The sequence below is a fragment of the Sinohyriopsis cumingii genome, chromosome 12 (assembly GCF_028554795.1).
Source record: "Sinohyriopsis cumingii isolate HCF-2022 chromosome 12, ASM2855479v2, whole genome shotgun sequence".
In the NCBI taxonomy this organism is placed as follows: Eukaryota; Metazoa; Mollusca; class Bivalvia; order Unionida; family Unionidae; genus Sinohyriopsis; species Sinohyriopsis cumingii.
This window is the reverse complement of record NC_142972.1, coordinates 45,774,442-45,846,530: the sequence shown is the minus strand read 5'-3', so window position 1 is coordinate 45,846,530 and position 72,089 is coordinate 45,774,442. Positions and strand designations below refer to the sequence as shown.

General features: G+C 35.5%; 1 protein-coding gene across 2 annotated transcripts; it reads right to left on the bottom strand.

Annotated features, from left to right (window-relative positions):
- Positions 1-38,664: 38,664 nt before the first annotated feature.
- Positions 38,665-70,609, bottom strand: LOC149786375 (lewis-type alpha-(1,3)-fucosyltransferase-like). Of its 2 annotated transcripts, none has more exons than XM_089976793.1 (2): positions 70,061-70,609; positions 38,665-44,344 (listed from the first exon to the last, which is right to left on the bottom strand). In XM_089976793.1, the coding sequence occupies exons 1-2, from the start codon at positions 70,074-70,076 to the stop codon at positions 43,110-43,112; spliced, it is 1,251 nt and encodes a 416-aa protein (XP_089832919.1). In that variant the 5' UTR covers positions 70,077-70,609; the 3' UTR covers positions 38,665-43,109. The 2 variants fall into 2 exon arrangements, with proteins under 2 accessions (XP_089832919.1, XP_089832918.1); XM_089976792.1 differs by lacking the exon at positions 70,061-70,609 and adding an exon at positions 63,867-64,105.
- Between the last annotated feature and the right edge of the window lie 1,480 nt (positions 70,610-72,089).

The following is a 72,089-nucleotide window of genomic DNA, read 5'->3' as shown; positions in this document are numbered from 1 at the left end:
CAAAGCCGTAATGCAACGAAGTAACTATTTCTTGTGGCGGTGTAAGCGTATATGGGTCAAAATATTAAACAGATGTTTGGCTATCGTAACATATGCGGATCAATGAGTCCACTGTTAATAAGTCTAGGTTGATGATGACAGTTTCCCGTGTACTGGGAATCTTCGATCTAAGTTCATCCTGAATAAAGACACCTCTAAAATGCTTGACTATGTTTGCCGCTTTCAGCAGGTCAAATGTGGTCAATGGCGTGACCACAAGCGAAGACCTTGACCCTAAGTCTGCTTTTGCCGCCAAGTGCATAATTAAATATATTTTCCTTTTCTTATTCGTTTAAGAGACGATATACCTTTTAAACTGTCTTTCTCAAATCCATCCTAGATGAAGCTCCGACAGCCTCTTACTCAGCTGCTTTTGCACACGCGAGAGATGCAGCTGCTAACGATTCTGGAATGGCTGTAATAAATGTAACATAACGCCGTTCATATGCATTTGGAGCTATATCTGACTTTGATACCTTTGATGTTGTCAAGAATTGTTTATATTTCTTTTCTATCGATCGCATACTGTACGCTGTCGAACAACACCATTGTGTCATTGTTAACAAAACAAATCTTAACATTGACGGGATTAGATTATCAAGTCCCCTCATGGAAGAAAATATTTACAAGAGTCTGTATTTTCAATTCTTGTTTGAATGGCCTGATGACACTATACGAATAATACTGAAATTATCTTAGGATAGGATATATGTTGGATCTTTTTCAGTATTTTTCTCGATACATTAATGGGTTATGTCTAACACAGTTTGAAAGACAATCATAATCGACTTCTCATTATCATATTTGTAATCACATAATCTGTTATGCGTTGTTGAGCGGTTACGTTCATGATTTTACTGGAAGGGGATGGCATTGTTGCTATCGTTAAATATGTAACTGCTTTTGATGTTGCTCGAGTCACTAGTCGTCGGAGCCGATCTCACAATGATTGAACCGCATTCAAACCTAGATTTTGCAATCTATCCACAGCAACGTGTTTTGATGCTATCAACGACTCGCTTTGCATCTTGGGCAACGCGAGAAGTCGTTGCTGCGAACACCTTTGGTGCACCTGCTAATAATCAACGGTCAATATCACCAAGGTCATTTCCATAATATGTCATATAAGCAGGTTTTGTCGAGTTTAACACGGACTGGTACACTTACACGTACTAAAGTCCTTGTATTTAAATATTGTTTGATCATTTAATGAATAGTCGTATTGTTAATGTCAAGATAAGATTAATGTTCAACATATTCCCATCATGGTATATAAGGGTAAAACAGCCCTTATGACAAACGATCAACGAATACCACATATTGAGCACATCCAAGTAATATAAAAAGCTGAGACGCATGAGACGTCGAGGTTTAGCCTACGTAGCTACCATTGATGGCTGCATATATTACATTAACTCGTGTCTTGGTGATTAACGTGACAACTAATTCAATTGTGGATATCTAAATAATATCTTCAGGCCAACCAAGAACTATTTTCAACAGCATACTATGAAGATTTGATTGCGTTTGGTTTCGTGTGTGCGTGTATGAAGCTGCTACAGTCTTTTCTGATTATCAATGTGATCTCATAAAATGTTGTTTCAAGCTTGCATGTCCCAGTGGGAGGTCCAACAGTTTTACAGATGCTTTCTCAAACGCCCTCTGATGAAATATAGGAAAGAGTTATTCACATGGAATACCCCAATGATCGCGATAAAATATTTGCCCAACTACAATAAATGGACATGGACGCTAGTGCGATGTCTAGTTCGCGGGATTGACCCGCTCTGATTAGCGTTGAAAAAGCCACATAAAATTCTGATCTCGTTGGTGAAATAGTATTCATCGAGGAAGTGCCATGACTGTGTTTTCCATGACACGCTTCATCGCAGCATTTATTTTGCAAAGAATGTTGCTCCTGTGTGTTCAGTATGTTCATGCATCATTGCCCAAAACGTTTCCGGATCCATGATGTAATTCGTAAGCAACCGCTTGCAAATCTATAAGACCTAATTGCAAAGTCTACCAAAGTAGCCTCCTTTCTATTCTCATTCCTTAAGCTATTTATTTATTTTTATAGTCTTCCTAACCCTTTGTCTTATTCTTACTGTGTGCATGCTATACGGCGTTTATGTTCCAGTGGAGGTGTAGGTAAACGTTTCACTAACCACTTGCGAAACAACGTTGCTAATTCTCGAAGCATTGTTAATTGATCTTTCCACGTGGGTTCACGTGTGTATATGTGTTCAGATGAATCTGTCGCTTATGACTGTTGCAACGCTTCTGCCTGTTTTCAGACATCAGCTTCATGAGATGGGTGAGGTTCGTATGATTGTCGGCATTCGGGTTGAGGTGGACGTACGAGACCTAGTCATATGGATATTTCCTCCAGTACTCGTATACGTTATTCAAACATTGCCTTGCCTAAGTCCATGTCTCCATCTTGAAATATATCAAGTGATATATTATAGTCACCCACGGGTCTCTAAATGCCTATTTATACCCAGTCATTTCCTTTCGTAACCCCTTAGTCAATGCATCTTTTATATTTGATGGTAGTTTGAGCACGAATTAATTCAAGTAGGGGGATGAGGTAAAATCGACAAGTGTGGGATTCTGAAACAGTCCATGGTGACTTGCTGAATAAAATGTTGCTTCGTGTTTTCTTCAGTGGGTTGTGCATGGTAAGTGGTGATTATGGTAGATAGACAAGTACCCTTCTAACATATTCATTGAGTACACTTGTGCCTTCTTGGATTTCACAAACGTCCTCTTTAATTTTTTCGATGTCATTTCGATTTCCCGCATTCGCTTCAAACATGCATTCAGTAGTCTCTGCATATGTTTGTGTCTTTCGTGATATGTTTGACACGTTGGAGTGTAAACAGTATTGCCGTTTTCCTTCTGTTTCCATCATAGCCGAGGTTTCCGCAATTTTCTTTACCACTTATGCTGTATCACGCTAGGACTTGAACAGTGGTGAACGTTTGCTCTAAGCCCTATCTGAGATTAATGTATATCACAAACATGTTTTCATAGTGTGTACAATACCGCACAAAATCACACACTGGAAATTAAAGCTGGGTAACGTGAAAAAGTTTGTATTTCTCAACGTACAATATACTGTAATTATATTAGGGACCAACTATTCAATGTTAGGACACTATTTTGTTTTAATCCCGTCTGGCAGTAGCTGGAAAAAATATCCTGCTCAACTTTATAGAACATAGCACTATGATATATCCATGATATTATTAAGAGAAAAATACTGATTATCTTGAAATAAAAGAAAAGAAAATGTTTTATCTCCAACAAATCTCACAGACCCTCCCCATAGTTAAATGGCCAGTACCTTACAGTAGATGCACTTACTATGTGTTAATTGTTGTGCAAGTTGCAATCAAAAAGCTAAAATGTTGATACTAAAACCTACAGTTTTCTAGCTACATTATTGATATAATAGGCAGGGAAACTTTGAAGTGGGATGCCACTTACGGAAAGATAGTTATCTTTGAGGACCAATAAGCATCAACACTCTTGCTCAACAAGTAAATAAAGCTTTAGTGGACTTGAGAAATTAAGTATAAGTTAGACAGAAAACGACTACACTTTTGAAAATCATAGAATGATTCGCAGTGTTACAAAGGAGTACATGTTCTTGGCAAATTTCCATACACTTGTAAAGAACTAAAAAATGTCATGTGGGTATTTTTAATCCAAACTTTTTCTGAAAGTTGGATTTTGCTCTACTCTTTTTCACAGTAGATTTTTCTACTACGTCGGCATATGTTGCAGGTGTCATAGATAATATTAAAGGACGATACATATAATTATATGTGTATCCATTAATTTGTGGCAGATACAACCGTTTTGTAATAGATCCATACACTTTGTAACTGACACTATCTCGTGTACCAAGCCTCTTTGGAAGTTCGTCCATATCAACGTACCGATAAGGACTTCATCCATTATTTAAACGCAATCATTACTACACTCTGAGAAGAACGCGCTAACTGGATCGGAGCCTAATATGTGTTTGACATATAGATCGTGACACACGATTATCCAGAAGCATACACAGCTGGAGGTTTCGTAGGAAAATTATGTAGGTTTCTTACGTTCTCAGGTTTGGTACTAGCTTACTAGATTATGAATACGTGCGACCAGAATCGATCACTAGCGCACAATGAACACATACAACCCATCCTGCTGCATCGATAACGTTGCAGGGCCAGCGGATGCTTGTTGTACTTGCTGTGAGCTTGTTTCGATACTCTAGATCAACTTATCGATATAACTGTTACTGTTGTACTTGTAAATGTATCCCCTCTCGGGATGGATCCATTGAAACGCGACAACATGCATTGGCTTCATCTGCAACTGAGTTCTTATCGCTTGCGTAGCGGTGACTCGATGTGAAGATACCGCTACGGTTTCCACGCTCAAAAACAAATGATGGTCTATGTCTAGAAACTCCAGATCTTCTTCTGTCTTTTGCAAACGTTCATCCTAAGCCATTCGCGTTAACGAAAATTGTAAGCATGCATGAATGTCTCAAAGACAACGCGAGCAGAAGCACATCTGGTTTCAAATACAAGTAATGATAATCTCACAGGTATTCACAAACAAATAGATTTTTGCATTTTTATAGTTGTTGCCGGAAATATCGTCGCGAAATAATGACAAATGGTATGCCTCGATCAGTTGCAAATGTGTTTCAGAAAACTTATCACATCCTCTCATATACTCGTACGGGTACACTCCTTTTATATTTATCAACTTGAACGTGTCAGAAATGTTGGTACCACATCGGTGATTTTCGATCGGTAGTTGAATACCGCCGCAAGGTTACAAAATAGCTTTTTCAGGTTGAAATTAAGAAACTGTACTGAGTCAATGAACTGCAGATGACCAAGCCTAAAAGTAATGTATTTTTTTATGATGTTCGGGATTATGCGTATTTGTTCCTTTGATACTGCGCCTCATCCATGCGTAATGAGGTGATCATCATACCCTAGGAGGTTATGAAGCATCACAGGAAATTTTGTTTTACTTGTGCATATTCGTAACTGTGGACGGTATGATCAACGTGCAGCTCGTCAATACTTTCAAATAACGTGACAGTACCTTAGCATGAGCTCCTTCTTAAATCCATCAATAAGATGCTGCAGAAAATGTGCGTGCGTCATCTTTAGTTATATCCATGTATGATGGGGCGGAGAGCTGCTTTCCGATCCACTCGAAGTAACCTCAAACGATTTAAGAAGCACTTCAACTAAGGCCTGGACACGATACACCAATGATAGCCCGTACCATCTAAATACAGTGTAACCATCTTCGCTAGCCAAGGTTCGATAACCCTATCTACACCTTGGCATATCGAAGAGATATTTCTGTGCTTTGGGTTTGTGAATTCAATTGGATGCGGCTGAAATCCATCACATCCAATCAAAAGTACGTTGATTCAATTTGAACCCTGTTTCTACTCGAGCGGGACAACGGGAGCACATAGCTTGAATGGACTGGTAAATAAGCATTTTTGCAGTGTCTGTCTGTGTTTGCACAAATACCTTTCACTCACATACATCTGTAGTGCCTTCTCTTTGGAACATACTTTCGATGTTAAACTTACAAAGTTTATTTTTTAGGTCAATCGCAACCACCGTTTTCGGAGGATGTACAATGCACCACGCTATTGGTCAGGTGGCATTGTTTATTAAGGGAGGAAACAAATGAAATACAATAAATGTGGCTAGGACAAAGCTCCAATATAGCTGTTCGATCCGCCAAGGTGTAGATAGGGTTATCGGAACCTTGGCTAGCGAAGATGCAGTGTAATAAAACCCGCATGGAACTTATTCTGCTACTTGCGTTCTTTTTGTCTGACCGGACTGTATATGGGTGGTTCATTTCGTTTCCCAGACGTCAAGTTTTGAAATTTACCTTTGGAATTGTGTTTCTATTGTACATATTTGAGCACTTCACGCGTATCCTTTCACCTTTTGTCGTTCGATTCTGATCTGTACTTGATCGCTGCAGATCTTTATTCTTATCTGTGATAATTTCACTCATTGTTCGTAGGTTATTGTACCACTCTGTAACTCCTCTTTTGAAGCTGGAGCTTCGTCCGTTTCATCTTCGTCTAAATAATAGCCTTGTAGCCAAAACGTTGATCTAACCACTGAAAAAATACTTACATAAAAATGTGAAAGGTTAATATCCAGTGACAAGGAATGAGAACATAATTTTTTTTTAAAGTACCAGAATGATTAATAAAATCACAAGGATAAATCAGTTTTTAATCAAGATAGATTTCATTGTGTACGACGTAAATCAGGAATCTTCGTGGCGTGGTTATAACCATTAGTTGGACTTATTCAGCCAAAAAACAAACATATAAGCTATTCCTCTCAATTGCGAGATTGTTTATTTCAACGGGTGTAAACGAACTTTAATAAGCACTATCTTAATTGTCGGTTTGTTCTGGATAGAAAATGAACCAGTCATACAGCAGGTATTGCTGTACCAGCTGGAGGTAAAACTCAGTTTCTCGTCTACACCTTCAAATTTACAAATAATTAGGTAAATGTTAAAACTGTTAGACTCGGAAGAATGGATTTTAACTGATACCTATCAGATTACTCTCAATCGTATGCATTATGTGAATCAAGTTGATATGCACGTTGACATTGAACCACTCATGGAGATATTTTGTACAGAATACGTGGAACACACATTAGAAAAGCCAGAAAACGTATAATGAGAACAAACCTTCTACAGTTTGTTCTGAAACGAATATGGATTGTACCACTAGTCTACTCAGGAAGCTGTGCCGAAGGTATATCGAGAAAAAGGTTGGTCACGGATTATGTGTATGAAGCGAGAGGGGTATTCACATTTTCTAATGAAGACCAGGCAAGGATAACAGATGTCAATACAATGGTTTCAATACTGATTGATATAGGTAAAGCTCATCCGGGCTACAAGGGAATAGAGATCTTATATGCAGACTGGAATGAATCAGACGAGTTTTCCCTCCATGGAGACGTGGTAGAATCTCTTTGTAAAGAGAACTCTCAATGCTTATCAAACATTCTTGTAAAACAAATACAGGGACACTCGTATGGAAATTATCATGCCACTGTTCGGAAGGAAAAATACTAGATACCTCCCGACGGTCCATGCATTATTATTAAATGTGCTGCTAAAACGGATATTGCAGACACCATGCTTTTTCTCAGGTGCGAGTGCCAAGACGTCACAACGAGTGCTGGAAAGAAAGAGGAATTTCGATTGACCACCACGAGAATTGATTGAGAGCATTAAGAACGCCGGCTCGAATTTAGTTCCTATAGGGCATCATCTTTCAGCTGAGAAAGAATTGGAACTGGAATGGAGAATTTCATTTCCCAACGAGGAGTGTCTTCTTATTTGGTCAATAAACGGCACTCGGATTTCTTGCGCATAGAGACACTGAAACTTTTTTCACGGACGTATCTCTCCTAAATTTCCAGACCTGTTTTCATCATACTTCATTACAACAGCAGCGTTCTGTCTGATTGAAGATAATGTTAGTAGCTTCTGACAGCCACACAACCTACTGAAAATGTCTTTGGACAGATTATTGTCAAAACTAATTGCATGTGTTGAATGAAACAAAGTGTATTCAGAGTGTTTTCATTCCAGAAAACAATATGATGGACGCTAAGGCAGCCATGTCAGCGGATGAACTTGAAATGCTTCATAAAGAGCTAGAGATGTATGAAGAAAAGTGTGTAGGAACATGGAGAAGGATGATCACAGAAAAACTTTCGCAGTTGAAAAGAACGATGTAAGCTATTATCATATTACGATGAACAGTTTATTTACTCTCGCCATTTGATTTACTTTTGAATAAGGGTTAGAACATGAATGACTGTAACGATAAACTCTTGCAAGTAATAAACGAGTTGAAATGTTGTGAGGACAAGGATATGTTCCCACATGTATGCAAACTCCTTATAGAGGAAATGTAGGCCATGTTGTCAATAGCCACTTTCTGTGGATCTAGACCTAACATAGAAACGACTGAGATGATTCCACCAATTGACAAGAACGAGGTTGAGGAGACTGTAAGAAAATGTGCAGAATTAACTCTCTCAGTACGTAGGTATGGAAGTTATCAGGAAGCCTTTTCAATCACTGATGAAGTTCAGAAAGGATTCACATCTCAGCTGGTACATTACACGTTCTGAAATAGATCTAAAGTGCATCAAAAGATGAGCATTATTTTCACATCACTCCAAGACCAACTCTGAAAGAGACAATAAACAATTACATTGCTTTGGATGTTTCGATCTTGTAAGAAAAAAAAAAAAAAAAAAATATATATATATATATATATATATATATATATATATATATATATATATATATATATATATATATATATATATATATAACGAATCTCAAACATGTTGAAACATACAAATGTTTTAATTTGCAAATAACACAAATCTAAATTTACAGATAGTAGCAAGACATTTTCAAACTGATATATAAGACATTTCTGTTGCCATATTAACTTAGAATTTGTATGTATGTCACCCCTTTATCTCACATATTGTCCGACATATTTATTACTTTGTTCTTCGATCATCTATATCACTACCAATAATAGTTTGCATTTGTACTTAATCTAATATGCCTTTTATTAGACCTTAAGTGGCAAAATTAAGTTCTGTTCTGTTATGAGCTCACTGGTGTTAGAAGATATTAACATCATGTACGTAATGTAGCTGTATGAAACAATATTACGTTGATCCTGAAGTTGTTTTACCCAATTTGCCTAAGATATATTCAACAGAAAAAGTTTTAAAAACTGAATGATGTCATAATATTTCGTTTTATATTTTTGGTTTGAAAGTAACTTTTAATGCCTTTACGGCTATACCATACCGCAAAAACTAAAACCAAGTTTCTTCCACAAAGCGTTAATGAGGCATCGGACCTGGGACGGCCTGGGTGGGAATTGAACCGACAATATGATATTAGGAATCCGAAAAACTATCAACTGAACTACCATGTCTCCAATTTAAACTCGACATGTACTCCATGCAATAGCGATTTTACAGGCATATAAAACGTTAATATTCGATCAGTCGAAGTTGTCAATGAGGTATATTAAATAAGTGCCTGGAGACCCAATATCTTTCTATTATCAAATATTGTAAACACTAGAACTGCTCTGCTCTGTCTCTGTTTGAGCATTAAAATAATTCGGAGTTATTATACTGTTCAGTGTTTCAAATTATTAACGCAACAATGTTGCCTAATGAGTTCAAAGATAATTAAATGCGTAGTAGATATATTAATTGATCCCATTTAGTGAGCTCTCGCGTTGATTTAACTTGTATTTATGTGCAAAGGCAAACAACATTTCTGAGTAGACCCTGGCATCCTCTGAGATGGAAACAAAGGATTAGTTATTATTCATTGGAGGAAATTGTACTCAAGTGCTCTAGTATATCTCGTAAAGATTTTGTAAGTGAAATATCACAGATTGTGTGCCCTTGCCATCTTCTATGCACACTAACAATAAGTATTAACATTTTGAATTGTTAAAAAATCTAATGTATTAATTAATTGCTAGTCAGCCAAGGGTTTTGCACTTACTTTCCGGGTGAATATATATAGACAGTTATGCCACATTAATTTCTCGGTAGCTTTCAATACAGTTGAATTGTTCTGTCATTATATTTACTTGCAATTAATTGTGATCAGTCAGTGACTTTCATATAAATTATTGTGAGCTGTAAACCGGAAATTAAGATCAGACGGAAACGTTGAATGTTTCAATTAATTTCATTAAACGGCATTGTTTAATCTATTAAATAGTGTACTCGTCTGATTTGTTTTCAATCGATGTAGCCTGGGTGTTTCAACATCCCAAAAATTTCTCTTAAAGAACAACATTAAATCCTCTTCAAAATTATATTTGCATGTACCTATACATTTTCTCTATACATCGATGGGCACTAATTAATAATTAATGTCCGTAAACTTTAATCTGAATCTAGGAATATTAGGCAATTAAATGAATCCATCACCAATAACAAATCATGAAATGATTGTTAAAGGGCCGGCTATGCCGTCATTATTAAATATTTCTTCATAAAATCTATATTTCTGAAAGCATGAAACTTTTTAAAGAAGCACAAACTTTCTATCCTTTTATGTGGTGTCATCGGGTTACAATTCTGATGGAGATATATGTTTAGACCATCAGCACTGCTAACTTCATTTCAAAAGAGATGATAAGGTCAACTGAATCAGCCTCCTCAGTTTTGCATCGTCTTAACAGCCGTTGTCACAGAACTGTCCATGTACAGAACGAAAAACAACCCAATGTTTTACATTTTGAAGTATTCCATAACATCAACCTTTAATCAAGACATCTACAATTTAATAAAATAACGCTTTTTCACCACAAAATTGACTTTGGTATGATTTTTCATTTGGTCACTTTTCCACAATCCAACTGACAGACTGCCCCTTGCGATGTTGTCCGGGCGCTTGACCTTTGAGACCTAACATGTATTCACATACTCACTTAAAATATTAAAAAAATCTGAAAAGCTAGACATGTGTTAGAAACTGGTGTCTCTGATACAACTGGAGAAATTAATACTTATTATTAATATAAAACACGACTATACCAGAGAGAATGGTGGTAAATCAAACGTTACCTGGTGCATAAGAGAAATTAATCATTACAATATGAACAAGTATTCAGGTGTCAAGTGAGCTTTAAAGCAGGTACATGAATAACACTATGGGAACTTTAGGGCGAAAGAAGAACAATTAAGCAGGGAAATAAAATTCGGTCGAATCAGCAGTTAAGGACCAGTCTTTGTGCCAGTATTTTCCATGAATTTCATTTCACCTGTAAATGCAACCTTTATTATAGCAAATGATGATAAATCTACTTGTTATGGAGAACGATATTTTTCCCTTAAGTCTCATTTACTGATATAATCCATGATGGAATCATGGTTATAGATCTTCTTCAAGCACAAAATGCTGATACACCAATTGATAGTTTTATCGCGATCTAAGAATTTAGAGAGCCCGCTTATAGATCATGGGCATGTGAGAATCGCATATTTCCGATAGATAATATTCCACCATATAGCTAAGTTTATTACAAAAATGGATCTCTATAACTCTCTCTCTCTCTCAAACTCTCTCTCTCTCTAACTCTCTCTCTCTCTCTCTAACTCTCTCTCTCTCTCACTCTCTAACTCACTCTCTCTAATTCACTCTCTAACTAACTCACTCTAACTCACTCTCTAACTCATTCTCTCTAATTCTCTCTCACTAGTTCTCCCTCTAACTCTCTCTCTCTCTCTAAATCTCTCCCTCTCTCTAACTCTCTTTATCGTCACTGACGATGCCATTTCTCTTACTTTTGCAATGGTACCTCGCTAGCTCGTGATTCATGTAATGTTTTGGTCTTTGTTTAGACTTACCTCGTGCCCCGTCATGAAGGGAGATATGCTTTACACTGAGTCGGGTTCTATGTGCAAAGAGAAAATACTTTGTTCTGCAAAACATTCCTCTGGTTTGTCGTAATGTTGTATTGAAGGAGTATGTTGAGATACCTCTGGAGCGGATTGGTAGAAAATTCAGATGCCTCATTTTGAAATATGTTTGCGGTCAATCAAGCAATCAGCGCCCACCAATCGATCAGCAACGAATGATCACCTGCTACTCGACCAGCAACACTGTTCACTCAGATCTACGGTTTCTATGGTTCAGCTTCACAGCTGCTATGGTCAACTTCTATGGTTAGCTCTACAGCTGGTACCACGTCGACTCTGATCAGCTATACAGCTGCGACTCAGATCAGCTGACAATACATCTAACACCGTGTACTATGCATGACACGGGCATTTGCGGTAAGCTATACAGATAGAATTATTGCACAATAATTACAAGCCAATAAACAAGTTCAGAAGTGAACATACCCGTGCCAGATAAGAATAATAGGTACTAAACGTTTTTGAAAATGGAACTTTGTATTGCTAATATAAATTTGTTGCTACGTCACAAGCAATAATAGAAGATATTTACATTATACCACATAAGACAAAGCTACATAAAAATACAAAAACAAACGTGGTAGTAAAATAGTTACAACCTTTACACAACACATTAATAAATAACTCCCATACCTCAACATCTGAAGAAGTGCAAGTCCTTAAGTAAACCGCTCACTGACAAGACGATCCTCAATGTGAAGAGTTTGTCTTACGGTGAGGCATTCATACACAGACGATGCAGTCATACATCATCTGTGCGCTTGAAGTATTCGGTTTTGTCCATCGAAAGCACTTCACCAGTGCGACATAGGATGAACCGATCTCACTGTTTCGAAACATTGTACAATATACATAAATCACCCTCGGGTATCGATACACACAAGGAAGGAACTCGAGTACACGTATTTAATGTAAAAAAGGGGATTTATACAATTTCGTGACATCCTCAGTACTTAATGGCAATTAAGTTATTTTTTGTATTTGTATATGTGATTGATTGTTTCATTGATTAACCGACTGTTGGCACTTAAACTTCAGTTTGACATAACAAGTTTCTGAGCAGTGCACGGAACTATATTTAAGGGTATATATATTTATAGTGCTATCTATTTTATGCTGTGTTCGTCTTCTTCAAAATGCATTAGCTGAATAAATCGAATATGCATGCACAACTGTTTCTATTGTATTTAGCACCGTGTGTTTATCAATCTGAACAAATATTAGTATATTAAAAATGAAAAAAAGAACATATCAAATTTTACCAGCACTGATGACTTATGCAATTATCTTGACATTCTTCATTCCAGAAATGAAGTACATTTGTTTATAGAGTTAGTGTATATTGATCAATTTGTAATACTACTTGCCAAACAACCAGTGTATCGTTTGGTATTGTTTTAGCGCTTATAATATACAATACAACGTTACACTAATTTAATGACCGTTCCGGTGGCCTAGTGGTTAGAGCGTTCGCCTCGGATGCGGAAGGTCGTGGGTTCGATCCCCGGTCGAGTCATACCAAATATTTACATAAATGGTACTAACAGCTACCGCGCTTGGCGCTCAGCATTATGATATTAGTGTTAGGACTGGTCGGCCTGGTGTTAGGATAATCTGACTGGGTGGGACATCGTGCTAGACATCACTATAAACTGCCACACTGCATCCATCGTAGCGATATGACTCAAAAATTGTTAAAGCTTCGTTAAAAATCCAAATCACACACTCACATACACTAATCTCACAGCTCACATTCCATGTCACCTAATGTAAACAACTTACAATTCATTGCTCCTCTTACAGGTGTATTGTATTGCTGATAGTAATTGTATAAGGACAGGCAAGAAAGTTTAATCAGTTTTCTATTCTTAGGTCATATTCTGTGTAACACGAACTTAGCAAAGACTATACGAGCAGGAATGTAATTCATTTACGTTATGTAGGCTTGTCCTGAAAGGTTTTATGTGATTTTGTCTATCACTAAATCCCTATTTAAATGTAGAGGATACAAAAGCGTAAAACTGCCAGGATCCCATGACAGCCTCCTTATTCCCTGGCGACCTGTTGGTCCCAACATTTTGGTCCCTCACTGTGAAGAGTTAATTCTGTCTTTCGAGACAACGCCACCGTCGTCAATAGCGGATGTGTTACGTAAAACCCCATAAAGATCTACGTCTCCCCATCCAACATCATCTAAAATATAATGACTAGAGATGTGTAGTACGCGAGAAATGGTTAAGTACTAATGCATTTATATACGTTACGTTACATGTTAAATCATTTCATCAGAACTCCTGAACGAGAAATTTGTATGAAAATAACTAGGTTTATCCATGAATGTGTCCAATAAATGTAATCTCATTAAATTATAAGATCTCGAAAACACTCATCATTCAATGCATACAACATAGAACGGAATCGTATTTATCCGTTTAGATATGAAAATGGCCAACTTGTAACAGACTACAGTCTTTATTATAACATGACGTTATATAATAGAGGTCCGACTGTCTATAAAGGTATGAATAAATACTGGAACAGTAAATACATATATAGGAACTCAATCCCATGGAACAGTCAATATATACATACATATGATATAATCTGCATACTTAATAAATGGCCTAAATATCTTAAGAATACAGACGCAGCACCGTTTTGGGTGTGATTGGCTTATCTGAACGCTCTAAACAATGACGTCACATAAGATGGCTAGCGAAATGAGAATGCAATATATTATATTTCACATACCTCAGACCGCTCTGGTAGCCTAGTGGTTAGAGCTACCGCCTCGGATGCGTTTGGTCGTGGGTTCTATCCCCGGCCGAGTCATACCAAAGATTTACAAAAATGGTACTAACAGCTGCCTCGCCTGGCGCTCAACATTAAGAGGTTAGTGTTAGGACTGGTCGCCCTGGTGTCAAGATAATGTGAATGGGTGGGACATCATGCTACATGTCTGCAGTTTGATGTCCCGTGCTAGACATCACTATAAACTGCACACTGCAGACGTCTTAGTGTTATGACTGAAAAATGTTAAAGCTACGTTAAAAATCCAAATCACACACACACACACACACACACACACACACACACACACACACACACACACTCATTTACCTCTACAGCTGAAAATTGCTTCCGTAACGTGGACGGCTTTCTGACAAAACCTCGTTGTTTTGTGACAAAGCAATCATATTTAACTCCATACGTACCTGGTTATGGTGATGTCCTCGGCCAGAAAGCTTGATGTAATCGGTTTTCTTAATGTAAGCACTTTGTTCATGCAGCAATGGGTGAACCAAACTCAGTCAGTGTGAAATAGCTAAAGAAATAAATAAGCTATCTTTGGGTAACGGTTTTCGCGGTAACGGAACACGAGTACTTTTTTTTGTTCACATAAAGCATTGATAACAGAAGAAGAAATGCTAGATATAATCAACCCCTTACCATCCAGTAAACCATGTGTCGTTGATAAAGAAAAGGTCACCACATGCTAAAACGAACCGTCGCATCTTCTAATCTTGTAGACCTACCATCAGTAGTGTTCGAGACCAACAGGTATAGTCTTTGTAATCGGATTACCTTTAACGAAAATATTCCAGACTTAAAAAAACGAAAACCTCATACCTACCTGCTTTTTTCGTGTTAGTAACTCAATTCCAGGTAATACCAACTGTGAAGATAATTATTCCGTCATCAGAACGAACTAAAACAAGAGGCCAAGATAAGTCAAGTACCTGCCCATTTTTTTTTAAAAATCGGTAACAGGAAATGATCTAATCTGCATACTTAATAAATGGCCAAAATATTTTAAGCACACATACGAATCACCGTTTTGGGTCTGAATGCTTTAAACTGACATTTAGAAAACTTGCAGACAGGTAGTATCTTGTGATAAGATTATCGTAGGAGCACGTTAGAAGCCTGGCCAGTTTTAGCATTACTTTTCTATTGAACCTTTACATGTTTCATCATTAAGATGTGAAGTGAAATTCCTGTTTGACCCTATAGGCATCTTATATGTAGAACCTATGGATAGTTTTACTGTTATATTTCCCGCCAGAAACCGTATACACCAAACCAGACCAATCATTCTAATGTCAATATTGAGTTCACCGTAGAGATTATACAGGTCAACCATGTTAAACTTATTGAAATTTGGAAAATTACCATTATATTTGTTTTTTCTTTCAATCCTTTCAATGGTGTCCTGATATTAAATCATGGATTGTCCAAAGAAAGACCAAGGATGCCAATGTTATATACTCATTATCTCCAAGCAGTCGTGTACTCTTCAACCTGTGGACTAATGAATCTAACAAAGTGTTCGGTCTTTGGCAATACAGGACCTTAAATCAGTTTCTCCATAAATAATTCGGCATGACTTTAATAAACAACTGTCATCCTTTTTTTCATTTTGAGTTCCAAATAACTTATTTGAGAAAGAAACATCACAACTTATTTGATGAATCATTTTCGAATTCGTACACAACATATATTTCCCGCTCAGTTTATTACATAGCAAGTATGAGTTTGACAGGAGAAACTAAAGCCAAAGTTCTAAAATTTAAATTCTGGCATTTACATTTAATCGTGTATATAAGTTGTATGTGCATTGATGTTCATAGTCCTCATTGAACCACCAATTTGCAAAATGGGCACATTCTTGCACACAAAAAAAAATTTCAGCCTAAACTTTTTCCGATGCAATGTTAAAATTCTTTGAAAATATATCATTCATCAATTGATAGTATAGAATACTGAAGTAACTAGCATTCAGATCTATGATGTCGACAGGCTCTCAGGAAACCTGTATGTAATTTATAAAATAACATTGAGCTTTATACACCTAACATTTCGATTCAGATTAAAAGATGAAACCTAAAAGTGTTGAATATGTTTAAAAAAACAATATAATATAGTAGAAAATGTGTAATGAGAACAAAGCTAAGTTTTGTTATGAATATAATCTGGAAGGTACCACTAATCTACTCAGGAAGCCGTTCCAAAGGTATATAGAGTATAAAGTCTGACACGGACTTTAGGTGTGAAGCTTAAGGGATATTCACACTTTCTAACGAAGGGCAGATTGATCTAAAAAGTGATAATACAGCGGTATCTGTAGTGATGAATACACATGATGTTCATTCGGGGTATACAAGAGTTAGAAACTTGGAAGGTGACTGGAATGATTTGAGCGAATTTGCCTCCGTTGGAGATGGGTTGTGATCTCTTTGCGAAATGTTTGATAATGATAACTTTAAATACCTATCAAACATTCTTGTACAGAAATAATGGGATATGCGCATGAAAATCGTATTTCCACTTCAAGGACGGAAAAATGAAATTTCTTCTCACGGCCCATCCGCTGTCACTAGATATGTTGCTGATAAGAATGTGGCAGAAATTGATAATGTGCTTTGCCGCAGGGGCGAGTGGCCAGAACTCGCCAAAGAGTGGCTGGAAAGAGATAGCAATTTCAACTGGCCAATGTAACCATTGATCGAGGAGGATTAAAGCGGTTGGCGGCAACTTAGAACCTATAGGGCATCGCCTTTCGAGTGGAAACAAATTGGAACTGGAATGGAGAATTTCATTTTCCTAGGCCGAGTGCCTTCCTATCATGTCACTAAACAACACTCAAATTGCTTGCATTGAGTCCATGAAACTCTTTTTTCAAACACTCATCTCTCCTAAATTTCTAGGTCTATTTTCATCCTATTTCATTAAATCAGCAATGTTCTGGCTAATTGAAGAAACTGTTAATACCTTCTGGAAGCCACATAAACTACTGACATGTATGGACAGATTTTTATAAAAACTAATAACATGTGTGGAAGAAAAGTGTATTCGGAAGTTTTTCATTCCATAAACTAATATGATGGATGCAAAGGCAGTCGAAGCAGAGTAGGCACTTGGTTGCCTTCATAAAGATCTAAAAATGTATGGCGTGGCAGGTAAAGAAAAATGGCGGATGCTAATCAAAGATAAATTTATGAAGATGTACAAGAATGATATATACTATTATCATGTTGTGATAAATAGTCTTAGCGTATGTCGCCATTTGATTTACAACTCAATACGAGATTCGAATATAAAATACAGCAAAGAAAAGCTCATGCAAGGAATAAATGAGTTGAAATTGTGTGACGGAAAGGATATGTTCACAGATGTATGCAATCTCTTTGTACAAGAGCTGGAAGCCATATTATCAATTGCCACCTTCTGCGAATTTCAGTCTGATTCAAGAATGGATGGGAAACTTTTGCCAAATGACACAAAAAGATCGAACAAACATTCAACAAATATGCACATTAACTCACACAGCAGGTAACATTCTGCTCTGCATATTTTATTTCTACAGTCAGTCCAAGACCAACTCTACACGAGTCGCTGAAAAATTAACTCGCATTGGATACTGTCTTATTGCCATGTTAGTCTCGTGTTTTCCAGCCTCAATCCGGAAAGAGCCATACAGCGGGGATACATTATTTATCCATTACATCTTCTATGCCTTCTTTCTGCAATTTCATTGTTTATACAGGTTGGGATATGCTGCCAAATGTGAAACTGTTTTGAATAAGATGCAAACGTTTGTGGCAGAAAACAAGGGCGTGCTCAACAAGATTTCAACATTCTGTATTTGGGTGACTCATGTCATCAGTTGTTACGAAGACATACATGTAATGGAAACTACTCATAAGAGACGATCAAATCATTGTCGCAAAAAGACAAAATTTGAAGGATGATGCAGTGTATTGGTAGATGCCACACTGTAAATAGTATACACTTATGCTGCATTTGTAAGTATGGAACGATTTTTAAAAAGAATCCCCTTTACCTTATCATTTGTATCTGATTATTGACGTCCAGATGAAATAATAAAATGTACAAATAAATGCTTGCTACAAACAGACCGACATACGCTCGATTGGGTAGCGTTCAAGAATCAACTCATAAATATATTGAATAATATTATTTGAAACAATAACAACATAGATCCGTCACTTCGTTGATATATACTAGAGCTTAAATACTTTAGTATTTGATAGAAGTATAGCTTTTGCCGTGGTAATTTGATTCAGCCTTATATGTTATTATATTTAGAGCAAGTACTGCACAACATACATCATGGCTTAAAATCTCGAGCAATTTCTATTAACCACCCATACATTGCATACAGTCATACTCCCTGCTTATTTGACTTGATATATGTCTCAGTTTTGAAATAGTGTGTGTGTTTTAATTAGCATCGGTTGGTCGATCTGGTGGGAACACATCCGCGATCAGTTACGAATCGACCATTTTCTGGAGTATGGGTGTGGTCTTGCAATACAGAGCGCATGGTAATCCTTTCATATCATGTTAATTTTGTTTTAAGTAATATAATACTCAACCCACCACATTTAAAGGACATGTTTTGACACAGAGGCAACGCGAGCCTGTTGGATCACTTGTTTGTTTTATACTGAGCTTCCGAACTAACACTAGTATAGAGAGTGAAGACGTTTCTAACAACACATGCAATAAAACTATTCCATTGAACTTACATATGTATATTTATGTATATTTAATTTGTATCATTTCTTAAGTTTCATCACCATAATTTTCTGTTATGTGTAATTATATTTTGTTATTGATTTGATCCAATATCATGTTCATGGTGTAGTTGACTAGTCTACTTGTTTTGTAAATAATAGAATGCATAGCCAGTATTTTACCGTGAGCGTATGTTAAATATTATGATTATTATCTTAGTCTGGGTCAAGGACATTGGTATTCCCCAAGGTGTATCTAATGTTTAACATGTTCTTAACGATATGTTAGTACAGATTTTATCGTGTTGACAACTTAGAAGTTTATAGAATTTGTTACCATCGTCCTGGTTCTACTATTGTGTGTTAGTTTTGTTTAAATATAATCTTGTTTTGTTACTTAAAAAATTACTCATTCTTGCTACAATACCTGAAGCAAAATGAATTTTGTTGTTGTGTTCAGCTTTTGAATTGGATTTATTCAAATTATTATTTACAGGAATTACAAAGCGCTCAATAATATTCATGGAGAGAAACACTAATTTGGAAAAGTAAAATCAAAACAAGGAGATCTTGGATTATATTATTGTGATTCATTCAATGAATGTTGGTACATATATAGAATCTATTTTGGCGTTTGAACCGAGACAAGGAAATCCCAGTCAAGGGGTTAAATTATTTCTCACATCACGAGGCTTGCTGAGTGGACAGATATACTGTGTAACCCCGCGACTTGGATTTCCTTGTTTCGACCCAAACCCCAACGTAGATTATTTTTCTCACCCAAAAATTTCCTTTAAAGTAGAAAGAACTCTTCACTAGTGTAACATAGTTCACGTGCAAATGTTTACATGCCTGTCATTGACACAAATATGTTAATGATGGTTGTGGTGTGACCGTTGCCTCCGAATTACACAGTTTATACGTGTGAGCAAAGAAAAATAACAACATAGTAATGAGGTATTATCACATTTAATATTTGGATGTTATATGAAATTGACAATAAATAATTAATATTTATTACAAGAAACTGTTTCATTTTCATCAGTTCCAATTTTGAAAAGTTATATTGTAAATAATGAAATTATACCGGGTATTCAGCTCTACTGTAGTTGTGCAACATGTTACATTAGATTATTCATGGGTAATTAGTGACCTGTGTCACTATCATATATATCTCTCCTTTTCTTTGGAGGAGGTGAAACTCTTTGTGAAATACTTTAGTTGTCCTTAATATTGATTGTAAAATTACCCCCGTTAATGAAAGACCCTCCAGATACGGATTCTAGCGGATAACCATGTGCTACACTCTCAAGTTCACGGATTCTTTGAAAATGTGTTTTTCTGTCTTGGAAATATTGCAAGTGCTACAGTGAAATTTGCTTATGGATTAATGTGTTGACGGATAAATAATTCCTTCTTGCTGGTAAGTGCATTATTAGTGATTAAATATTGTATTATATTTTTGGTTCAACTGGGTCATTATGAAGATGCTTAACACAATTAGAATAAAGCATGTTTGACATAACACATTTCTGGCTGTTACTAAGTTTTCGTTATTTTGTTAAGAGAGTTGGGAGGCTATGAAGTGTATAGGTCTATAGTCTGTGTGCATGGATCAGTGTTTTTTGTCATAGTTCATTTCACACAGCATTGACATTTTTATCCTATATGTAGCACAGTCAATGTTCAGGTCAGCGTCATTAAATGTAGCTAACAGTATATAATTTGTTCCGAGTTATTTAAAACTAGTTAGATAGCTTTAGCTATATTTAATGACGCTGCCCTGAACATTTACTGAGCTAGGCCTGCATATAGGATAAAATTGACCATGCTGTGTGGAACGAACTAGCATAACACCTAAAAGCTTGACATCGTATGCGTGTGTCTTTGTCTCTCTCGAAATGTTTTTGTATGGTGTCTTCTGAAAGATGGATTGAACTTAAGTTCCTATGTTTTTGTTATAAATTTGTTGTTGTTGTTTAATTTTAAAACAACTACGTCAGGCACAGGAGACGACTACAAGGGTTTCTTTTTTTTTAAAGTAGTTTTGAGCGCGTGGACACCTTAACTGAGCCGATTGGTCTGAGATGACTAGACTGAGATAAGAAAGTAAGTTTAGCAAAACAGCTAGATTTCACTGTCGCATGGGTGAGAAATCCAATTCCAGGCCTCTACAGCTACATCAACACATTCAGAATTTAAGCTTTTTTGGAACACCACTGAAATTTAATTTGAACTTTTTTTTATTAGGATTTGCGAGGTAAGTTTTTGGACTATTTAGGATATAATTCACAGTACCAATGTTATCTATTAGTCTCAGAGATCCCGCCAAAAAAGCGATTATATTCAGCCTGTTAGTAAGGTTCCAGCTCTTGAGGCACTCTTGTCCGCGTTGAAAAATGAGTTAAATTCTCATGAATAGAAGCACACCAAAAATGACAATTTAACACTACAGGAAAGACACTGGCTGAAACATAATGAACGGGATGGAAGATATTGTCATCAAGCCAGTAAAGAAGGGGTCATGTGCTCTTACCATGAATACGTCTAACTAAACTTAGCGGCGAACAGGCAACTTTCAGACCAGAAAGTTTACAAAAAAACAATTCACTCTTGATCCAACTGCTGAACACGCTGAAACTGTGTGTCAGACATTAAGAGACACATGTATAACGCAGGACGCATAGTTTACATAATACTAACTTACCTCCTACCGTTGACTCCAATCCAGAGAGGTTGTATTTACTCCCCTAAAATACACAAAGAGGATAACCCGGGAAGGTCAATAATCTACGAAACAGTCAACACACTAACAATTATCCGAGTTCGTTGATATTCCATTTTCGTTCCAGATGTTACCGATAGAATCTAACCTAGAGTAGACAGAGACAGATGGAACGATACTGGACATTAAATTCAATACCTCATGGAGAATTTGGCCTAAATGAAGAAAGGTAACCTTCTCACTGCAATCATGTAAAATTACAGCCAATCATTAATTTTGCACAAGTTTACACTAACATACATCCTAGGAAATACATTTGTATGATTGTATTGTCTTCATTATCATTATTATTATTATTATTATTATTATTATTATAGTTCTTGTCAATTATCCCAAAAACAGTTGTTTTAACATCTTTCTTAAGAAACATCCGTGCATAGATAGATAGATAGACAGATGTATGGCTGGATGGATGGATGGACGGACGGACGGACGGACAGACAGACAGACAGATTATAGATGTTAGCATGTGTGATACAGATAACATTTCATCCACAGGAAATTTCAAGTTTTGTTTTGGGGTCTTAAATTATTGCAAACTATATTATAAACATACCTGGAAATCTACCTGTCAACTTGGGTATTCGTTATTTGATTTCCTGCAATATCAGTACCCTATATAATTACTTGTTTTTATTTACTTGTTTTTATAATGGCATATATTTCATTTAAAATTTGTAATGAACGTCTGAACTATACTCACGCTATGAGTAAGGCCAACACTGATTGCGTGACTACTGTGAGTAAAACCCAAACATTTACAATCAGCCGTCATCCGTAGTTTAAATGACTAGATCTAGTGTAGATTGCTGTGGTCTTTAACGTGCATTCATAAGCGAATTCTCCGGTCACCATCGTACGTATTTTAATGGTTATTGGTAATGCACATTTCAGTACAGGTGGGTGTGGCATGGGAATCTGAGTGCGAAGAAATGAACAAATATGAATTAAGGTACTAATGATGCCTCATTTCTTTGAATTAAATGTTCTGCAACATGAATCAATGCGTGCTTAAAACAATAACTTATAATAATAACAAAATTCAAGCATTTTTTTGTAAGCTGTGTTGCAGTGTACATTACTATATATTCTTTAGTGAAAACTATATGTTACTGACACAATCCTTTAAGTGGCATGGAGAGATGGATTTTGCACGAAGCATGGAAAGTAAATCATGAGGTGTTTTTGTACCCTCTGTTTGGAAATAAAATGTATTTTGTTGCAAAGTCCTGGACAACTTTTACAGTAGTTCCTACAAAAAAGTGGTAATGCCTGTAGTAGCCAAAAGCAGAGATTTATGACGTATATGTATTTCGTTAATAATAACGATCATTTTCAGTCGTACAAATTAAATAATCCACAAAATCCACACTTGAATAGTTTCATATAGTCTTCTCAAAAGTATTTCTGTAGATGATGTTTATCTATCTATCTATCTATCAACCATTTTTTAAGTTTTCTATCCTGTATTAATTAATGTGACTTATGTTTATATCTCTACCTACATTCCTTGTATCTTTTGTGTGGATTTAAATCAAATTATAAAAGAAAATATATGACTTTGGTCTAAAATTTCCCCATCATGTAAACCACCAGACAAATTCATCATGCTCTCTGAGTACCTCATCATCTCGTGTCTTTCAAATGACTATAATGTATAATGATCTAATCTAATTTACCCAGTGTTCATATGTCACGCAAAAGAATATCAATAAATATTTATCCAAAAACAGGTGTGACTAAATTACCACTAATATGTGCAGAACGTATTGCATAACTTTCCCTACACGTGGTCATTCAAACAAACCATATAATCTAATGATGAAAAACCACATGGAATATAAATGTATACATTCGTATTCATCGTCATTAAGTTCGTTACGCTTCACTTAACTTTCCATTCACGATTAGTGAGAATTTTACCATCATGCAGAGATGTACGTCGAATCACTTTTTTTATAAAATGCAGCTACTCATATGTCTTACATGATCAGTTTGCACATTTATTAATTTTGTTTACTTTTTATTGATTTAATGCACGCTCCTGCTTTGTGAAAAGTGGCTTCTAACATATTAGCGGAAGGACATAACAGTAAGTACAAATGTCCCCATACGTACAAGTAAATTCAAGATATATAAGGATTATTTAGGATAATTAGCTGATGTAAATTACTCTTCATTGCTTTCGACAGGTATTAAGATCAAAGGAATGATAATACACTCTGATATGAACTTCGGGAGATTAAAATGCACGGTACTACATGCGTTGAAGGAATGGAGTACAAAATAAGGTAAACAAGGAAATAAGGCATGTCACAGTATATATTTCAGGAATATTCAAGAATTTAATCAGTTGTTAACAGTACTTGCAACATCTATAATTTCAATATGGAAATTTGGTAGCCATCGGGTTGCAGGTACGCGTGTACTATGACTAGAAGAAAAACATTGTGGCATCTCCCATTACATGGCATCATACTGTACGCCACATGAATTTTACGCAAGGCCCAATGTATGTGAAACATGTAATGCTCGTTGTATCTTTCTTATTCTTTATGCAACAGGAAAAAGTACAATGCAATAGCTGAATGCTCTCTCAATGTCGTGATTTAGTGCTTGTAAGATGGGATATCAGACTGCCTATTTAGGTCATATTAAAACCTTTTCCGAAAAACATATTGCACCTATACATTTAAGTTGCAGTTTAATGATTTCAAACTATTTATTTTTTTAAGAACTGCACGTGATATTTGGCTATACCGCACCCACACACCCTGTAAACTGATAACCTTTAAAGGTTTACCGTATCGTACAATTGTTTATGAGAAAGTCATACATTCAAAAGATTCATTTATTTGTTATCGCAAATCCTGGTTTACGTGACTAGCATGAGAAATCTCAGTATCAATAAACTGTTATGCAGAACGTTTTTTGAAAGATTAGAAACCTATTTTGAAATTGTAGTCTTAATGATGACGCCTGTGTACATAGTAATATATCTACCACCACATTATTTCCAAGGTGTTCCAATTCCTTAAGAATATATGTAGCTTCGTTCTAGATAAAACGTGACATTTTCGAAATAGTCGTAGATAGGATGATGCTATTTCATCGGGGGGTGGGGGGTCTTTTTCACACATACAACCTTGAACAATAACTTACAGATCGTTCCGAAACACTAAAAGTGGAAATATGGATTTAAACTGAAACTGACAGACTGCTCATACAATGTGTGCAGAATGTGTGTTCAGCAGATTTGAACCACTCTTAAATGTCGCTCACATCCTTCAAAATGAAAATAAACAGATTCACTCCATATATATTTGCGATGCTTTGTTCAGACTATAGTGAGATATATATTAAATAGATAATAGCATGGATTAAAGAAGCACAAATGGATGAATTTTCTCGACGAACTGAGGAAAACACTTGAAACACCATCCATGGAGCTTTACAGCGATGAGCTTTAGACAATGGATACAATTTGTACAGAAATTGTCAGTCAAACAAACAGTAGAACAAGTTAAAATGTGTAATACGAAGAGAACTTCTGAATTGTGTCATGTATATAATCTATAAGACACCTCATTTCTATTAAGTAAGCCGTGCCGAGAGCATAAAGGGTGAAACATTTGAAACGGTTTTTATGTAAAGAGCAAGGTGGATATTCACGCTTTGTAATGAAAGATAGTTTGATGTAATAGATGTCAATAAAACGACAACTGTAGTGTTGGATACAGGTAGCGTTCATACAGGGTACACAAACGACAAGGTCCTTGACGGTAATTGGAATTATTTAAGCGAGTTTACCCTTGCTGGAGACGGGATGTAATATCTCTGTCTCTCACTCCCTCCCTCTCTCTCTCTCTCTCTCTCTTGCTGTTCATGATCATGAAATAGCCTTGCAAAATGATACTGGAAGAACGAGATTTGTCTACAAGACCCATGCCATCTCATACCTACATGCTTCTTTTAATGTTAGGAACACACACCCAGATTAAACAAAATGTGAATGTAATTATTATGTTATCAGAACTAAAACAAGAGGCCAATACAATTCAAGTGCCTGTCCGTTTTTTTAGTAGGTAACAGGAAATGATCTAATTTGCATACTTATAAAATGGCCTAAAGATCTTAAGCATACCAACGTAGCAACATTTGGGGTGGGATTGGCCTATCTGAACGCTCCAAACAGACATACATATAAATAAAACTTGCAGACAGTTAGTATCGTGTGATAAGGTCATCTTACGAGCACATTAGAAGACTGAACCTAAACATGTTTCATCATTAAGATGTGAAGTGAAATTCCTTTTTGTCCGTATAGGCCGCTTATATGTAAATCCTATGGATAGTTTTAACGTTATATTTCCCGCCAGAGACCGTATAGGCCAAAGAAAACCAATCATAATAATGCGAACATTGAATTCCCCTTCGAGATTATAAAGGTCAGCAACTTGTGGAAATTTTGAAACTTACCTTTAACTTTTATCCTTTTCAATCCAAATAATGGTGTCCTGATATTAAATTATGATTGTCCAAAGAAAGTCCAAATATGCCAATATAACATTCCCATTATCTCCAGGCAATCGTATACTCTTCAACCAATGGACTAATGAATCTACCAAGTGTTCGGTCTTTGGCAATACTGGACCTTGAACCAGTCTCCTCACAATCAATTCAGCATGACTTTACCAAACAACTGTCATACATCTTTCATTTGGAATACCAGTTAACTCATTTGCAATAGAAACATCGCGATATTTAATAAATCAATTTCGATTGTGGATAATACATTTATTTCCCGCTCAGTTTATTACGTTTTAATTATGAATTTGGGAGGAAAAACTAAAGTAAACGTTCTATGAGAACAAAATATTTTGTTTCCTATGAATTACATCTTCCATTGAAACTACAAACAAAATTATAACATGTTAACCTACCTTGAGTAAAGTCGGCAAGCTAATTCATTAAATATGCAACAAAATAAAGAACCAAAACACTTGATGACTTAAAGTTTGCTTAACGTTATCCTCCATATGTTTAGAATACATGTAACTGCTTGCATTTTTAGCGAGACTCATAAATGTAAGATAGCTCGATTTCTAAATTTCCTACTCGCTCTTGGATTAAACAACATGATTTATAAAGAATAGTTTTCTGTTTTGAAAAACGACACTTTCCTGTCCTTTGGTGAGTCTGTTGATCTCTTTTCGTCTTATATTGTTGCTCTTTCATTCTAGAGTAACAGTATTAGTACAATTATGGTAATGGGGTGCAATATTTGTTTAAAGTGATGATAGGGAAGTTATAAAAGTGATAATAACTTGACTTTCTTTAACAGTGACTTAAATTGTATTGTATACACCGAATGCTTTCTACTTCTTGTAGTTTTAAGTAATTATGGGTTCTGGTCAGTCAACAAAAGGTGTGTGTTAGTAAGTGTTGGTGTATAGATGGCATGAGTGGAGGTAATGGGTTAAGTTCACTATTAATTGAACAGTCAAAGCGTATGATAAACCTATGTTTATTTGTAACATAGAGTTCCGTTTGTCACCAGAATCTCACAAAAATGAAGACATATACATTACTTCCCATATACTATATAAATAGCGGCCATGCTAAATAGTATTCTAAATTTCGTAACAAATCTTTCCCATGATCTTACAAGAATGCGTTTCCCTCTAAAACACATTGTTATCTTAAATGTATAGATAGTTTGAAGACAGATTTTCCCATCGGATCCCTAGAATTCACAATGTTTTACACGGGGTTCACGTAGACCCTCAAATGCTACACTATACTTCTTACGATCGTATATCTGACAGAACTGCGATGTTTGTTTTAGACCCTTAAATGCTACCTTACTGTATGAGAACAATTCGAGAAAGACATACATTACATTATATCACAAGTGAATAAGTCAGGTAAAACATTGATTATATACATGGAATGCATGTCCGTCTTTCAATAGAAGATACTTTGAAGTTTCGCTATTTAAATACCGTGAACAAAGAAAAATCTTTAGAATCAACTTTAAAAGACTTGTATACGTATTACTGTTGATTGTGTGTGACCTTGACGGGCATGAACAAATCGTTTGTTGTGAAAGATTTTATGAAATATTGTGGAACTGTTGTTTTAATCACTACAGATAGGTATATGCATACGAAACCATATAAATGGTGAGCTGTTTTAATCTATTAACAGTGGGTTTAAATCTAGATAAAATGTGATTATTTTGAAAAATATTCTGAAGGGATATATCTATTTCATCTGAAATGGGAATCAAGTTTGTATTTCACATTTACAAGTTTGAATAATAACTGAGCTGAACTTTAAAAAACCCTATAATTGGATATATATATATATATATATATATATATATATATATATATATATATATATATATATATATATATATATATATATATATATATATATATATATATATATATATATTGACGTTCTGGCATTTACACATAATCGTGTATATAATTTGTATCTGCATTGATGTTCATAATCCTCACTGAGCCAACAGTTTGCAAAATGGGCACATTCGTGCAAATTAATGATGGAAAACTTCAGCCTAGACTTTTTCCGATGTAATGTTAAAATTCTTTGAAAGGATATTATTCATCGATTGGTAGTATAGAATACTGAATTAACCTGCATTGGAAACATGATGTAAGTAAGCTCTCTGGAAACATGCATGTATTTTATGGAATAACACTGAACTTTATTCACCTTAACATTTCGATCCAGTTTAAAGGATGGAGAATGAGAGGGTAGAATATGTTAAACAAGCACTTGAATATAGTAAAAAAAACGTGTAATCAGAACACAGCTTCTAAATTGTATTACGAATAGAATCCGGAATTTACCACTAATCTACTCAGCAAGACGTTTCGAAGATATATCGAGTATAAAGTCTGAAACGGAAATTATTTATGACGCTGGCGGGATATTCAGACGTTATAATGAAGTGCCGATTGATTTAAAAAGTGACAATACAGTGGTATCTGTAGTAAGGGATGCACATGATGTTCATTCATGGTACACATCTGTTAGAAAGAATGGAAGGTGATTGGAATGATTTTAGCGAGTTTGCCTCCGTTGGAGATGGGGTTGCGATCTCTTTGCGAAATGTTTGGTAAATATAATTCTAAATACCTATCAAACATTCTGGTAAAGAAATACTGGGATATGCGCATGAAAAGCGTATTTCCACTTCAAGGATGGAAGAATGAGATTTCTTCCCACGGCGGAACCACTGTACTAGATATGTTTCTGATAAGGATGTGGCAGAAATTGATACTGTGCTTTGTCTCAGGGGTGAGTGGCCAAACTCGCCAAAGAGTGTCTGGACAGAGATTGAAATTTCAACTGGCCAACGAAAGCATTGATCAAGGAGATTAAAGCGGTTGGCTGCAACTTAGTACATATAGAGCATTGCTTCTCAGTGGAAACAAATTGGAACTGGAATGGAGAATTTCATTTTCAAAGGCAGAGTGCCTTCTTATCTGATCATTAAACGGCACTCAGATTGCTTGCATTGAGTCCATGAAACCAGTTTTTCAAGCATTCGTCTCTCCTGGGTTTCTATATCTATTTTCGTCGTATTTCATTAAATCTGCAATGTTCTGGATAATTGAAGACAATTATGGTACCTTCTCGCATCCACAGATCCTACTGGCATGTATTGACAGATCATTATCAAAAAAATAATAACCTGTGTGGAAGAAACATGTATTCAGAAGATTTTCATTCCAGAAAATAATAACATAGTAGGTACATGGTGAACTTCATAAAGAACAAATAATATATGGCGTAGCAGGTAAAGAAAAATGGCGGATGCTAATCAAAGACAAATTTGTGCATACGTACAAAAATTATATATACTATTATCATATTTTGATAAATAGTCTTAGCGTATGTCACCTTTTGATTTGCAACTCAATACCAGGTTCGAACATAAAATACAGCAGATATTATCTCATGCAAGGAATAAATTGGTTGAAACGTTGTGATGGAAAGGACATGTTCCCAGATGTATGCAAGCTTCTTAGACAAGAGCCGGAAGCCATATTGTCAATTGCCACCTTCTGCGAACTTCAGTCTGATTGAAAAATTGATGGGATACTTTTGCGAAATGAGACAAAAGGGTCGAAGAAACCTTGAACAAATATGCAGAATTAACTCACACAACAGGTAAGCTTCTGCTTTGCATATTTTATTTCTGCATAGAAAAATATCACGACACATTGGCAATCAACTAGGACATTCAGACACAATACACACCTCAGGTGGTCCATTACACGTTTTGAAATCGATCCAAGACATCAAAAGATGAACATTATCCACATGTCAGTCCAAGATCAACTCTGAACGAGTATCTGAAAAATTAAATCTCATTGGATGCTGTCTTATTGCCATGATTTCTCGTATTTTTCCTGCCGCAATTCAGAAAGAGCCATACAGCTGGGATACTTTATTTATCCATACTGTCTTCTATGCCTTCTTTATGCAATTTCATTCTTTGTACAGTTTGGGAATTGCTACCAAATGTAAAGCTGTTTTGAATAAGATGCAAATTTGTGTGGCAGAAAACATGGGCGTTCTCAAAACAACATAAGATTGCAACATCCTGCATTTTGGTGACTTATGTAATCAATTGTAAGGAAGACATACTGATCTTGTAAACGACTTCAAAGAGACGATCAAATCGTTTTCGCAAAAGGACAAGTTTTGAAGGATGATGTAGTGTATAGGTAGATGCCATACTGTAATAGTATATACTTATGCTGCATTTGTAAGTATGGAACGATTTTTAAAAAGAATCCCCCTTACCTTATCATGTGCATCTGGTTCTTTCTTGACGTCCAGATGAAATAATAAAATGTACAAATAAATGCCTGATGCAACAAGAGCAACATACGCTCAACTGGGTATCAACTCAAGAATCAACTCATACTTATACTTAACGATGTTATTTGAAACAATAACAAGAACCATCCGTCACTTCGTTGGTATAAACTAGAGCTTATGCACTTCAGTATTGTGTAGAACCATAGCTTTTGCCTTGCCAATTTGAAACCATCTTGTATGTTATTATATTAAGAGCAAACACTGCACAATATACTTCATGACTTAAAATCTCGAGAAATTTCTCGTAATCACCCATAAATTACATACATTCGTACTCCATGCTTATTTGACTAGCTATCTGTCTCAGATTTGAAAGATTGTGTTTCTTTTAATTAGCATCGGTTGGTCTGTCTACAGAAAACACATACACTATCATGCACGAACCGACCATTTTTGGGGGTCTTGGTGTGGGCGTGCAAAAGAGGGCGCGGGGTAGTCCTTTCAAATCATGCAAATTTTGTTTTAATTAATATAAAACACCACCCACCCCATATGAGGGGCCCCGAGTGGCCGAGTGGTCTAAAGCGCTCTCCGTCACGGATCACTGCCATCTCATCTCTGTCTGCGTGGGTTCGAGTCTCGGGCTCGGCCAATGTGGATATGTGAGAAAGCTTGCCGGTAGCTTCTCGTGGGTAGGTGGTTCTTTCTGGGGTTTTCCCGGGTTCTTCCTCCACCATCAATACTGGCCGCCATGTATAGCCTATCTTGTGCTGAAAAATGGTGTTAAACCCTATAACAATAGCAATAATAATAACCCCATATGAAGGAAATTGTGTTTCATGCAGCCACCACGCAAGTCATTTTTATCACTTTTATGTTTTGTACTTAGCTTTCAAACTAACACTACTGTAGAGAGTGAAGATTTCCAACAACACATGCAAGAAAATTACTCCATTGAACTTACATATGTATATTTATGTATATTTAATTTGTATCATTTGTTAGTTTTTATCTCCATAATTGTCTGTTATGCATAATTGTATTTTTCCATTAGCATATGTTAATTATTATGATTGTTATCTTAGTCTGGGTCAATGACATTGGTATTCATGTTTAATATGTTCTTAATGTTTTTTTTCTTACATAACAGTTTTTATGTTCAAGAATGTGTTACCCTCGTCCTGGTTCTACTATTGTGTCTTAGTTTTTATTTTAAATATAATATTGTTTAGTTACTTATTCAAGTAATTATTATTGCTATAACACCTGAATCAAATTGCATTTTATTGTTGTGTTCAGCTTTTGCGTCAGATTTATAGAAACATTTTATTCACAGGAATTACAAAGTGCCCAAAAATGTGCTTAGAGAGAATTACTCATTTGGAATAGAGAAATCAGGGAAGGAGATCTTGGATTATATTCTTGTGATTCATTCAACGACTTTTGGCAAATATCCAAATTCCAGGCCACTACATCTACATCCACACATTCAGAATTTAAGATATTTGGAATTTGATTTGAAATTTATTCATTAGGATTTGCGATGTAACGTTTTGGACTATTTAGGGTTTAATTCACATTAAAATGTTATCAATTACTCTCACAGATTCCGCCATAAAAGCGATTATATTCAATCCGCTAGCAAGGTTCCAGGTCTAGCGGCACTCTTGTCCGCGGTGAAGAATGTTAAATTCTCATGAACAGAGGCACACGAAAAAATGAGTCTTACCCCACAGGAAATACAGTCACTGAAAATAAAACTGAACGGGATGGCATACATTGTCATCAAGCCAGCAAATAAGGGGTCATGTGTCGTTACCATGAATATGTCTAATTACATCGCAGCAGCGAACAGGCAACTTTCAGACCAGAAAGTTTACAAAAACAACTCACTCTTGATCCAGCAGGTGAACACACTGAAACTGTGTGTCAGACATTAAGAGACACATGTATAACGCAGGACGCATAGTTTACAGAGACAGAAGGAACGATACTGGACACTACAATCAAAACTTCATAGCTAATTCGGCCTAAATGAAGAAAGGTAACCTTCCCATTGCATCCTTGTCAAAATTACAGCCAATAATAAATTCTTGCACATATTTACTCTAACATCCATCCTAGTAAATACATTTGTATGATTGTATGGTCCTTATTATTATTATTAGTAGTAGTAGTAGTAATAGTAGTAGTAGTAGTAGTAGTAGTATAATTCTTGTCAATTATCCCGACACAAAATAGTTTTAACATCTTTCTTGAGAAACCTCCCTGCATAGATAGATATATAGATAGATGGATGAATGGATGGTTGGAACGGTGGGTGGGCGGGGTGGGTGGGTGGATAAATATATATAAATAGATAGATAAATAGATGGATAGATGAATGGATGGTTGGAACGGTGGGTGGGTGGGGTGGGTGGATAAATATATAGATAGATAGATAAATAGATAGATAGATATATAGATAGATATATAGATAGATAGATATATAGATAGATGGAGAGATGAATGGATGGTTGGAACTGTGGGTGGGTGGGGTGGATGGATAGATAGATAGATAGATAGATTGATTGATTGATTGATTGATTGATTGATTGATTGATTGATTGATTGACAGGACACCAAGCAATCGTAATTGTAAGCATTGTATGCTAAAGATAATATTTCATCGAAAAGAAATTTCAAGTTTTGTTTTGGGGCCTTAAATTATTGCAAACTATATTATAAACATATCTGGAAATCTACCTGTCAATGTGGGTATTCTTTATTTGATTTCCTACAATACCAGTACCCTACATAATTACTTGCTTTTATAATGGCAAATATTTTATTTAAAGTTTTGTATGGAACGTCTGAACTATACTCACGCTATGAGTAAGGCCAACAATGATTGCGTGACTACTGTGGGGAAAACCCCAGACATTTACAATCAGCCGTCGTCCTTATTTGAAATGACTGGATCGAGTGTAGATTGCTCTGGTCGATAACGTGCATTCATAAGCGACTTCTCCGGTCACCATCGTACGTATTTTAATGGTTATTGGTAATGCACATTTCAGTACAGGTGGGTGTGGCATGGGAATCTGAGTGTGAAGAAATGGACAAATATTAAATATGGTACTAGTGATGCCTCATTTCTTTGAATTAAATGTTCTGCAACATGCCTCAGTGCGTGCTTGAAACAATAACTTATAATAAAAACAAAATTTGTGCATTTTTTTTATATAAGCTGTGCTGTAGCGTACATTGCTATATATTCTTTAGGGAAACCTATGTTACTGACACAGTACGCAGCATGGAAAGTTCGATCAGGAGCTGTTTTTGTACCATCTTTTTGAAAATAAAATGTATTTTGTTGCAAAGTCCTTGACAACTTTTACAGTAGTTCCTGTATATGTATTTTGGTAATAATAACGATAATTTTCAGTCGTACAAATTAAATAATACGCAACATCAACACTTTAATAGTTTCATATTCTCTTCTAAAACGTATTTCTGTATCTATCTATCTATCTGTCTGTCTGTATGTCTATCTCTCTCCCTCTCTCTCTCTATCTATCTATCTATGCTTAATGTTGCTATATATCTATCTCTATCTATCTGTCTTCTCTGTATGTATGTCTATCTCTTTCTATCTATCTATCTATCTATCTATCTATCTATCTATCTATCTATCTATCTATCTATGCTTAATGTTTCCATTATGTGTTCATTAATATGACTTATGTTAATATCTCTACCTACATTCTTTGTACTTTTTCTGTGGATTTAAATCAAATTATAAAACAAATCTATATGACTTTGGTCTAAAATTTCCCCATCATGTAAACCACTAGACAAATACATCATGCTCTCTGAGTACCTCATCATCTCGTGTCTTTCAAATGACTATAATGTATAATGATCTAATCTAATTTACCCAGTGTTCATATGTCACGCAAAAGAGTATCAAACGTGATTTATCACAAAAACAGAAGGTGTCACTAAATTACCACTAACATGTACAGAACTAATTGCATAACTTTCTCTACACGTGGTCTAGTCAATCAAACCATATAATCCACTGATGAAAAACCACATGGAATATAAATGTACACATTCATATTCATCGTCATTAAGCTCGTTACACTTTATTTAACTTTCCATTCACGATTAGTGAGAATTTTGCTATTATGCAGATAGGTTCACCGTATCGTACAATTTTTTATGAAAAAGTCATACAGTCAAAAGATTCATTTATTTGCTATCGCAAATTTGGGTGTACTTGACTAGCATGAGAAACCTCAGCATCAGTAAACTTTTATGCAGAACGTTTCTTGAACGATTAGATACCTATTATGAAACTGTAGTCTAAATGATGACGCAAGTGTACATAGTAATATATCTACCACCACATTATTGCTGAGATGTTCTAATTCCTTAAGAATATATGTAATTTCGTTCTGGATAGAATGTGATAATTTCGAAATAGTCGTAAGATGAGGTGTTGCCGTTTCATCGGGGGTGGGGGGTGGGGTGTCTTTTTCATACATACAACCTTGAATAATAACTAACAGATGGATCCAAAACATTAGAAGTGGAAAAAAGGATTTAAATTTAAAATGACAGACTGCTCATACAATGTGTGCAGAATGTGTGTTCAGTAGATGTCTCTCACATCCTTCAAAATGAAAAATAAACAGATTCAGTCAATATATATTTGCGATGCTTTGTTCAGAATTAGATAATAAGTATATAATATCATGAATTAAAGAAACAACAATGGATAAATTTTCTCGACGAACTGAGGAAGAAAATTGAAACACCATCCATGGAGCTTTACATAGATGAGCTTTAGACAATGGAAACAGTATGCACATAAATGTCAGTCAAACAAACAAACAGTAGAACAAGTCATACAACGTGTAATAAGAAGAGAACATCTGAATGTTGTCATGTATATAATCTATAAGTAACCATAATTCTTTTAAGTAAGCTGTGCCGAGAGCATTTAGGGTGAAACATTTTAAAACGGTTTTTATGTAAAGAGACAGGTGGATAATTACGCTTTGTAATGAAATATATATTAATGTGGCAATAAAACGACAACTGTAGTGTTGGATACATGTGGCGTTCATGAAGGGTACACAACAGACAAGATCCTTGATGGTAATTGGAATTATTTAAGCGAATTTACTCTTGCTGGAGACGGGGTATAATATCGCTCTCTCTCCCGTTCTCTCTCTCTCTCTCTCTCTCTCTCTCTCTCTCTCTCTCTCTCTCTTAATGATCATCAAATATCCTTGCAAAATAATACTGGATAAACGAGATTTCTTTCAAGGTCCATGCTTTTTCACCGCCCTTTGCTTCAATGGCTAAAAGGAAGAAATTCGCCAATGACTGACTATAAAGATACAGGAATTGCAACTGGCCAATAAAAGAATTGATAGAGACAACTTTTTACTTATATAGCATTTTGCATGAGAACTGATTGGAACTTAAAAGGAGCAGTTCATTTTCTAAGGTCGAGTGTCTTTTCTGGTCGTTTAATGACACTCAGATTGCATGCACGTTGACAGTGAAACTGTTTTCCAGGAATTCATGTCTCGTGAATTTGCAGTCATGTTTCCTTCTTATTTCATTAAAGCAGCACTTTCTTGTTTGATTGAGATCATTACCAGTGTCTTCTGACAGCCACGAAACCTACTTGTACGTTGCACAGAAAACTATGCAGGACACTAATACCAGTATACTCATGTTCAACATACCCACACTATCCAACGTAGTAAAGGTTGGCTTTTTACATGTAAACGTCGATATATACATCTTTTACCCACTTTGGTATTTCAAGGTTGAGAGGTACGGTCATTATGATTTTCCAAACTGCCCAGTATGTGGCCGATGTGTGTAACCTTCTCGTCGGAATTTGAGTGTAAAGTCTTTCCGCGCTGCACCAGCTGCTGCAAGAAGCACCACATCAATTCAAATGACTGTGAAACCTGGAAACAGAAGTAGGCAATAGAAAGCGTGAAATGCACATTCAGTATCCCATTTCTAGGAGCCAGATAAATTGTTCAGGCTATACCCTCCGTGCCTCGCCCAATATTCTCAGCTATAGTGAAGACCAGTCCAAAACATCTTAGGACGCACAGAACGAAACAAGACCCCCTGCCAACAATTCAGCAACAAGCTCAAACATCTCACATTACAAACCTCAGAAAAACAGAGTATCCACTCAGATTACAATCAATAAGACACCAACACCAACACTATCAAACAACCGAAATAAACAAGAATCGAATAGGCAGAAAAAGGGGTATGATTACCAAATTAAGATGCATAATAGGATTTGCTACCTTGAGGACCAAACTGCAGAGGAAGCTGCTCAATCTGCTCGCGGCAATTCCAGACTTAAAATTAATAGTGAATTCAAAATGTTTAATTCCAAAACAAAATGTGATTGATAAGTTAGCAAAATTGCATCAACACTTGAATTGGTTGACTACCTGGATTCTGACGTAAATATAATGGTAATATTATATAATGAAATATAAAAGAGACTATGAAGGGAACGATATAAGCAAGCAATGCAAACACTTGTTTCTTTTTGCTCTATTACACGACTTGTTTATTTAAGCGTAACGTTGCTATGAGACCCAATCAGGTAGTTGCGTCACTAGGGTATATCGAGTGTCAATTTGTTCCTAAATATGAACAACCCAAATAATCACAGCATATTTTATGACTTTACAAGGAGCTTATTTGTGTGAGAATTTGTCTTTGAAAGTTGTAATTGTATTGAGCACTAATTTCATACAACCGATGTTACATGCAGGTTCGCATGACAGAGACAGTTCATGTGGACTTAAACTGAGCATGGTGCTTCCGGCTGTGATATCATTACCTTGCCATGTAAGTCCGCTACAATAAACGTATTCCTTCATCAGTATTATAACAAGATACATGAACTGTACTTGTTGACAATTATCATGTATTCAGGATCAGAATGGGTAGAGGTGGGAATATATAACAAAGATGGTACTGTCGATTTTATAATAAAAATTAAAAATTATTATTGATGATACATTGACCTGTTTGTCTAATAATCATATCCTAAGCAAGTTTCGTAACAAGTGCCGACACTGTAGACACTGCATCAGTGAATAAGAAATCTCCTTTAATTATTGGATTTGCAATTGTAACGATCTGAAAATATTGTTGTTCCGTTACAAACACACTGATGGGAGATCTTGAGCTTTAGTAATAATTATTTTATCGAACATGTATTCCTTACTTAACGTTTTATTGTTAAGTGAAACGCTTTCCTATATATGTTGTATGGAGCGAATGGTAGATTTCTTACGAGCATAGTTTTGAAAATCAGAGCTGTTATACTGTGGGCTATACTTGTTACTGATACGATGAGGAAATATTTTCAAAGCTATTATATGATACTTTTTACATTGTATTGCTGCCGGTTACGCCTTCCTAAATGGCTTTTCTTGATTACTAAATATTTGCTTAATTTAAGACTGAATACACTATCGGAATCTTAATCGTTGACCACTAGTGATTCGCTAGTATATCCAAATATATACAAAACAGCATTTTAGTGTTTTTGAATCTTTCTAATAAATGAGCTTATCGGATATATTAAAAATATCCAAAATATGAACCATTTTTAATATTACATGTCACCTTGTTGACACTAATTTTAACTTTTCTTTCAATTTATGAAACTGGATTAATCAGAAAGAAAATGTCAATAATGCGCCTCACAAGATATTTTAGTCATGAATTTCACTTTTTCGATGTCAATGGTCTGATGTTGTAAGAACAAAACATATACGTAAGAAGTATGTACAAACTATTGGTGTATATACACATTTATTGATTTAAAAATATCACAAATCTCAACTTACAAAGCAAGAAAATGTATAGAACTGATAGTAAAATCATTCTGTTCCCATATAACATTTGAATAGCTATATCTATCACTGTTCCATCCTATTGTGTTATTCTTCTCCAACATAAGAATAAAGGAAGAACGAGGACTTAAAATGTGACGTAAACGAAATTAACATTTAAACATGTTTTAGCCAAGGTGATACAGTGGAAAATCAAACACAAGACATCAGTGCTATCATTAACAACGACACAAGTGAAACTTAAATCTTTGGAGACTGTCAATAGTGTAGGGATTCAAAAAAACATTACAGAATGTTCCAATAAATCTAGGACACCACACATTCATCGAAAATGTGTACATTGACTTGTTTGTGTTCACTTTGATCCTTTTGCTTTGCATTTTAGACATGTACTTAACCATTTGACTCTGATATATGTTTGTATTTCTTGTAAAGTCGCAAATTTTGTGACACAACAAACTTGTTCTGAAACGTATAAAATATATTGTCTTTCTATGCTTTTTTTCTTCACAATTCTGAACATCGATATGGCTACATCTTCCTTGTCTACCGCTTAGCTTTCAAAGTCACTGACAAAAAGCTAAATCGTCTAAGTTGGGAAGCATCGAATCTTCACCATTTATAGGTTATGTTTATTGCTGAACCCTGTGGTTCAGGCAAATCCGAATTTGTCAAACTTTTGATCGAGCACAAAACCCATTTGATTGATCGTCCGCAGCAATGCATCGTGAGGTGTTACAAAGAGTGTAAATCGGCTTACATCCTCCATCAACACATTCAAGGAAATTCCATCGCCTGTGTAGTAGACTTTCATCGGTAAGATGACGGAGTCAAACATGATGAAAAGCCCATCACCACCACCACTACATCCACCAGTGAGCACGACAGACTCGGCCACACGGATGGTAAAGAAAGAAGTTGCACGAGAAGTCGTTCAGGAGTCGTCGGCTCCTGTAACTTTTAAGATTTCAGCGACGTTGCTGACTCATTCCACCAGTCACCAAAGAGAAACACTGACAGGTTCGGTTAAACGATTATGTCGACCCCTTCTTCCACAGAAAATTAAACCGGAACCCAGAAGCGAAATAAGAAAGCGAGAAAAGAGTGCCTTCTTTGTCACCACCACCATTACCCTAGACACATATTCATGTGGCAGGTATGTCAGGTTGAGCAGCTTCCACGCCCCACGAATCTAAGAGTAGCATCAGTAAACAGTGGGTGACTTATTGAATACGGTCCTTATGAAGAATTTTTAGCCAGGTTTTACTAGAATACTGACCAATCTGCAGGTTACGAAATAGTTTAAACATTGTATCTTCCTGCTGAAACCCATCTAAAAAGTATACGTTTACCCAGGTGCAGCCATGATTACATGAACAAGCTACATATCCGTTACACAAACCCATTTGTCGAAAATATTCTAGAATTAGATCAAATGTGGAGGGCATTGGTAATCAATGTAGCTGATGTCTCTCATTTGGCCACGTATAATCGAGACTACAAATATCTGTATGCTTTTGACTTCCAAAACGAGCCCATATTTAGTGCGAGCCATAAAACTAGTGTTGAAAGAAAGCAGTTGTCACCGTTTTCGGTGGCAAACATACAAGGTTACCAAGCTTATCAGCAAGAAAATAAAATAGACACCCAGTTTTGTCACCTCCGATAATCCCGAAATTAACTCAAACCTCCTGGAACGTTTTCAACGCATTTAAAAAAAACGTGGAAATATTTTACGCATCAACACACATTCAAGTACATCGATGTCTTACCACGCCTAGGCATAGCTTATTAAACATTTTACCATTGTAACATCGGATGGACCATCTCTTTAGCAAATGTGGTTTAGAAAGTTTTTAGAACCGTTGAGCCTTAAATATTACCGAAACAAAATCTATGCGAACTGGTACAAGAAAATATAGTGTTCAAACACTTGATCATAGACTGGAATCACAGTGGACAACCTAGCTTACCTAATGAGGCATCTCATTTAAGTTTGCTTAAAAAAAATGAAAACATGAATTTTCAGTCACGGATTAAATAGATGGAGGTAAGAAACGTACTACCAACTGAAACAGTAACCGTTTTGTAAATCTTGGCAAATGCAGTTGTAAATCAGTTATTTTAAGTTGCTACCATTTTCAAGATGTCCATACTAAACATCAGTTCAACCAATTATTTCATGAATTCATTTACAACTTAACGAAATCAATCATTACATTAAAATGTCCCAATGTGTTTGACTAAAATTAACTGAAATTAAAACATGTTAAATGGCTTTGAAATATAATTCTATTTGTTGGCTCTTTCAGAAAAAAAAAGTAGAAAATAATGTAAGTATTTTGAGGAAAAACGTATGCAAAAGAAATTCGTTGGATGCTCTTGCAGTGAATATATTGAAACTTGTATAATTACAATAACAATACGTTTTAGGGTTAATTTATTGAAAGCATATAAACACTTACTATCTATAAACAACTCCTTCGAATGAAAATGCACTGTTCACTAGTAATGGACGAAATTAAACAAAACAATAAACACCAAGCCAAAATGTTATAGGAAGTGGTAATAAAATAGTGGGAATCCATATTTTGTGATTTTTTGCACCAGGCTGGCACATATATGAATTTTGGATACTTTATATAAAGGAATCATATGGGTACAAATTTACTAGGGTACGGGTAAATAGTTAATGGAATTAAAACAAAATGCGACCTCTTGACAGTTATATTAGTTTAAACCATTCTTGGAAGTTAAGAAACTGTACTGAAACCAAAGAGAAGATGCGATGAACTTCCTATGCTTTTAGTAAATCAAACATAAAGGTTAACAATGAGATATGATGGAATAATATAATCGTTTATTTATGCATGACAAAATATGTGAGAGAATTTGTTCAAGAGATTATACATTTACTCACTAAACTAAGATCATTTGGTTTCAATTGATGAATACGAGTATAGTGTTAATAATCATTTGTCTCATCTCAACAACTGGAATAGCGTGTAATAAAAATACATTTTTTTTAAAATTATATATTATATAAACCATACAGTACTTGTTCTGGAATTGAGGACGACACAAATACTTTAGAAAGAAGAAATAACTTCGGTTTTCTCCCATATTAACTTTATTATGGTGTCAGTTACAACGACGATTTTATTTGGAAATTACAGTTGTGATAAAGGAATGATGTCCCATAACAATAAGTTAGTAGCACCAATTTGCATGTACAAAGAACACTTTCAATGTAAAAGATGATTTTTGGGGATTTAGTAGGTGTTGTTATACCATTGAAAGATATGCGACTTACCTGGGTGAAAAGGAGCTGATTTTGAGAATCAACGGATATAATGGAAACTATTTATTTGGATGAATGAATCGTTATTCTTCATATAAGTATTAGCATTCATACAAATTATGCATTATGGATTATCTTTATCATATACTCAACAATAATATTATTGTACTGCTCTTTCAAATGGAAATGTTTCTTCTAAAGCCTCTTTGATTTTCTATCTTACTTTTCTTCCTTCTTTGTTTCCGCCTGATTTTTCTTCTCTTTCTGTATCCATAATATTACTTAAGTACCCGAACCTTGGACTACTTTCGCTCTGGGCAAGTTATATATTCTTGTTTGAAAGGAAACATTCTAAATACTGCTGCGATGTTTTTTGTAGCTGAATTTCCTAATGCTACACATCATTTTGCTTAATGCATATATGTTTGTTTTATTGTTGTTGCTGTTTGATCTGCTTCAAGTAAACGTTCAATTTTGTTAAATATGCATATGAATTACACATTGTCCAGTTCTGTCATTTTTCAAGTTATATACAATTACCATAGTATTCCAACGAAGAATACGTCTAATCATCGTAATAGGTTACCTGCAAAAGAGTCAATGACGTAACTTTGCTAGAAACCATACGTGGTTACATCGAAAAAGTCTGTGACTTTGTTGCCCTTATTAGCTATTTGATTGGACGATATGAATCAATATGAACAACGTGCATTGGCATCAAAAGTCGGCTTGAGAAATACATGCAAGTTGCTGAACAAATCAATAAATATAGCCGACTGATAATTTTGTTTTTCTCTTCAAATATCAGAACAGTTTGTATCAAATAAAATTCCTCGATATTTAGTAGTTGTTTTTATTACCTTGTTTGCAACTGATTCTATTAATGGACATCGTCCTAGAAATATTAAATATTTTGTGTGAAGATATACCTGACATTTCGAAATCATGTGTAACATGGCAATCAAGACCCTTCAGGCACCAATACAAATATATATTTTAAGCGGTCAGACCATTGTTCGCTCAAAATGTTTATTCGTGACTTTTAAAAGTAATGACAAACTTTTGAGAATATCAGGCTAGACAGAATTATTTAATATCAGATGCACGAGCACATGTATTGTTCTCAAGCCAGGTCCCAATATCATTATATGACATTCTGTACTTATCCAGGTTATTTAGTTTGTAACAAATGTCACACAAAGCATTGCAGTAGGTCCAGGATAAACTCTTCGACACATATCTGTCCTTAGATTTCAGATAGAGAATATATTGATCTTCGTTCTCAGCAAGTCTTTTCATAAAATTTGCGAGATCTTGAATAGTAGAAAAATCAGCCGTGTTAATATAAGTGTCATTCGGTAGCAAATGGTTGTAGTCAGAGCGTCCACGCAGGACGGTTATCAAATTTAAGGGTAAATACTCAAAGAATTTCTCCGTTACGTAATCCTTACAGAGAGAATTTTCAAAGCTAAGATAAAATTTGTATTCATGTCCAATATTTTCTCTACAATTCTTTTTTGGACATTTCATTGTGCCACAACGCCCAAAAATATCTACAGGAACATACTTTTGTAAAAGACGGACAAAGTCATCCCGTTTGCTGACGGCATTACAATGGCTTACTATCCACGCTGCGAACTTTTTCTTGGCGCGAAAGATTGCCCTATATTCTCGCTCAGGAGGTTTGTCATTTGTCAACAAGACACCGTATGGATGTGGAATATCTGAGTCCAGTCGGTATGTCATAGTCCAATTGAAACTTGATCTCCACTCTTTCCTTTTGAAATTTCTGTTAAAGTAGCGAAATGCTGGCTCAAGATCGAAGAAAATCCACACCTGATTAGGATCACGTTCTGATGATGTAAGTGGCACATTGCCTGGAAAACTGGCTATATTTCCAGCAAATATTATAGCATCACTCTCCTTTAGAAGCGATCGATTATATGTGACGATGCAGTTGCTTTGAACACATCTATGCATGTTTCTATTACAGAACTCCTCACTTTGTCTGTACCATAACGGTTTGTTGTACCAAAGAATCTTGAATATATTACTCGTGTTCTTAAGTATTAGGGTCTTATATCCTTCTTTCGCATCAGTGAAAAGCTGCGGAACATCCACCAGTTTATATTTCCTCTGTTGTAAGATGGTAGAGTCATTGTCTACAGAATTATGTCTGATATTCACAAAGTCACTTTTGGCAGAAATGTACTGGCTGGTTTGACGGCCGAAGATACAATAAATATTCCACGACATAAAGTTATAAATTACCAGATTCAGCACAGTACAAAAGAAAAGCACGAGCAATAAAAGCAATTTTGCTGTAAGAAAAGAAAAGATATATACTATTAAACGTTCATATTACATTAGGAAACATTATTTTCTCTCATGAAGGTTTACAATAAAAATATGAAAATTATATTCGTGAGAAAAGAGCAAAAGATACTATCTTTTGAAAAATTCAAAGCTCTTAAATGTTTTAAAAATTAACGCCATTTAGATGTAGATGTTATTATGTATCTGCTAAATAGTTATGCCTTAATTAGGAGTTAGAACTACCATGCCATAAATAGGATGAAATTCTTCAATGCTGCGAGGACATGTTACTGACACAAAGCGCATCAATTGTACGACTCAGATATTCTAAATTGTCTTCAGACACTAGCTATCGTTAAATTGTTGAAATAAATCGTAAAGGATCAAATAAATTCAGCATATATCATCAACGCGCTTATCTATTTAATCATTCAAAATAATGCAGGAACTGAAATGAGGAATATATCAATGCATACATACCTATCTTCTAGCTTAATGACATATAATGTATGTACATGCATTCGCGGTTACGATTGCAACAGTAGACCTTTTCATTTTTATGTATATTATGTCTAATAATTCCAATATGCATTTTACACGAATAGGAAATTCAAAGTTGTGTCTGACATCTTCTCCGGTTGAAACAATAATAAAAAGGGAAGCAACTATTGAAAAATGTAGAGGACGTTCATGCCATTAAAACTTCTTTTGGAAGAAATAGCAAACGGACGTAATCGTATTTTATAATGATGGTGATCCTCATGCAAATCACCTATCACTCCAGTTTTGGAGGTTTCAGAATCTATCTGTATATGCATTTCATCTATTGAATTTTATCTAATTCTTCACCTAAAATGCTTAACCTAAAAGTGCATTTTTGTATCCTTTTCCAATTTTGTTTAAATGTTATGAGCACTCTCTGACACGCATAAGCACGCCTTATAATATAAATGAAAGCTAACGCACTAAGAACTGGGCGTTTTAGTGGATACAGGCCTCTCAAAAAATGTTTTGCATTCTAATGTAATCTATTTTGCATGACAACTACTCAAAAAACCCTGAAGGTCGTTTCAAGCTTATACGAAAGGAATGATTAGTTCGACCTCATGTGTATCATTATGGGTTATTTTAGAATGTATTTACATTCTTTTTATATCATCATGTTTTTAAACAAATATGTTGCAGATCATTGTCCATACAAAATGTAAAGCCAGGTAAAGGATTGCAAATTTCTTATAATTCTAACAATGTAGAAATCCATTTCTTCTGAATGTACTCAGCTTGAAATATTTAATCAGTAAGAGTTGTCAATGGTCATAAAGGCAAAATGAACTAATTATGACATGTCCAAGTATTATATCGCATATGGTTAAGCTACTGCAATTTAACAAAATAGACGATACAGTAAATTATATATGTATAATAGGTTGTTTATTATTCAGTGTTTCGAATATTCGTGGTTTTCTAAACATGACGTGCGATGATGGGGGGTCTCTTTTACACTTGACCACGCTGACACAGCATTATGTAAATATGTGAATGACAGCATTCGTGTGAATTGTAGGAGTAATGTTTGGTGGAAATGTGACAATTTGTCTTTACCACGGCATCTGCAATATCCCCATGACGCATGTATAAAGTCGAACATTTTGACAAAGTCTTGCTGCAAAAATAAAATGCTACATCGCAATCAAATTGGTCTCATCCAGTGATAGCATGCAGATTACTTGCTTCGGCATTACTGAATATTTTATAAAGTTTTCGTTGATCTTCGTGCTTATCAAATCTTCAAGATTATTACAGTAGGAGCAATTTCTAAATTTAGACATACTGTGTAGTCTTATAACTTAGAGGCTTTAACAGGTTTATATATTCCAGTATTTATTTTTTATTTTTACCAACTTTTTTGTAGAACATTACAACTCTTAATATAAACTTTGTATCTAATGTTGACCTAGTTCCTGACATTGATTAAGAATCAGTAAGGGTTGAAGAAACAACTCTTTTTTTAAAACAAAAAATTCTTTCCCAGAGTAAAAATGGTTGGTTTTAATCAATGCCATCCTAGGAGAAAGTAATGTTCGGCATGTAAAAAGCTTCTATCTTGTTCTAGAAATATGACCATATGACATTTAGCCGGGAATCTGTTTAGCGTCTTAAATTAGTGTATAGCAGTTTTATATAGAGTATTAAGTCAGTCAGGCTTTAAAACATCGACATTTAAAGGTGTTTTTTTGTGACCAGTTTGAGTTTAAAATTTAATATTTCTTAAAATTATTTTGGATTCCAGTAGATTATTTTCCCCTGACATTACTTGTGCTCTAAATTAGTACTTGGAGAAGGACAGTTATCAAAATTTACACAGATTTCAAACACTGGAATATTATTTTCCATGATTCAACAAAGAACTGTTGGCACATCAGTACGACGCTGACCAAAGCATACGTCATCGCCTACCATTCTGGATTTTATCGTGATTCGAACTCAGTTTCATTAAAACATTTTATTACTATTACTTCTATATTTTAATTATTAGATTATTCTTGGACCATTTTTGGATTTATGCATATAACCGAACTTTCAAAATTCCGTGAGTGTTACTTAAAGAGTAATTAACACACTAGAACCGAAACTATATATACTTATATTTCGGTCAATCAACGGAGAGTCAGACAAGGATACTCAAATGCTACAATGCATTTGTTTTAAACTACACACAAACTGTCTGATACAATACATAAATTTAAAATGGCATGTAACAGCAGCAGTTTTGTGTACAATATTTCCGAAATTTGTATGTGTGTGTGTGATTTGGATTTTTAACGTAGCTTTAAAAAAAATTCAGTCATATCCTGTCTGCAGTGTGACACTTTATAGTGATGTCTAGCAATGGGGCATCATGCCACAGACATGTAGTATGATGTCCCACCCAGTCACATTATCCTGACAGCAGGCCTACCAGTCCTAACACTAACCTCTTATGCTGAGCGCCAAGTGAGGCAACTATTAGTACCATTTTGTAAACCTTTGGTATGACTCGACCAGGCATGAAACCCATGACCTCCAGCATCCAAAGCGGACGCTCTAACCACTAGGCCACCGGAGCGGTGTCCAAAATTTGTATCATTTTCCAGTTACAACTCTGTCTCAAAATGTGACAACTCCAGTTGTCGTAAATGCGCTGGTAGGAAACTTACCTTGTGTATGTATGTGTGTGTGTGTGTGTGTTTTCTATCTAAATTGTCAAATATATTTAACAAAGGCCCTCCTTTACAAACTGAATCATATCTAAAGAGTTTTAAGTAGATTTATACTACATGCAATGCTAACGTTTTGGTCAGACGACATGTTAACATTGTCCGTTTAGAAAATAAGCTGAAAGGTAATTCGAGGCGGTTTGTAACATGATATGTGTTATTACGGTAATTGATTGGGTTTGGAGAGCTGTCGAGTAAGCTAGAATTATTTTCATCTGACAAGGCAAATACATTTTTTGAATAAATCCTGTCCTATTCATATCTCGGAACAAGATAATGAAAGACTAATAGCTCACTGAGTACACATCTGTTCAGAGCAATCCTACAATACATACTGACCTCTTAAAAGATGAAAAAGAGAAAACTACATAGTTAATGAACACTTCTGTGGTTTTCGCATCTGTTCTCTTTTTCAATTTGCACACTTCTTAATGGCACACGAATGTCTGGGCATATTCTAGCAGAGTGGATTACTTCTTTTCTATTTGTTTCACTTGTAAGTGTGTATGCTCGTTTAATAGTGTGTGCATGGAAAGATGGACAGAAAATTATTTCAAAGTTGTTCATTTCAGACAATGACTTTTATACAAAACAGCCAGATTTCAAACTAACGTAAAGGTCGGAGAAAAGGCTGAGTTTCGAATAGTACCGATTAAACGACATCGCTTTGTTCATTGCATAATGTGCACGTTTGCAAATTGTTTTAGACGTTGTAGATTAAGCATTTTCGTTATCTCTTACTTTCCAAGGAAATCTGAAAACGAAATCGTTTTTATCCTTTGTATATTGTTATATACTTCGATTGACACCAGCGCATTAGTAATGTTTGCAAGCTTCTCTCCTGGTCTGGGATTACTTGGCAATCAAATCAAGTAACTGTTATTAATAATAAACCTTGTCGTAACTAGTATGTGGAAGGCAAAACCGCCGTCATTATAATTTCATATCTCTCTCATTTTCCGTTTTCTGACACTGGTTTTGAATGCCTGAAAATAGTTAGCGAAATCCCAGACTTTCCACGCATTATAATACGCTAATGCATCTGGGTACAATAAATACTAATGGAGACAGTTAAATTAGTATACTTTTGCGGTTGCCTACGTGGTTCGCCTCGTATGCGGGAGGTGACGGGTTCGAACCCCGACCGAGTCATACCAAATACTTTTAGCAATGGTACCAGCAGCTACCTCGCCTTGCGCTCAGCATTAAGAGGTAAGTGTTTGCATTGGTCGGCCTAGTGTCACAATAATATGAATGGGTGAGACATGATGGAACATGTCTCCTGCATTATGTCCCAGTGCTAGACGTCACTCTAAACAGCAATGCTGCAGACACCGTAGCGACATGAGTGAGAGAAAAAAATGTTAAAGCTACATTAAATATCGAAATCAAGTAAATCACACAGTTAAATTAGCAGGAACTGTGTATTCTGTTTGATAAGGCTGTGATAAAAGAATCATGTTCAGTTTGAGTCGATTGACATACCTATGGCGTAGGACTTGAGAAGGAGGCCTCAACGTTTCGTGTATTAGGTAATTTAACTTGATGTGTTAACTGGATCAGTCTGATAAAGAATTGTCTTCAATAACCATAATGTTCTTGTCTATTATAGTTTGTTTTGTTGATTATGTTTATTTCATTGGAGGGAGCGGGTTTGCTGTGACAGTGTTGATTTCACACTAGCCTGTACCCTAGAACATGAGTGCGAAATCTCTGTATTCGTGGAAGGCTGAACTCAAGTAAATAAAGGTTATATTGAAGAGTTAAGACGACAATAATACCGTTAAATTGTTTCACCCTAATATTAGGAGCTAGATAAATAAATTTCCTTTAATAAAAGCATGATGGATGATACGGTTTTAAGTAACTCTCTAACTTAGTTGTTGTTATCATCATAATCCTCAAGACAGAACAAATATGGGCGAAGGAGTAATTATATTCGTATCGATAATGTTCCGGACATTTCGACACATCAATTCAGAAAACAGAATGAAGATAGACTTTGGTTAGAAGTAAGAATTATATCACTGCAGACTTTAATAAACGAAATTATAAGATCAATGCATACAATTGAGGTCAATAATTTAATCACTGCTCAAATGGTAACAATTGTATTAATAGTTTCAAAACTTCATTATCAATTTTTGTCAAAGATTGCCGTCCGAACAAAATGTCGTAATTAAACAAGACTATAAAATACGGTATGGGTTGGAGCAACGGAGAGACTGAGCATGATATGAGAGAGAAGAGGTACAATGAGCCAGTGAATGCGATGGCGTGAACAAGCGCCCCTCTTTCTATGAGAGCTACCTCTGCCATTTTTGTCTTGGGGTGTTTTAAGAAGGAATGACGCCTTGTTTCATTAGTATGTCTACGTCGAAATTCTTATCTTTGCGATAGTAAATGCCTTCGTTGCATTTTTGAAGTCCAGTCGGTCATGTTCGGCTGGTTTCATTCTTACAAGTGTTTAGCAATTAACGTATACTGAACACCAATCCGCATAGGACCGCTCCTATGTTCTAAGTGGTTAGAAGTCGCTGGTTCGAACCCCAGCCAAGGCATAGTAAAAACTTATAAAAATGGTACAAACAGCTGCCTCGCTTAGTACTTAATTTTATGAGGTTAGTGTTAGGACTGGTCAGCCTAGTTTCAGGATAATGTAAATGGTGTGCCATTATGCTATACTGCTGCGGTTTAATGCACCAGTGCAGAGACGTATCCAGTGAAGCTGCCATACTAGTTCAAAATGTAGCCTCGTATATGACATAGATTTACGAAAATACTTCAACGTTCATCTTTTTGAGGCTCTAAAAATTGACATGCCGTCCTATGTATTTTGTCACCGCTCCAGAAGCCATTAGCTTAGACAGTCTGTCAGGCCATTGTCTATTGATGCCACAGCTTCCTGTCGCTCCCGTCGATCACGTTTTACTGAACTGCGTTGCAACTGTTCAAGCCCTTTATTCGGTTAGGAGTTGTCCCAACACGTCTACTGGTTCGGTCTCCAAAACCAGATTGTACGTCAAAGTATAACGGTCATTGTTAACTCTGACATGGCTCGTGGGAAGTTTTGGATACGGTTCACTGATCGCTTGACTCAGAAGAATGTAAGGTGTAATTGTTGTGGCATGGCAGACAAAGCATACACCAAGTGAAGTATAAAGCCATAGTTGTTTTCTCTAACAGTTAGCAAGCCCATAAATCAGAACATCAAGATTAAACTATTGACAAAAGACTCCGGCGTATGTTTCGCTATGAGACTGTGGTCTCTCATAAGCATTGTTGAATCGTATACTCGGATAGTTAATGATAATGTAACCGAATGGCTCTTAAATATCGATTTGAGAAGCTCATATGCAAACAGCTTTTTCCCACAGCACAGTGGCCGATGATCATAGGACAGTGTGGTCATAAATTAACACAAACCCTAGTAAGCTATGTTACCTGTTGTGGCTGCATCATACTAGCCATTTCATATGTTGAACTATGCAGTCATCATAATGTATATGTACGCATTCAACGCGATTGCTATAATAACTGGTTTATCGAGTCGCAGAGTTATGCCTTTCTCTTGCGTTTTAGATAAGCCATCTTGATCCGTGTGATCTACAGTTGGCCTCATGCCAATGAAAAAGGCAAACTAGTTTTTGGTACAGTTAACCGCTGTCTACTGACGACAGCTTCTTTTCCTTCACATATTCCCATGCCGTTGTTTTGAATGCCTCTTTTGCTTTGGAACGTCATCGATTATCACCGAAACATTGATTATAAGTACCCTGCATGAAGCTCAAAATCGTGTCTCAAATTAACGCTTTGCTTAAGGTTGAGTGCGACTATCACCTTCATATTTTTAAAGAAGTTGTCTTTGATATTCCATACACTATCATTTTTGTTCACCACCATCCTGTGATGGCGCAGCACAATCAAGCCACTTTCCCCATGTATTAGGTACAAATAAATGGTGTTCCAGGCACTCTTTATACCAAGAGCTGCGAAGAAAGCGGAGTTGGTATAGCTTGTCGCCTATGGAGACATCTTGCTGCTTTATCAGTGTAATTGGAGTTCACGTGTCCTATCGTCAGTAGGTGTAAAAAGCATCAAAAACATCTATATACGAGCCCAGATGACCTAGGAACCCAGAAGCTGTAAAACATGCTCTAACCCTCAAATAAGACGAATTATTAGCAACTCAGAATGAAATTGGGGGGCGCGGTGGTTGATGAATAATTTTAAACAATAGGTTCTGAAAGCAAAGCCCGTCTGTGTCGATTCTGCCAGGCACATAGGTAATTGCAAATCAGAAGGAAAAACAATATGGCTTTAGCATGAACGTGGATGACAAGCTATACCATATTACAATTATATTCAGGCCATATGTATATATCTGTCGACAAAACAATCGCAACCAGTGATCAGCCACGCGACAACACAAAATCTGCAAAACAGACAATGTTATTTCGGTTCATGTCCATCCAATCTAGGTTTTGGCCTCAGACGACAAAATAATCAAGAAGGAGGCTAGGTAGGAACATGATAGTCTTCTGATACCGTAGATCCTAAGCTTCAACAAGGCAAGGCGAACTAGTAAACGTACACTTGCCAACAATGCCTTTAAAATGACCAAAACGAAAAACGAATAAGACTAGCTTAGAAAAGGACATAGAACAATCAAAACATGAAACAGAACGCAATCTGGTACAAGTTCAACGTGCCGCTATTTAAGGTGATCGTGCTTTTCGCTAGAGGTAGAAGCGTTATTATGAAGACTCTGCAACCTGTTTTCTCTACATGTAAACCTGCTGGTCAAACATCTCTTGGCAAAAATCTGAGGTGACTCTTCCATGTCAAGACAATCTCCAGTCCCGTAATGTTAACCAGATTTTTGCGGCATGAAAAGATCATTTGGCTGGAATGCTTAAAATACATATTATATGTTTGTAGTATTACATATATCAATAAAATTGTCACAGCAATAAAGGTAGATTTCTGGTACACTGCTCTCTTCCTCTATTTCCTCATCAAATTAGAATTTGCAATGTGTCTATGGTCTGGCTCTGGGGGCTCCTTTTCTCTTTCTTACTTCTTGTTTTCCTTTTCGTTTCATCCATGTATGGTCTTCTCGTGGTGTTTTCTTTCTTTTGGGGTAATTTCTTAGTCCCAAATGCTACTGTAGGTTTTGAGAGCTATCGTTGTGTTTCTTTTTGGTCTCCCTATTCCGCTAAGGACAATACTTTTTGTAATTCACTTCTCATCTAAGGCGCAGCGAGGGTTTGTTTACCTTCTTCAAATTTTCTGTCTTTGGTTGCTATCGGGGTTTGTCACCATTTTGCTCTCGAGGAAATGCTCACCTTAAGATATCTCGTTGTTTGTTCTCAATTTTTCACTATCGGAAGACTGTCAACTTGCTTCTATATATTTGTTCTCGAATCTTTCTCTTTTTCCTTTATCTCCTATTCCTTCTACTTGTGACTCTTTTTGTTTCTCTTTTCTCATCTGAGTTTTGTTGGGCGTATGGCCTGGGTTCCCACTATGTTTGCATTTTCTAATGGAAAATACATTCTTGATACCGTGTATTTCCGTTTAAGTCATGTAAAAGGAACTCAGGTTTCATTTTCTCTATGTCTTCTTTCTCTATTGTAATGATTTCGTTTTTCGTCTTGTATTCTTATCGAACTCCCTTTCAGTGCTATATGTTTTGATGTTAGGTTTTGTTCTAGTCTTTCTACTGTAGTTTCTAAATGTATTATATGCAGTTCGTCTATCTTCTACTTGCTTTTACTCATAAATCGATGTGCTTCTCTAATTGTAACTTGTTACCCTTTAATGCTCATGAGTCCATGTGGTAGTAGAGTTGTTGTCTCTTTAAGTCGTAAAGTGTGTCTCTGCCACATTTGTACACGATTTCAGGCATTTTGGGAATCGTCCAGGTGGGTTGGCTGACATATAAATTGCTTGTGTTTCTTCTCGGAACCAAAATTTATGTTTCTATATTTTTTGTCGTAAAGTATTTTTCCAGTTAAGGTACTTTCAAACTGTGGTTCCATGATTCTACACATACTCCGTGTTTCATGGTTTTTTGCTGAGTACATACTTGGTGACCTATTGTTGTGTACAAATTCTTATTCCTTGATCCATTCTCTTCTTTCTTTCTGTATTTTATTTGTCGTATTCCGTTGGAAGTTTCAATATCGAAGGCGTACATGTGTGCGGTAAATGCGTTTGACCCTTACTGATATTTATATAGGCTATAACCAATAACAGTATCGATGAGGGTGAGGTTAAAATTATCCTCGATTCGATGAAGCCAAGAAATATACAGTCATGAAAAAGGAAATGGGGATCCCGTCACACAGGCACATGCTTCGATTGTCATTGACAAAGTGGCAGGCAGGGAATGGATAGCAGGACAAAAAGCACAAGCCAGCGAAAACATAATTAACGGTCTCGCTGGAAATTTTCAACAAGCTGTGTTTTGTGTTCGGAAACAGCGGAGACAACTAGAACAACGGACCGCCCGGACAATTGGACGACAAAATGTATGCGCTCATGCTCTACTCCCTACTCAATAGCGTGTGAAGCCTATTACCTGTGTACCTCCATTATATGATGCATTGTGTGAACCATAACTTGTTGCTTCAAGGCGCAAAAGAAAGAAACATAAACACGCTATCGGAATGCGCTTGTTCAAAATACACGACGTTACAGCTAACAACTGACGTGATCCGACTGTTTATAAATTTATTGAGTATATAGGTATGCTACTGTGAATGCTGCAACTTACTCCACGTGATTTATAATGTTTGAGTCTCATGTCGAAAATTGACAATTTCGAATATAATTTCCCTTCTTTATTATGTTTAATATATATCATCAGATCGTGCACCATTCTTATTTGACAGTACCAAACACTCCAAAGTCCCGTAATAGTTAAAATTATATTTGTTAATACTGTCAAAACTAAAGATGCGTCAATAACAAAGCAGCCCGTACACATTTGTCTTTGCGGTTATTAAATAGGGTACGCCTTTAAACCATTACATTTATTATAGTTGAAACCATTCAAAGTTCTAAAGTTCTTGTAAACGCCCTATCACTGCTTTAGTTTCATGTCGACCGCCTGTGAGATATCATATTTAAACCAGCAAATCCGGTATATACTCTCACGTGTCATCGATTAATGAAGGACTTCCTCTGTGTGAATATGCAGTTCTTCACACATGCGAGCAAGTGTGTTTAGTAACAAATCTCGCGGTAAGAGGATCTGCTAGCCAACATTTAGGTTAAATATTGTCTCTAACTGTCAGAGTCTAACGTTATAGTTTTTCGCCAAGTATCACGTGTTTCAATAATTTGACCCATTAATGGCAAGAATGAATCATTTGCGTGCATTAAAATGACATTGCAAGGTGGCACAAAAATGTATATCCTCAGATAATTGGATAATTGTCTCAGTTGGCCTAGTTGAAACATTCTTCACAGATAGAACTGTAAATGAATTTGTTTATTTCGCAAGCATAATGCAGAAGGTGAAATATTTTGCATACCCTTTTGCGAAGCAGTAGTGATTGGATATTGCGAGAATGTAAAGGTTACAGCAACTTAAAATCATTTAAAATGCACGAGGTTTGGTTTATTGGATCTATCGTCTAGAATATGTGCTGACTCCAACATTCAAGTAGACAAACAATTTAACAGTTTCGACAAGTCATCTAAAGAGGATTTACACGGGGTCCACATTTGTGTTCGACTACTCTTTCCAATAACGCATTGAATGAAACCGTTAGAACTAAGTCTAACAATTACTATTATATATTCTTGGCTCAATCATTTAAATTACATAACATTCGCCACATGTCAGGCGTGTATTAGTTGTGTTCATGCTGCAAGGCATCGTCAAAAGCTACTGACGACAATCCGCGACACTACGTTTTGGCAAGTGACCATCTATGCGGAGATTTCTTCCTTTCTCATGAATATGCATAAACCTATTCCATCATTCAAGTCGAGCGTAAGTACATTTATGTCGCCATTGTGACTCAACATAACTTATCAGGCTCTGTGAATGATTCAATCAGAACTTCTCGTCCAAGCATAATCAATTATTGATCGATAAAATCTCTCACTTTCAAAGATGTTTAAGAGATTGTTAAACTGTGTTGCTGACCATGTGTTTCTTTTTATGTAAGCTCGTGAAAAACGAGAAACTTTCAATACTGGCGACAACACATGATAAAGGATTGAAGCGGATTTTCTCCCATGTCAAGCCACGATGAATATATGGTATAATAATGATTAATCTTCGTCACTTAAATCCCGAATTGCATCAAGGAAAACATGAAATATGGTCCAATGTTTCCATTGGCGTGTTCTCATGCGGGCTCGGAGATGTAGCTAGGCCTGCTACATTGTCGTGTATATCGTAAGAGGCAGGTAATGGAGAAATAGAAAGTGCTTGTGTAGTGTTAGCTTTCCGCACTCCCGAAATGAAAGGTGCTGGGTTGAATCCTACCGTCGGAACAGACCCCAGCTTTACTACCGTTGTAGGTCTCCGAGCGTTTATGAAACATCTACTTGTTTTGCTGCCCCGTAATGAAGCAAGCCATCTAATTCCATCAGAGCGAAGTTTTAAACTTACGCCTGTACATCTGGTAGTTAAAAATTAGTTTTGATCTATGTAGCCAAAATATTTTTAAAATTGTTCATTCTATCACCGGATGTAAAGTATCAAAAACTGTTTCGCTACTAGAAGCGTTTCGTTACTTGTTTCATACAGTACATGATTAGCGATAAACTATTTATAACATTGTATAATCTTTAATGCCATACTGCGATTTCCACTTTATTTACAGTTCGCAGAATGAATTATGCAAACATTTTTTTATAAAAATATGTTTCCATATTAAGGAGCTATTGACATGTTTTAAGACACATCATAGATAGTTCAAGCTATCAATAAATCTCATAGCCGCTAATTAATCAAAACTATTTAAATAACACACAGTATAAGGGTGGCCTGACCTTAGTCATGCAACACAGTTCTCTGAATACGTTCCTGGTGTCAGCATTGTGAAAGTGTACAGTCTTCTTGTCAAACAATAATGGTAATCGATTGTACTTTAAAAAATAAGCTTCCTTTTTTGATTTTTTTGATTTTTACTTTTCGTTTGAATATCTGGCCCATTACCCAAGGCACGGTCATCAATGCCGGTTAAATCTCACAAAAGCAGACGTAATTTATTTTAGTGTTAAGCTATGTTTATATGGTTCCCAAATGACAATAGTCCTTCATATTCTTTCCATTTCACTAGAATATATTTTGATAATCACGTTTGCTTGGGTTGTAAATCGTTTATATCCAAATCAACTGCGAAGTTTCATCAATCCCTTTACGACAGTGAAAGATTTCAGATTAATTTAAAATGTGAGTTCATAAGGCTGACTCTTCTGCAGCAACGTAACATATCGTATGAATTTGTTGACGTAGTCCGTACAAGCTTACAAGAATTTCACGTTGAAGTGTAAATTTAATAATAGGCATTATCTCTCGATGCCGACCTTTTTGTTTTCCTGCTAAGACCTGAACTGTTTTTATTACCTGTATGAAAAAATGTTGAACTCACTTATAGATTTGTATCATTATTCATGTTGCGCAAAAGAAACATTAAAAGTTACTACTGTCCTTTGCTCCATGTTTCATCTATATCTGATTTTCTTTTGATTCTAAGTGGCTAAATAATACGCGTTTTTACTTACTTTGTTCTAGTTATCCCTCGAGATGTGTAAAATGGCAAAACAATCACCGCGAATTCCCTAGCTCCCTTGAGGACAATATTTGTTTTAAAATTCACTATGTGTGTTTAGTCTACCTTTCACAGAACGAAATCGTGTGCATGTGCTTCGAACAGTTGTACGCTGGTATGAGTGCGTTTAATTCACTCAGGGCATTTTCTTTTTACAGCATATGTTTAAATCCACGTGCCCATTTCTCATTTGGAACAAATGGAGTGCTGTTTAAAGCACGGGGGACTAATTATGCGGTTCAAAGATGAAACTATTAATAACAATATTTCACTAACGGTTACAACGCGTTAGCGCCATGATGTCCTGGAATATTAACAATTGTTATATAAAGCCACAAAATGCATAAGAGTTAGGAAAAGAAGAAAACATTCATACAAGCTATAATATATGTTATGTACTTTGATATTTTTTTCTTTATTCTCATGATAGTTTAAGCAATCAAAATCTAAAGATGAGGAATGCAAGTAATTTATCATTTTGGAAGTGGACTAAAACCATAATCAAACAACTGTAAACAAACGAAAGTGAATTGTATACCTTGCATCGAATTATCGAACTATACCTGCCCTTGTCTTTACCACATAATTGTAAATGATTGACAGGCACGAATCCTAAGCATAGTTGTTCTCCTTTATTGGTGCCTATTCCTTAGATAAAATAAAAATACAAAACCAAGAAAGCATAATATATTGCCTTGGTTGGTATATAATCTGTTCTGCTTTTAAAACTAAACTTCACGCTAGAGTTGATGTATTTATTTTTCGTTTACTTCTTGAAAGATTAGTGTGACTTTAATATCTTAATATCTGCGAATTATTTGACAATATCATTGTTGTTTACTTTTTTGCGCAGTCTACTACATGGTGGTGTAAGCCTCTCCTTACGTACCGCTCCGGTGGCCTAGTGGTTAGAGCGTTCGCCTCGGATGCGGGAGGTCGTGGGTTCGATCCCCGGCCGAGTCATGCCAATGACTTACAAAAGTGGTACTAACAGCTGCCTTGCTTGGCGCTATGCATTAAGAGGTTAGTGTTAGGACTGGTCGGCCTGGTGTCAGGATAATGTGACTGGGTGGGACATCGTGCTACATGTCTACGGCATGATGCCCCAGTGCTAGACATCACTATAAACTATCACACTGCAGACATCGTAGCAATATGACTGAAAAATTGTTAAAAGCTACGTTAACAAATCCAAATCACACACACAACACCTCTCCTTAACTCATCTCATAATATGCAAGTAAATTATGGCATTCATGTGTCTGTCATGTATGTTCCATGTAATGCTTCAACTTTGTGCTCATAAGATGAGTCCAATAGTTTTGAATTTTGATGTTTATGTTACGGGAGTATGTAGACAAGCCTTTAGTCCTAAAAGGACACAAGACCTGCAAGCGCATTTCGTCGTCGAAAGCTCAATACAGTTTTTAATTTTTGAATTTATTTTCTGTGCCATTTCTTTAGTCATATTAATTTTTTACATCACTTATTTTCAATCTGTAGAATCTATTTTATGTCAAAGTCTTAAAATTCCTTTTCTCGTTATTTACATGACTGTTTCAAAATTGCTATACGAGGAGTGTTGGTATCCACTAAATCATACAGTGATAAAGAGTTTACATTTTCTTCTACGTTTGTGTTATATATTTTATTTTGAGATATTTAAATACATTAAAGATATGAAAATTATATTGCCACATCGGCGATATCACTTTTATCGTCACAACGGACATATCACTGATATAACTACATTCCTTTCTCATTTTATAAACATTGTCATGTGCATTAAATTGGTGATATCTGTTGTCTTTTATTTCTTAATGGTTAGATGTTATATAGATTTGTATTTTCTACTTGACTTTGCCCAAATCAAGGTCAATTTGTACCTGACTAGAGCCATTGATTTTGTAAATAACATAATGCATAGCTAGTATCACTAGGTGATAATATATCGAATATTTTGATCATTCTAAAATGTAAAAATGCTTTTCTTAATCTGAGTCTTGTACAATGGAATACCCCCATGGAATAACCTGTTCTATCTGACGTATGCCATGTTCTTTATGATAATTTCAGTAATGGACCGTGTCTTAATGACAACTTAGAATATTCTGGAGATGAACTTTAAACCCTCATCCTGATTTTAATTTTGTGTCTTAGCTTTTTATATAATGATATTTACTTGACAAATTACTTTCTTTTGCATTACCATCTTTAGCAGACGCAGTCTTTTATTTGTGTTCAATATCTCATTTGGGTAGAATGATTAATTCAAATTTGTATTTACTGGAAATCCTAAATGCCCATCAATAATTTGTTTGGACAGAAACAACAATTTCGAATTATACTGAATTCAGACATGGATATTTTGTGAAGTATATTATTGCGAAACATCAAGGGGCTGTTGGTACATCGTCAAACGTCAGGCACATTAATACTTTCAAGACTAACCGCCCATCAACAGATTCAATATTAGAACTTATTTAGAATGCCATTGTAATTCACTCAGAACTTGACATATTTTGACTTGCTTGTTATAAAACTTTCTTGACTCTGTGATTTAATTCACAACACTGAGTTCTTTTGACATGATTACTTTGTATTATTGGGAAAAAATTATTTGTTCAATTTTAGAAAATTTAATGTTTTTCGTTATTTTATATTAATTAGTTTAAGATCATGTTAGTCACACCTCTATTTCCATATTTAGGCCTAGTTCAATTTTCTTCTCCTTTTGCCTCTTCTTATTCCTCTCTCATGAGATGCACACATATTAAAATGTGTAATCTCTTAAAACCCTCTATTATATATTTATGCAATCAATTAGGAGGCGCCATCAAAAACACCTAATAATCAGAAAAAAAACATTAGTGACTGGACTTAAATGACCTGCTTCTATTTGATATTCTGTCACCCATACATCCATACAATAGAGAATAAATTTTACACTCTAGGACAAACGGACACATTTTTAGGAAAACCCATAATAAAACACATTTATTATTCAAGTAAAAAATAGCACAATCATCAAAGAGTTTAAAAATGATGGAGAAATCGGCTATTGATGAATGTTTATGGCAAACCGGATTAAACGCGACAGTGGGGTTTTGGCAATAGCAATGTGAACGAACTGAGCTGTAAGTTTGACAAGACTAACATTCAAGTATGGTTCCATGAATAAATACAATAAAATAAAGAACCCAAAACAATGCAAGCATTATGTTCATCATAAGAATCTTTTGATTAAAGATGTTTCGCTCTCAAATCTTTCTGATGTTTTGTGCAAACACTAATTTCAGCAATGTTCACTGATTCAGTCCTCGTAATTTGTTCGAAAACAGTCATTAATTTCTCCAAATACTCAGTTTGAAAAATGATGTGTACAACCCCAAAATTTTAAAAGTTGCTGTTATAAAATTATTGTAAAATAGTTGAACTTCTTTTAGTAATGTAGTAGTGCAGGCGTCAATCGCATGCGCACAGAATGGAGAACAATATCCGTGGAACTCGACGGCTTTTGCCTTAAAAGTATATAATAAAATGCAATCTACGTTATTTTGGGTGGATAATTTGAAATATTTCAAGTGGAAACACTAAGTATAGTCATAAGTGGTGGACCACTGGTGCTAATTTACGTTTATCCGCTTCACTCATAAAATATTTCGTAATATCTACTCATAATAGTTAGAGATATTTTGACCAAAGTTTATATCCATCAAGCCTCAGTTTTTAAGGCTACGTATCCATCAAGCCTCAGTTTTAAAGGCTACGTATCCATCAAGCCTCAGTTTTAAAGGCTACGTATCCATCAAGCCTCAGTTTTAAAGAATACGTATCCATCAAGCCACAGTTTACAAGTCTACGTATCCATCAAGCCTCCGTTTTCAAGGCTACGTATCCATCAAGCCTCAGTTGTCAAGGTTACGTATCCATCAAGCCTCAGTTTTAAAGGTTACGCATGCATCAAGCCTCAGTTTTAAAGGCTACGTATCCATCAAGCCTCAGTTTCAAGGCTACGTATCCATCAAGCATCAGTGTTCCACCGCTTAGCAGCTTCTCTTGAAAGCTTAACAGATGTTTTATATATCTTCCTGTAAATATTTTATGTTAACTGCAACGTATTTTGCTTTTTTATTATATCTTTTTCGTTTATTTGCAACGAGCCGAGAAAAAGCTAGAAACAAATAAGAAGTTAATTGTTTATTTTTTCAACTAAGTCTTACCGTAGTCATTATTTACAAGCTCTTATTTTTATACTTGGATCTGCCAAACACCCGATTTACTTGGGTTTGTTTTTTCTCGTTTCTAATTTGTGTTAGGCAAGGGGCGAGTGTCCAATACTACTGTTCCTCAAATTGCAAAGAGTTAAAAGTCAATCTTAAATTGTTGTCGCGTTAGAACATACAACTTCTAGTGCATAAAAAAGTATGTTAGCAGTACCATCCGAATGTATTAAACCGTTTTTCCTTGCCAAAGGTTTGATACACGTAATTGTTAGTCTTGTATCAAGGCCGTTTAAAAAAGCAGCCAAAACAAATAATAACAAAGTTCAACGTGTGTGTCTCAACGTGTCAACTGATTTGAAGTTGTTAAGCATTGAACAACTTTATTGTAGATTTTGAAACTGTAGCCCTTATAAAACAAGTAAAGGCAGTTTATAGGAAATCTGTTTTTTTTTATCCTCTGTGCAAACGCCAAGGAGCTTATGTTTGTTTTATCTTTCACTTCAAATGTGTTTTTCGAACAATAGCTTTATTATTTCTATCCTTTTAAAATTCCTGAAAAAGCTTCTGTCAAGCTTAAATCAAGGAAGAAAATATTTCCCCATGCTACCTTTTCAGGAAGAGCAATCTAAAGTTTCGATAACACTCGAATTTTTACAGTTGCCACGTTAACCTAATAAGGAGCAATACATGGTGCGTTCTGTATTTCCACTCAATTTACGTGACGCTTCGATAGCAATTTCACGGGTAGATAAGTATTGACCATTTAAAATGACCAGCTCCGCTATCCAAGCATAATGCATTCATACATTAAGTTCGTTAAATTAAGATCGGGTATAACATTTAGTTACTCTGTATGTTATTCTTCTCATTTTTGTATTTTTTCTTTTCTAAACAGTACCAATACGGTGCCGAAAAAGGCTTTGAAAAAGTGTTTCCGTTTCTCTATGCTCCGTCTGTGTAATCTACTTTATTGATGTATCTTGTATGTTGTTTTCTCTGGCAGATTCTAATAGTAGCCACCAAACGTCGTATATAGATTATATAAAGTCTTCTTTTGTTATTGTGTTTTGAAGAGTTTAGCCATCTCGATCCCACATTCCTCCATAGTCAAACTTTTTTATATCATAATTTGTGATACTATTTTCAAATTAATATTTTTTGTACATATTAGTGATTACAATATATGATGATGTGAACCAGTCATCGTGTGTGTGTGTTATCTAAGGTACATGACCATTTAGATTTGAATTTAGAGGGGCCAGATGACCTTAAAACTTATGTGAGGCAGTATCAAGTTCGTATAAATTTGTTTACGACATGCATCATGTGTGCTGTCTTGCTCGACTTTCATGTAACGCCATTCAAGTCGATGTACATGATATATTCTTGCCATTTGTATAAACCAAAGTAATGAATCCCATATATGGCTGGTGAGGATATTTGTTAATGACTTTAATAACACCCGTAACCCGCCCCAACAAATGGAGTGGGAGTTATAGTAAATTCAAATACATTATTAATTACTCAAACAGACAAACAAATAAAAAGCATTGTTGTCATCTCATAACTAAACCTTACTAAACTATATATCAACGGTACTACCAGGAATTGCCTTTACCTAAATTATATATTAATCAGTTTACTGATTATATTAATTAATACTGATTATATTAATTAATACTGATTATATTAATTAATACTGATTATATTAATTAATACTGATTATATTAATTAATACTGATTTATATTAATCAGGTAAATGGTGATGACAGAATAGTAGAACTACTTTTAAAAAACAAATATTTACCTACTGAGCGGACGAACCTAATATGCCATGTTGTAATTTATATGTATTTACGCAGCCGTACTATCCTACTGTAAGAATTTGAGTTCTACAATCACACAGTAAGTATATACAGTTTGAAGCGAAAACAATTACTAGTCAGTCGGCGAGGAATGCTTTTGATTTCAAGATAATGTGTACAGTTTTCTAAGTGTGAGTGAACTGTATCAGTATGAGGAATAAATGTGTTACGAATAAAATGTACTGTTTTAATACTAAATACCAGGTAATCTCTCCAGACGATCCGATTATTTTTAAACTGGAAAGCTGATATGGAGAAAACAATTAGGCTTGACTGAACGTGTAATTCGAAAACCAACTGTCAAACGATCATTGTTATCAAAAGAAAGCACACAAAGAAATAAGCTGTATTTTTACAGAATGTCAGGCGACACACTTACCTTTGTAAGTCAGCATGTTGTATCCTTGCTAGTCAAATTCAAAGAAAAATATACGTGAGTTCCCTTCAAAACAATGCCTGTTTCAAGTATAAATCGTCTTGTCACACCCATAAGATACACAACACCAAGTCACCCACTACAGCTAAAACATCAGACTATACCTTTCGTGACGTTGCAGTTGAATGAGAGATAAGGTCACTAAATCGCATAATCTGATTAGGCCAATACAGGGCACAGTCGTAGTTCGGCACTATAACACGTTCCGGAAAATACTTGCCGCTCTTTAATTCAATATGAATGATACAGAATAAGATGCAAATAATTCGGGTCTGTATCAGCACCAAATGCATTAATATTCATATTGGCACAGATGATATAAATAGCCATATATGTCAGAGAACTTAAGTTCCGACCATAATTTCTTTTTGCTCATAAGATCTAAGTCATCTACTAAAATAATCAATCATACTATCTCTACAAGGTCTCTTGTGTTCTCAGTTTAAAGTTTGACCCTAATGTATGCCAATCATTTCTTCCTTTACGATTTGACTCCACCGACGCAAAAAAAATGCACACGGTCTCGACCATGCAGTAGCGAAAGTGGAATGCCGCGAAGGCTGGAACGCTCGGACTTAATAGTAAAACAGTTTATTGTGCACTCGATCTCTTATTTTTAATATTCAGTCCTTACAGCGCTATGAATGGTCCTCAAGTGTCAGGAGTGGGATTAATACTAGGTTGTGACAGTCCCCTAGTCGAGGAGTTGGGGTGAAATCTCGGTGGGGGTCACTGGGGGGAGGCTCCCCTTAAAGCCATTGCATTCTACTTATATCGGAAACCAATGTAATACTTCTCCAGACCAGACCTTTCACTGAACAACAATATTTATCATAATCTGTCTCTACTCATCCTAAATTTTGCGATAAATTATATGTTGAAAACTCGTGTAATAAAACGATATTCACGATAGCTTTAAGAACTATTGTTTTGAAATTACATGTTCAAATACAAAATGCACAAAAGTTAAACAGTTTTATTTAGGATAAAACTACATGGTAAAATTACACGGGCCCTGAAACACCGTATTGATTTAGTGCACAAAGATATAAGACTAATTTCTAGAGAAACTTTCACTCATATTGTAATGAAAGTTCCAAATAGAGATTAAAGCAAGTACAATAATAAAATCCCTCCAGTAAGAACTGAAATGCATACCTGACGTTTGTCGTCATGTGCAAGATTTTCTTGATTTATGAGGTTAAAATCAAACAAGAATATAACATCCTGATAGGTTTCAAATGTACGAACTCGATAGGTAACTTTCGCAAGAAGACTCTCATCTGGTCCTGAACGAAGAGTGCACTTGGCTCTTCCTTTTCTAACATCATATTAAAGGCCAAAAGCCGTGACAAAGCGAATTGTAACAACAAGAGGTAAACCTCATTCGATGTATCCCCAAAGCAAGAAGCAGACCTTAAGAGTTGAGGTTACTTATTTTTTCCAAACAGAAAAAGGGGATTTTCTAAGGCTTATATTTGTTTTCGGTTTTAAGGAAAACACTATTAATTTTCTATCGCTATAACGGGATTAGACTAATTGTTTAACATTGTACAATACGGATCGTTTCCAACGTTAACAAGGAAATCCTGTCTAATTATTCTGTATTTAAATTGTGACCAATTACAAACTGCTTCATTTGTTTAATAAAACATATTTTGGTTCGTATATATAATGGAGTAGTCGATATATAGTTTTCCTAAAATGCTGTTTTCAAAACAGCAACCTCTCAGTAAAAGATTCATTAATGCGTTCATGACTTGACGAAATTCAGCATGAATTGCATTTACTAAAGATCTTGTATTTATATTTGAAAATAACAAGTTATTGCACTATTAACCATTTTATCAAAAAATCAAAATGTGTGATGATAGGGCAATAAAAATGTATCCTGTTGTTTTCCCCTGTATCGTCTTACACGTAATGGCATTTGTCTACAGGAAAGAAAGTATTAGCTCAAATGAACAGAATAATGGCTTGAGCTATTGTGATCACTTTTGATTGTCAAGGGTCCGTCAGTAATAGATCATGGTGCTATATCCTCCTATACTGCTTGGAAGACTTTTACATCAATGGTTTGCAAGTGTGTAGTAATGTGCCTGACCTTGCCTCCAATAAGATCGCCATTGCTAGAAATAGAACAATCTTTGAACAACACCTTTTTATGAAGCTCTGGTGAGACTTCATTTAGAATCAACATATCTGGCCGTCTTTTTATGAGAGAAACAAATTTGACATAATGGTGAGGTAAGAATTCTTATTCATACCTATAAAAAGTAATTTAAAAAATATGGAGATTCTCTGGCTAGACAGAATTATTTAATGTTAGTGGAAAAAACACGTGTCTTGTTCTCAAGCCAGGCCACAATATCAGTATACGGCATTTTGTGCTCATCGAGGTAATTTAATCTGTAACAAATGCCACACAAACCATTGCAATACAGCTTAGGTATACTCTTCGAGACATATCTGTCCTTGGCTTTGTCACAGAATTAGGCAAAGAAATAACTTGGTTTTGTTTTAAAAACAATTAGACTATTTCTCGTTGTACATGCGTACAACGTTATATAGGGTGAATGTGTTTTTCCAGGTAAGCGACTGTATTAACATGTACCTAGCCACAGATTACTTGTGTCAGGTGTCATGACTAACATGATATGCACGGGTATTCTACCCCGACTTGTACTCACTCTCCTATGGATTTAAGTAAGACGAATCTCTGAAAACCACACTGGTCGTTTTTGGATCACGTCATGGAGTATACACTCTCCTTTATTCTCCAGCCATAGGGGTAAGTGTTAAATTTACATTCTTTTTATTTCATAGGCGAAGCTTATTCGGTTTGTACTGTGTTATCGCGTAATAACGTGTTTATTACAACGCAGATTTAAAGTATTATCATAGATCTAGAGATTATACAGAAACTATTATGTCCAATTTGGTTTTATTGTAGCTGTTTCTGACTGTGTTTGAAGATGTTTCTGACTGTGTTTGAAGATGTTTCTGACTGTGTGTATAGCTGACTGTTTGTAGCTGACTGTTATGGTAGATGACAAGATTATGTTGAACCTTAAGTGGTTTCAAAGATCATGTTGAACCTTAAGTGGTTTCAAAGATCATGTTGAACCTTAAGTGGTTTCAAAGATCATGTTGAACCTTAAGTGGTTTCAAAGATCATGTTGAACCTTAAGTGGTTTCAAAGAATATGTTGAACCTTAATATAATTTTGTTCGAGATTTTGTGAATATCTTGTTGAACAAAATACTGTTTGAGGGTATGTGCAGTCCCTGAGTGTTCTTGGATCTGCACTTCATTTTATTTAATATTTGTTTTGTTTATTTTCGATTGTATTTTTACATCATATATTTATAATTATTAATTCATTCATAAATTTCCATCTTTCCCACATTGTGTTTGTCTTGTTCATTTAGTCCGAAAACCCACTCGGTTACAATTCTGTGACAGGCTTGCAGGTAGAGAATACATTAATCTTTCATTTTCAGCAAGTCTTTTCATACAATTTGCAGACCCAGAATAGTAGGGAATTTAGCGGTGTTAATGTAAGTGTCTAACTGTAGCAATGGTTGTAGAGAGAATCATCGCTGGACAGTAATAATATCTAAAAGAAAATACTCCACGAATTTGTCCGTTTTGTTTTCCTTCCAGAGAAAATTTTCAAAGCTCTAATAAAAATAAATTGCAATCTTTTTCAGCATAATCTCTGCAATTCTTTCGTGAACATTTGATTGTGCCGCAACGCCCAAGAACATCCACAGGAACATAATTTTGTAAAAGACTGCCAGAGTCATTCCGTTCGCTGACGGCATTACAACGACTTGCTATACTGCAGACTTTATTTGGCGCGAAGGATTGCCATATATTATGGATAAGAATGGTCTTCATTGGTCAACAAGGTACCTTAAGGATGTTGAATATCTGAACCCAGTCGATCGGGCATGGTCCAATTGAAAGCGATCTCCACACTCTCCTTTTGAAATTAGTGCTAAAGTAGCGAAAGGATGGTTCAACATTGAAGAAAATGGACACCGGACTAAGATAACTTTCATTTCATGTAAATGGAAAACTGTATATTGCTCCACCGCCTCATTTCTTTCGTATTATGAAGTTTTGTTGTACTATATAATTTTTAAGATACTACACATGTTTTAGTCTATGAGGTGTACTGAATCCATCTTCTCCAGCCATGAAAAATTGCTGCACATCAACAAATTTGTATTTTCAATGTTTTAAATGTATAGAGTCATTGTTGACAGAATCTTGATATTCACAAGTTTAATATTGGCCAACTGGTTCGATGACCGTAGATAAAATAAATATTTCATGGTGTATAGTTATAAATTAGAAGATTCGACGCAGTACAAAAGAAGCACACGATCATTATAAAGAATGCTAGTAGGAAAAAATATATCTTTTGAACACTTTATAGTACGTTTTGAATTAGTCATTTCCCTCATGATGTGAAAACATTGAAATCTGAGAATTATCTTAGTGAGAAAATAGTATATTTACTATATTTTAACGAATTCAAAAGATATCTAAACCTTTGTATGGAAAGTGTAATACCTTTCCATGAAGATCCTATCATATATATATATATATATATATATATATATATATATATATATATATATATATATATATATATATATATATATATATATATAGATGGCTGCCTCGGGCTCTGTTATTATTCACTTGATAATCAACACTTTTTATATCCGTATTGTACCCCATTCACACCTGAGGATAAACGGTACTGTCACATTTTTTCAGGCCTTCAACAGTAGATAATGTTTAATTCATACTCCACGGAGATTCGAACCCAGGTCGTCCAGTAAACGGCACCCGTCGCATTGCCTGCACACACGGGACCATATCCCCTCATGACTAAGCACTCATCACCAAACAATTACGTTACTCATAGAATTAATCATATAGAATTATAAATATACACCAGACTGAACAGAAAGTGCTTTCCCTACATTCTACAGAAGAATGATTGATATCAGTAGGCAGAATTATTTTTTAATATTAACATACAGATTAGAAATTTTTTAACATACTCTACGGAGATTCGAAGTCAGGTCCGCCAAAATTGTAATGACGTTAACACCACTCGTACCCGACCCACCAACAAAACATGTCAGACTGGTCCAGTAATTTGAAATGGGAGATTAAATACACCCCATCTCTGATTGATCAAATAATTTTAAAACATTTCAGTGAACATCATCAAACCTGTCGTTTCAAATATGTGATTCTATTTTCAAACTATAGTGTTTTCAATATATTTCAAGGTTCTACGCTCAAATATTGTTCATGTATTGTAACCAATGGATAAATGGTGAGGTGGATTTACCTAATTCTGCCTTTAGTATAAAAAACAAATTGAAAGGAAGTTATCTTTTGAATTTGTTTACATTTGTTCTAAATTAAAAATACATACTTAATTAGTCAAAATGAAAAACAAATATATTTTTCTGTAATATCGGTGTCTTCGCATAGAATTAACTTATGTTAACGGTACTACCACATATTACCTTTATCTAAATTATATATGAATGGGTCTACTATTATTTTAATCAGATAAATAAATGTTAATCACACAGACCAACATTCGCTAAGAACATATTTACCTTTCAATAACGGACAAACTTAATGTTATGCCATCTTGTAATTTTAATGGAATTAGGCAACTGTGCTATCTTACTATATCAATTTGCTTTATTGTCTGTACATGGTAAACAAAATAATCTAGGTCAACTCTACAAGATCGTAATCACAGGTAGACAATTTGAGCTCTACAATCACATAATGATTAACATTTTGAAGCGAAAACAATTTCCAGTCGTGGGCAAGGAATGCATTTGATTGCAAGGTAATTTGTATAGTTTTCTAAGTGTGAATGAACTCTACCTGTACGACGAAAATATGTCAGGTAATAATCTATCGAAACGAGACGATTATTTTAAAACTGGAAATATGGTATGGAGAAAACAAATAGGCTTGACTATACGAACAAATTCCAAAACCTACTTCAAACGATCCCTACTATGACAAGAGAGCACACAAAGAAATAAACTGTATTTTCACGAAATTTAAGGAGACAAACTTACCTTTGTAAGTCAGCATGTTGTGCCCTTAATAGTCAAATTCAAAGAAATATATACGTGAGTTCCCTTCAAAACAATGCCTGTTTCAATTATAAAGCGGCTTGTTACACCCATAAGTTACACAATACCGAGTCACCAGCTACAACTAAAACTTAAGGATCGACCTTTCGTGAAGTTGCAGTTGAATGAGAAATAGTGTCACTAAATCGCATAATGTGATTAGCCGAATAATGTACACAGTCGTAGGTACGCACCATAAACTGTTCCGGAAAATACTTGCCGCTCTTTAATTAATGTAGGAATAACACAGACTAAGATGCAAAGAAGTCAGGCCTGTATCAGCATCAAACTTATTAATATTCATATTGGCACAAATGATGCAAATAGCCTTACAATTCAGGAATCTTTACTTCAGACAGTAATAACATTTTGCTCATTATATCTAAGTCATCTAAAATAATAATCGAGAATGCCATCTTTCCATGGCGTCTTGAGATCTTCCTTTAAAGTTTGACTCTGATGTATGCCAATCATTTATTCCTTTAAGATTTGACGCAAGTGACGCAAAAAAAGCAAACGGTCTCCACAGTAAAATGTCGGAAGTGGAATGCCGCGAAGGCTGAAATGCTAATACTAATTAGTAAATCAGTTTTTTGTGCATGCGGTCTTTTAATTCTAACATCCTGTCCTTAAAGAGCTATTAAGGTACCTCAATTGACAGGAATGGGATCAACGTTAGGTTGTGGCAGTTCCCTAGAAGGGGACATGGGGTGAAATCCCGGTGGGGACCATTGGGAGGGGGCTCTTTTTAAGCCAACGCATTATAAATACATCAGAAACCAATTGTCACAGGATGAAGCCGGGTTGGGACTAGATTACGGAAGACACCAAAAGCAACTGCGTTTACAAGATGTTTATTTATAAACGCAATTTAAATGTTAACAAATCTGACACCATTATAAACAAAAACATATGGAGAATTATAAAGTTCCTAACATGGAACTATCAACAACAATTAACTCAACGAGATAAAACTCAAACATGAATTTAACAAATGGAATTTCAAACAAACGTGAATTAAGTCCTATCACCGATCAACAAAATAAAAGTATTTGATCTACACCCCAATATAAACAAAATCTTGAATGTATCGTTCATACAACGATATTGAAATGCATGTGAATTACAATGTATCGTTCATAAACCGATATTGAAAAGCATGCAAATCAGAATGTATCGTTCAAATAACGATTTTGAGATGCAGGTAATTATAAACCTATCGATCGTAAACCGATATTGAAATAGGAATGAATGAAATTATGAACCTATCGATCGTTCACATAACCATATTGTAATAGCAATGAAAATTTGCTGAGATAGCAATAGTGGAAATAACATGGAACACTATATATAACTATCGTGGCGCCCATTTGACGTCCAAGATGTAACTCCGGTTCCACTCGCTCTAGTCAATGGCCAGAGAAGCACCCACGCTTGGTCCGCTCTTCTCAGCCTATTGAAGGATCCCTCGAGAGCCCTCACATCAATCACAGACCCGATGTTGGCGAAGCCCTGGTCCCTCGCATCGAGAAAACCAGTACACTCTTCCGATTGAACGTCACCATAACATAGCGTATACGTCACACGAAGCCACACAGAGTTCTGTGACTCCACATCAAACGATGTATAAGGCATGGCAGGCATGTACAAAGCAGCTCTACAGCTGGTAACTCCACATCAAAACATATACAAAGCATGGCATAAGGCAGCTCACACCATTTTGCTTAATGCATTCATGTTTGTTTTATTGTTGTTGCTGTTTGATCTGCTTCAAGTAAACGTTCAATTTTGTTAAATATGCATATGAATTACACATTGTCCAGTTCTGTCATTTTTCAAGTTATATACAATTACCATAGTATTCCAACGAAGAATACGTCTAATCATCGTAATAGGTTACCTGCAAAAGAGTCAATGACGTAACTTTGCTAGAAACCATACGTGGTTACATCGAAAAAGTCTGTGACTTTGT